Source organism: Mus caroli, unplaced genomic scaffold, assembly GCF_978045245.1.
Source record: "Mus caroli unplaced genomic scaffold, Mus_caroli_1 scaffold_12, whole genome shotgun sequence".
Taxonomy (NCBI): domain Eukaryota; kingdom Metazoa; phylum Chordata; class Mammalia; order Rodentia; family Muridae; genus Mus; species Mus caroli.
This window is the reverse complement of record NW_028227267.1, coordinates 11,476,156-11,532,389: the sequence shown is the minus strand read 5'-3', so window position 1 is coordinate 11,532,389 and position 56,234 is coordinate 11,476,156. Positions and strand designations below refer to the sequence as shown.

Here is a 56,234-nt window from a genome sequence, read left to right as displayed (position 1 = left end):
GGGCAGAGTGGCTATGCCTGCGCCCTAATGCCCGCCCCTGAGCACTCTTTGTGGAAGGGATGATTCGGCTTGGCCAATGGGTGCTCGTGCGGAGAAGCGCTCCGGGGAGGATACTGACTGTATCTCCGGGTTTGATGTTTTTTGAACCAGGGATGGGGAGCGTCCCCTGGGAAGCGTCCCCCAAACAAATCCCAGCTGCCGAGACAACGCCTGATGCGGGCTGGGCTGGTTTTTCTGTCGGAGGGCGCGAGCGAGTACGTTGCGCCTTTAAGGAGTCAAGCCAAGCCCACTGCCGAGAGCGAGAGTGCGCAGGTGCGGGGATCTGGGACTGGAGGGCGGCGAACCGGCAGCAGGACCGCGGTCACTGAGGTAGGTCTGGTGAGCGAGGCAGAAGGAAAGGCGGCGGTGGCTACGCTCTTAGGAGAGGGATGGCAGCCTCCCATTCCTACGACCTGACCACCTGCTCCCACTTTCCGAGACCAGTCCCTTCTTCACCCCAGCATCGCAAGGGTGAATGCAGATGCGTCCCAGATACGAACCTCCCTTCCTATTCCATTTTCCCGCTCTCTCTTAAGGTGCAAATCCCGGGTAAAGGCCTGAGACGTCCCCAAGCCGGGTCTCGTCGCCACTGGTTGGCCGCCTGCCAGCCTCCTTAAACCCAGGGATAGAGTGAGAACGAAGTGGGATCTGCATCCTATTTCTCTTCCTCCTCCGGATGCTCCGCGCTTGTAACAGCCGCGGTGCCTTTCTCCTAGTGCCAGGATGGATTTAGTCCCGCGCTCCCCCCAACTCCTTGCTTCCTACACCACCCTGGAGTAGGGCTAAAACTCGCTGTCCTGGTACCAGGGAATCTCGGCACCCTTTTGAGGATTCGTAGTCTCGCTGATTTAAAAAAAAAAAAAATGTCAAAGCTCGAAGACCTTGTTTTTGGAGTTTGAGAGAAAACTGGGCAGACAAGATGTAAATCTCTGTGGTTGATGGTAGAGGAAGAGGAAGACCCTACCTCGTGTCCTTTGAGGTAGGGTCAAAACAGGCGCAGCAATGGGAAGTCTGCAAGCAGCTGTATGGAAGGAGTTCCGAATGTCACGGAGTGAGTGTTCAGAATGTCAGGGCAAGCTGCTTAGGATCTGAAGAAGAGGCGGAAAGGGGGGAAGGGGAAAATTAGATTTTTGAAAGAGAGCTCAGAAAAACAGGTAAACTGAGCAGTGAAGACGTGTAAGCAGCCGCTTGTGGGGTCTGTATGTACTTATCTCATGAAGGTGGTTATTGTACGTACCATTACCTTAGCAGTCTTCAGGCATATCAGCCTTGCTAAGAGGTGGTCTCCTGGCTGGGTGACTGACAAGTCCAGTTGGATCAATTCTTAAAGACCGTGCTTTACCGGGAGGAAATGCGTTCTTTTTCTGGGATTCAACAAAGACCACCTACCTCTAGCTTCCACCCCTGCATATGGCACTTGAAATATTAAAGAAAGGCAATTGTGACGCTTCCTTTTCTTAAAAAAAGAATGCGTTGCCAGGGATACCAGAGGTGGAACCCAAAACTCATGATGGGAGGGGCCAGTCCATTCTCCAAGTCCTGTCTGGCTGACTAACACTCCCAAATGACCTAGTCCCAAATGACCTAGTCTCATGTCACCTCCCCTACCATGACCAGACTTCTGTACTTCCCCTAAGATCTCTCTCCTTCCACTAATATCAACTGTGCCTCCTTTCAGCTGCCGGTACCTTAGTTGTGCTTCCCAGCTTTTGGCAGAGTCAGGATGCTGGTCTAACTACTTTGACAGCCAGAACAAGTTTTATCATACCTGAGGCTTTCTGGTCATCCTAGAGATGCAGATTGTGAAATGCTAGCTGCAGGACAGAGCACATGATTTATTCCCGGGGTCCACAGGTCTAGGGAGAGACCACATCCGCGTAGTGGGGCACAGTCAGCTGTGTGTGCAGGGGATAAGTGTTTTGAGTGGTTAACAAAAGGAAGTCCTGCTCTAGCTGGGACCTTGAAAACAACCATTGCTTCACTCCCTGCTCAAAAATCCCTTGTGACTGCCCGGCTACTCCTAGCTGGTATTGAAAGATTGAATGTAATTATAATGGCTAACATAAAGTTAAGCACTGACTGCCTGGCTCTGTCCTAAGCCACTTAAAGAATGTCACTGGAGTTACTGCCCTGATAGTACCACAAGGTGTGTGTCTGGTTGATACAATTCTTAAGGGACAATTCTCTGAGACTTTCAAAAATGTCCCTTCCCAAGACACTGAGTTTGACCTCAGAGTGTCACTTAGCCACTGACTTTCTACCTAGTTTTAAGAACTTCCTTTTTTTTTAATTTTTACTAATGTATATGGATGGTTTGTCTGCATGCATGTCTGTATATTATGTGTATGCCTGGTACCTAAGGAAGTTATGTGCGGGTGTAAGATCCCTTGGAACTGGAGATGCAGATGTTTGTGAGCCACCATGTGGTTGCTGGGAATTGAACCTGAGTTCTTTGCAAGAGCAGCCAGTGCTCTTAGCTGTTTAGCCAGGTTTAGCCCCTGTGGCTAACTTCTTATTCATTAATAAGAAGTATTTATTAATACTCTTATAGGGAATAGAAATATGGCACCTGTGTTCTTGGTACCAGTTAATTTTTCTAAAGTTCCCCTTTATGGGCTGGGGAGTAAGGAAGATACTGTTAGAGCGCTCACCCAGGATGTGATAGGCCCTGGGTTTAATCCCTGGCATAGCTAAATAAGCAAATTATGGTTCTCTGACCATCAGGGGGTCTTTAGTGCTCTCCAAGACAGACAGACAGACAGACACACACACCTCTCTCCATGGAAGACAGCAAGTAGACTGGTTTGTAAAGTAAATAGTAGGCTCATTATTTCTAAACCCTGTAACACTAAATTCCCTCACTGCAGCCCAGCAGGACCACAAGGAGAAAGGCTCCTGCTATATTGGTAGTGTAATTGCTTTTGTTCATACATAAAAGATTTCCCCCACAGTGAAAGACTTGAGCGCACATTCCCACTCTGCCTGCTATGACCCTGGGCACGTTACCTACCCTCTGAGCTTCAGCTTTTAGTAACTGTTCCTACATTAGAGGAGCCTGATGTGTGGGTCACCAACATGGGAAGAGATTGCTGACCACTGCTTGGGATTGCATGAGCTATATTCAATCACAAATAAGCAACTTGCATTTTCTACTTGAAAGTGAGTTTGGCCAAGCAGAAGTAAACATTTTTTTTTAAACACAAGCCTCTGAAGTTTTGTAAAGTGTAGCCCATCTCCTGAGATTGCCTTGAGAGCAGATTGGCTTTCTCTTTCTTGAGCTCTTACAACTGGTAGGCCATGAGCTCTGTGGGGATTTGCATAGGGAGAGTGAGTGTGGACACAGAGATTGTGTAACTGGACCCTAACCCTAACCCTAACCCTAACCCTAACCCTAACCCTAACCCTAACCCTAACCCTATGCAACTTCATGTGAGGAGGAAAAGCTGCCTTGGTTCACAGGATGTGTTGCTGCCACAGCTCTGTCTTGGGGGAAGATTTTAGAACCAAGGATCATATTTGGGTTTGGGAGGGAAAAAAGAAACTGAGCAGCTGAAAGAATATTCTTTACTAGTTTTTGGATGTTTTGGTGACTAGATCAGTTATTGTGCTGTGACTTCAAAAAGAAGGGCAGAGGTGTCACCTTTAAAACTACGTGTTTGCAGTATACCGAGAAGCAAGTTCTGCAGGCTGTATTCCCCACTCCCCAGGGTGTAAGGGGTGTGGGTGCTCACCCTGGGGCCTTGTACATGTTAGGCAAGCGCTCTGTTATTGAGTGTGCAAGTCCACCCTTAAAATGAAAAGTTAATTACATGTTTATTTGCGCATATCTCTACATATATACCATACATATCTGTACATACCATACATATCTGTACATACCATACATATCTGTACATACCATACATATCTGTACATACCATACATATCTGTACATACCATACATATCTGTACATACCATACATATCTGTACATATATACCATGGCACACACATGAAGAGTTGGTTCCCTTCTTCCATCTTCTAGGCCCCAGGGATTGAGCTCAGGTTGTCGAAGTTCAGTGTCAGGTGCTTCCTTACTGAGTGATTTTACCAGCACACACACACACGAACACACACACACACACGAACACACACACGCGCGTGCGCACACACACACACACACACAATACCACTGCCACCACCACCATCAGTTTTTCTTATTAATTTTGAGCATCTGACTGGCTGAAGCTGGCCTTGAATGTTTCCTGTGCTGGCAGGCATGGCCTTGGTGAATCTCCTGTCCTAGTTACAACCCTGTTGCAGCTCAGATTACAAGCTTGCACTGCAAGGCCAGTGGAAAATGTGTTACTCTTTAATTTCTCTGAAATTGCATTTAGTTGGAATACAAATTGGCAAATATGTTGAGCTTAGATACTTTAAGACATAAATCTCTATACATTTCCCTGCTCTAGGAAATGTAAGAGGCCATAGAACTTTATTTTGTGACCCTGTAGGGACAGAAACACTTTCTGGGGTTTTTTAATATACTAGCGATTAGCCACATGTTGCTATTTTAAAAAGGGTTTTCAATTAAATTTAAAACTCAGTTCCTGTTTCAAATATGGCCAACAGCTGTGTGAGGCAGGCCTTCATGGAAAGTTCCAAATGGCGACACTGTATAACTTAGACCTCAACAAAGCCGCCTGTTGGTGGCATTAATATCTCCTGCTAAATTGTCTACAGGCCAAGAAACAGAATGCTCAGAGGGTGTGTCATTGTGAGGCAGGAGCATCAGAAATCTTCTTACACTTGTTTCTGCTGTACCCCTCCCCCTCTCCCCCCCCCCCCCAGCTTTATCTACTGCTACATTTTGTGCACACTTAGAGCCACTTATCGGCCAGGCTCCAGTGTAGATCAGTGGTAAGGTTCTTTCCTAGCTTTTGTAAGTTTCTGAGTATTAGACTAGCCGCCATGAAGGGCAGGTGCTCTGAGACCCATATATCCCGTTTGGGCAGGTGATAGGGTTCATTTGCTGAGGTGTCTGCTTAGCATGCAAGAAGCTCCGTGGTGAAGGAGGGAGGATGAGCAGTTCCACGTCATCCTTGGCTACGCAGAGCAGGCTTGATGCCAGCTTGAGCTTTCTGAGAGAACCAGCCAGCCAACCCTTAAGAGTTTTAAAATCAGTATTGTGCATGCCGACTCTGAGGGAGATGCTGATATGAAGCCAGGTTTGACGAGTCGGAAAACTGTACATTTAGAACCCTTGACAATGGGAGACATCATTTCTGGGTAACTTTCGTGCATAATTCCAAGTTCCTCACTGAGTTTCCATGGTGATGAGATGGGCAGAAGGCTCAATCAGGATATATTTGTCCCTCGGGAGATGTCAGTTTTGTTTCATTTTGAGACCTTTCTGCTCGTCCTAGTTTGTGAATGGCATGGCTAGGTGAAGGCCAGGGATGTTGAAGGCAGGATAGCCAACATTGCTCATCTGTCACCCATTGTCACTTGCTAAGAAACCTGACACGGACATGCTTCTCAGAACTCGAAAGTGTTTCACCTTGGGTGTGGTTGTCTGTTCATGGAAGAGCAGGAGGCGGTCAGGAGCCCTGGGGGTCAGGTAGTCTTTGTTGCTATGGCCGGATGGACTGTGTTGGCTAGGTCTCTGGTACTGCAGGGAGGGACAGTGCTGGAAGGGGTGAGTTGAGGTCCCTAACCGCTGCAGGATGGGATCCTCTTGTTAAGTAATTTTCTAGACTAGCAGTAACCTTTGCCTGAGAGTTTTCCAGAAGCGTTGTTTGTTGGCCTAGGAAGTTGGCCTTGTCATTCAGAGTGCAGGTTTTATACACTTGAGGACTGGACAGCAAGTGAGCTAACCCCTGAGTGTGAGGACAGCATCACCTACCCTCTCGATATAGCTTATGCAGCTGGCCAGGCCTTGAGCAGGGCAGGGCATAGCAGAGGTAAAGGTGTGGTATTGGGCAGGGCTGCCTGGCTGCTGGGACAGCAGGCTGGTCTTTTCCTGCTGTGCACAGAGAGCTCCCAGTTGCCACTCTAAACTTCTCTTGCATCATGCCATCTCCACAGTAAGGTTCTATGATGTTAAATTCAAAGCTGGTCAGTGATAGAGCAGAGATGTGAACCCAGGTTATGAAGTGTAAACCTGGCCCTTGGCAGGCATGAGCAGACAGAGAATACAGTGCTAACAGGCATGACCTGTAGGTGAGCCAGGGTTTTAAAGGCAAGAAGGACCACATGTGCCCTAGAGTCATGGAAGGAACTGATGTGTCCAAGGCTTGTCTAGGAAAGTGATACTGGGCAGGTGGTTAGTGATAGAAAATGACTCCTGAGGGATGGCAGGCTCCAAGCTCCTGGTACCTGGTGCTGAAGGCCCTTGCGAACCAAGGAGCAGAAGAGAGGAAAACAGTGCGACCCTGTGGGTCTCAGCTGCCCCCCAACCTGTACCCTCTAGTACACTGTTCTGACATGAATGGTGGTGGGTTGGTAGCTATAGCAACAGAGTTGACACTGGCTGGGCAACCCTGTGACGTAACTCCCTGAAGAGAGACAGTCTGGTTGGTGGCTGCAGCAGCTTCTTTCTTCTCGGTCTGAGAGTTGGTTGTATTTTGACTTTCTAGCTTACTGTTTGGAATTCACCAAGGCACAGTGGGTCTTAAGTGCTCACGACAAGTCAAAGGTATGATGCTGCTTATTCAAAAGCTTTTGGGGAGGGAAAATGAGTGAAGTGGTGTGGGGGTGCATAGGAATCTCTAGCTGAGGTTCTGACTTTCTTGTTCTACTAGAAAGAGCTGTGAAAGAGATGAGGTGTGTACCATGTCCTGTAGCTAGGAAGAGGAGTGAGTGGAGAAGAAGAGAAAACCAGGGCAGACAGTCCCCAGAGGACCAGGACTTTAGTTGCTCTCATTGATCTCAATCCCGCAAAGAGTCCAGCTTAGAGAGGGGAGCTGAAAGTCCTCATAGCAAGAGAATCCTCATTGGTGGATTCCTGACCATACAGTGTTAGGTTCTAGTCTGTCAATCCCCCTGTGGGTTTCCACTTGGGGGCCAGGCAAGCTACGGTTTGTTCTTCTGTGTCTTCCAGGCCATAGATATTTATAAATGTTTCACAGATGGGGGGCGGGGTTGTAAAATCACTACTCTTAACAGAGAGAGGCAGGATTTCCTGAAATCAGGATGGTTGAGAGCGTCCTGGCTGATGTGTTGTGGTGGTAGGCAAGGTCTGAGCTTTAAGATTTGTCAACGGATAAAGAGAAGGGACAAGCACCCCTTCAGGGAAATTAGAGGATGAGGGGCCCTTGAGAAATAAAGCTATGAGATATTTTGAAAAGGGGGGGCTCTTTATTGCTATGGTAACCAGATGTCAAATATGTAGGTCCTTCATGCTACTAATAGTATAAGGGACTTTATTCTTTGTCCTAGGAATTAGCACAGGGTTGTAATTAAAATACAAATTTTATTTAGTATTTGTTACTCCATTCCTGTGTTTGTTTGAGACAGGGTCTCAAGTATCCCAGGTTGGCCTCAAACTTGCAATGTAGTTGAAGATGATGTTGTGTTTTCTACCTTCCTGGCCGTGATTACATATGGGCATCGTCATGCCCACTTTATAGAATGCAGGAGATGGAACCTAGAATTTTGTGTAGGCTGAGCTACATGCAAAAAAAAAAAAAAAAAAAGAAAGAAAGAAAAGAAAAAAGTTTACTATGAAAGAGTGTATGGGTTCCCAGTGGCAAAACCCTGTTCCCTGCATGTTGATATTTTTAATCAGTATACAAAGTAGCAGGTTTCTTTTGATGTTTGTGAATACCCTTTGTTTAGACTGATTTCCCTTTCTCTGCCTCATCTCCCTTTGGCCTACAGTATTCCTGTTCCCACCTTTGTATATCACATGTACTCTGTGACTCTGCCTCCTACCCTTTCTCCTCTCACCTCTGAAGTTTCATAACGAATCCCCACACTCATCCCTTAACAAACACACACATACAGGACCTAGAAGATGGGATCTGCATAGACACTGTGTGGTCTTCCTGAACCTGGTTCTTTTTTTTTTATTTAATTGGGTATTTATTTCATTTACATTTCCAATGCTATCCCAAAAGCCCCCCACACGCTCCCCCACCCACTCCCCCACCCAACCACTCCCACTTCTTGGCCCTGGCGTTCCCCCGTACTGAGGCATATAAAGTTTGCACGACCAATGGACCTCTCTTTCCACTGATGGCCGACTAGGCCATCTTCTGATACATATGCAGCTAGAGACACGAGCTCCAGGGGGGTACTGGTTAGTTCATATTGTTGTTCCACCTATAGGGTTGCAGATCCCCCCAGCTCCTTGGGTACTTTCTCTAGCTCCTCCATTGGGGGCCCTGTGATCCATCCAATAGCTAACTGTGAGCATCCACTTCTGTGTTTGCTAGGCCCCAGCATAATCTCACAAGAGACAGCTATATCTGGGTCCTTTCAGCAAAATCTTGCTAGTGTATGCAATGGTGTCAGCGTTTGGAAGCTGATTATGGGATGGATCCCCGGATATGGCAGTCTCTAGATGGTCCATCCTTTCGTCTCAGCTCCAAACTTTGTCTCTGTAACTCCTTCCATGGTTGTTTTGTTCCCAATTCTAAGAAGGGGCAAAGTGTCCACACTTTGGTCTTCGTTCTTCTTGAGTTTCATGTGTTTAGCAAATTGTATCTTATATCTTGGGTATTCTAAGTTTCTAGGCTAATATCCACTTATCAGTGAGTACATATCATGTGAGTTCTTTTGTGATTGGGTTACCTCACTCAAGATGATGGCCTCCAGGTCCATCCGTTTGCCTAGGAATTTCATAAATTCATTCTTTTTAATAGCTGAGTAGTACTCCATTGTGTAAATGTACCACATTTTCTGTATCCATTCCTCTGTTGAGGGGCATCTGGGTTCTTTCCAGCTTCTGGCTATTATAAATAAGGCTGCTATGAACATAGTGGAGCATGTGTTCTTCTTACTGGTTGGAACATCTTCTGGATATATGCCCAGGAGAGGTCTTGCGGGATCCTCCGGTAGTACTATGTACAATTTTCTGAGGAACCGCCAGACTGATTTCTAGAGTGGTTGTACAAGCTTGCAATCCCACCAACAATGGAGGAGTGTTCCTCTTTCTCCACATCCTTGCCAGCATCTGCTGTCACCTGAATTTTTGATCTTAGCCATTCTGACTGGTGTGAGGTGGAATCTCAGGGTTGTTTTGATTTGCATATCCCTGTTGATTAAGGATGTTGAACATTTTTTCAGGTGCTTCTCAGCCATTCAGTATTCCTCAGGTGAGAATTCTTTGTTTAGCTCTGAGCCCCATTTTTAATTGGGTTATTTGATTTTCTGGAGTCCACATTCTTGAGTTCTTTATATATTTTGGATATTAGTCCCCTATCTGATTTAGGATAGGTAAAGATCCTTTCCCAATCTGTTGGTGGCATTTTTTGTCTTATTGATGGTGACTTTTGCCTTGCAGAAGCTTTGCAATTTTATGAGGTCCCATTTGTCGATTCTCAATCTTACAGCACAAGCCATTGCTGTTCTATTTAGGAATTTTTCCCCTGTACCCATATCTTTGAGGCTTTTCCCTACTTTCTCCTCTATAAGTTTCAGTGTCTCTGGTTTTATGTGGAGTTCCTTAATCCACTTAGATTTGACCTTAGTACAAGGAGATAGGAATGGGTCAATTCGCATTCTTCTACATGATAACCGCCAGTTGTTGAAAATGCTGTCTTTTTTCCACTGGATGGTTTTTGCTCCCTTGTCAAAGATCAAGTGACCGTAGGTGTGTGGGTTCATTTCTGGGTCTTCAATTCTATTCCATTGTTCTATTTGTCTGTCAGTATACCAGTACCATGCAGTTTTTATCACAATTGCTCTGTAGTAAAGCTTTAGGTCAGGCATGGTGATTCCATCAGAGGTTCTTTTATCCTTGAGAAGAGTTTTTGCTATCCTAGGTTTTTTGTTATTCCAGATGAATTTGCAGATTGCCCTTTCAAATTCGTTGAAGAATTGAGTTGTAATTTTGATGGGGCTGAACCTGTTTCTTAATGTAGAATTTTCCAGTGCTGTCTACCAACTGTGAAATTTTGACTGTGATTTTATCTTGTGTCTGTCTGTCTTTCTGTCTTTCTTTTCTCTTTCATTCCTTCTTTCTTAAATTTTTTCTTTTTCCTCTTTCTTCTCTTTCTTTCCTTCTTTCTTTCTTTCTTTCTTTCTTACTTTCTTTCTTTCTTTGTTTCCCCCATCCTTCCATCCTCCCTTCTTTTCTTTTCTTTCCTTCCTTCCTTCTCTCTTCCTCTCTCCTTTCTTTCCTTCCTTGTCTGCCTTCCTCCCTCCCTCCTCCCTTCCTTCCCTCTGCCCTCTCTTTTTTTCTCTTTTTGAAGCTCAGGCTGACCTTGAACGTGATCCTCCCGCTTCAGCGTTCTGAATACTCTGGGATTCTAGGCATGCACCACTAGGTTTTATGTTCTTTTTTTTGGTATTCATTGTTTTTAGGTTACTGAGAGTTCTGGGGAGGAGATTTTGTCTAAAAAGAGGATGGAGACCAGCTCACCAAGGTCTAGCACGACTTGTGGCCCTCAAACTTTGGCACTGATTATTTTGACAGGGCTGGTTTTCTATGTGAAGCTGGCTTTGTTCCTATAGTCAGAAGTACTGTTACTAATCATATCCCCTTGGCTGAAGATAAAACTCTTTAAACTCCCAGTTCTTTGAGAGCAGGTTTGGACAACAGGACAGTGTTTTGGGGTGCTCAGTTTCCATTCCAGGCCTCTACTGTAGCACACATGGGGCTATTTCGATTCCCTTTTAGTCCAGTAGGAAATACTTGCTGGTAGGATGCTTTCTCTGGCTCTTCACCTGGAGGGAAGATGAAAGCTTGTTGTGTACGCCTCAGACCCTGGGGCTGAGGGACCATGGGAGGAGCTGGTTATGTGCTTAGGGTTTTTGTTTTAAACAGATGGAGAGAGTGGATAGGATTTCGGTGGTGATGTCTTATTTCAAACTTCATTTCAAGGAGATAGTAATCTTAGACCACCACAGCTTACATCTTGACTCAAGAGTCTGATGTTTTGCATATGCAGGGCCCCGCTCCTTAGACAGTAAGAGTTTTGAAAGCTGTGCCACACAGAGATACACAAGCCTCCTTTGTCCAGCCAAGTTCTCGGTCAATCTGTCATAACTAGTCCTGCCTCTCTCTGCCCGTTGTATCTCAGGGTTGTCAAGCGGCAAGACTTTCTGGTTCTTTCTGGTCTTCTGCCCATGGGCACAGCTCAGCGTGCCGCGCTGTCTTGTCCACAGTGTCGCTAGGGTAGCAGAGTCAGGGAGCAGCTGCTCCTCTACTGGTTCTTGGACAAGAATCCCTAGGCAATCAGTTGCAATCTTATCAGCCCTTTTCTGAACCACAAAGGAGACAGCAAATTATAGCTTAACCGTGGCTGTGTGGATGCAGGGTGGAAAGTTCTTACCAATGTCTATCTTAGAGTGCTGGAACTTGAACCTTAAAGACTGAAGTTCTTACAGGTGTGTACTTAACCTCTGCACTGTCACACAGGTCAGGACCACACCTCCCAGGACTCTGAGTATTGACTTAATGTGGGCCTTCAGGTTATGCGCCTCTGTTTGGAGATGGTTTTTCATCCTAACTACTTGAATTTGTATTTCTTTACTCAATAGTTTGATTGCTTCCCCCTCTCTCTTGGATTATTATGCCAATAGAACCTTTAGTGATAATGAAAATAGTCTGTTTTTTCACCATCCAGTATGGTAGTCACAAGCCACATGAGGCTCCTGTGCATGTGACACATGGCTAGTGCAGCCAAGGAACCAAATTTTAGTGTGTGTGTGTGTGTGTGTGTGTGTGTGTGTGTGTGTGTGTAGACACGAGATGAGGTCATTGTCAGGGGCTTTCTCTATCCCTTCCACCTGCCTCCCTGCACTAGGTCCAAACTCAGGTATCCATATTTGTGTGTCAGGCACTTTACTAACTGAGCCATCTCCCTGGTCCTTATATTTTAATTTTAATTAACATAAATCGACATAGTCATATGTATCGTGTAGCTCCTGATGTAGACAGTTCAGGAGAGTGCCTTGCATTTGAGGAGCTCACATTGTATTTGTGAGAAAATGGAGGGAAATTGTTATACAGGTGCATGGTACCAGTTCAGAAAGCACAAGTGAGTATTCATTAGAAATCTCTCACTCTCATCTCCATTCCCTCCCTAACCTGGTTTCCCTTCTCTGAGCCAGCCATTATCTTCAGAACCATTTTATATACATGAAAAGCATATCATGTGTGTGTGTGTGTGTGTGTGTGTGTGTGTGTGTGTGTGTGTGTTTCTCTTAGTGTGCTTTCAATGAAGAAGTCTTATTTTTATCTACTGTCTGTTTTGGTTTTTCTTGCCTGCCTGCCAGTCTACTTATCTACTTGTCTACCCATCTACCTACCCACCTACCCACCTATCCACCTACCCACCTATCCACTTATCCACTTATCCACCTATCCACCTACCTACCTATCCACCTATCCACCTACCCACCTACCCACCTATCCATCTATCCATCTATCTATCTATATCTATCCACCTATCTATCTATCCACCTATCCACCTATCTATCTATCTATCTATCTATCTATCCATCTATCCATCTATCCATCTACCCATCTATCTTAGATTGAGTCTTGCTAGATAGCTCAGACTAGACTTGAGCTCTCGAATCTTCCTACTTAGCTTTCTGAGTGATGGAGTTATAGATGTGTCTCACTATGCCTGGGTGCTCTACTTTGTTTTCTTTCTTTCTTTCTTTCTTTCTTTCTTTCTTTTTTAAATTAACTATGTACTTTACTGTTCATTACCCATTGGGTCAAATGAAACTGCTTCATTATTTTAAAATGTATTTATTTGTATGTGTATGAGAGTTTTGTCTGCATGTATGTATGTGACTCATGTGTGTACCTGCTGCCTGTGAATGACAGCAGAGGATATCAGATCCAGTGGAAGTTGAGTTACAGTTTCAGCCCCCATATGGGTGCTAGGAACTGAAGCCAGGTCCTCTGCGAAGCAACGAGTGCTATTAAGTACCGAGCATCTCTCCAGCCCCAAATAAATATAATTCTTTAAAAAGAAAAGACAAGGTCTCAGAAGTACCACTGCTAGCTTAGAAATCACTGTGTAGAGCAGGCTGGCTTCCCCCTGCCTCTGCTTCCCAGGCACTGGGATTAAAGTCATGCACCACAATGCTTGGCTGTATTCCCCTTTATTTTATTTTAATGTCCAATAATTTTATCTTGTATTTAATGGCTCTATATAATCTAAAAAAAAAAAAATTAAAGCTATGCCAGCACTTAGTTACCAGAACCCATGTAAGTGGGCATTTTGGTTCCATCCAGTCTTGCATTATAGTATGTTGTAATAAATAACTTTGTATAGAGATTTTTAAATATATTTTTTGATAGAAAATAAAGGTGAGTTACTACAAGAAAAGGGGTGTTGTTAGGTCAAGGGAAGGTACATTTTATATTGCCACGGGTTTTGACAAATCGCTGTTCTGTGGAGTTGGTTGATGGGTATGTGTGCTGGTACAGGATTTGAGAGCATCCGTGTCTACATGGCCTCACCACATGGTCTACAGTGCATTTTCACTGAGCGAGAGTGGTTTTGCTGATGACAGGTGAGAGCCTCAACCCAAGGACTTGGTTTACCTGTGTCCTATTGTAAATGAGGCTTAGCCTCTTTTCAGGGGTTGGGCTGTTTCTGATTCCTTCCTGGGATGTTCTCCAGGTCGCTTCTCTCTTTCCTACTGCATCTAGGACTGCAGGGGCTTCTCGTGCCCTAAGGAAGTGTCCGCTGCAAGATGCCTGTTGGCAGCTTTGGACCTTTTTATGTGCTCTCTGCAAGTAGACTTTAAAAAGTGATTTTATGCAACAACCTACTGCTCTTGTAATCCTGATACAGTATTTTAGCGTGTTCCATCGCGGACTCTAGAGGTAGACGTGTCTCAGAATGGCCTTCTTCACAGGAGACATTTTCAGAGTTATTGTCATTTCTTCTAGAGCTTTCCTGGTTTGTTTCTCATGTTTAATGCTAACTTGCCCGTATGCTTCTGGGTCCTGTGGCCTAACTTTCCCCTGTGGCTGTGGAGACTCTGCCAGCCCCCTTCCATTCTCTAAGCCCTGTTTGTGAGCATGTAGGCCTCTGTTCACTGGCCACTCTTGTCGCAGGATTGCCTTCTTCACCCATTGGTGATTTCTCTTTTTGTCATTCCTTTTAGAATGTAGCATTTAGGGTTGGAGAGATGGCTCAGTGGTTAAGAGCACTGGCTGCTTTTCTGAAGGTCCTGAGTTCAAATCTCAGCAACCACATGGTGGCTCACAACCACTCATAATGAGATCTGATGCCCCCTTCTGCTGTGTCTGAAGACAGCTACAGTGTACTTACATGTAATAATAAATAAATCTTTAAAAAAAAAAAAAAAGAATGTAGCATTTAGGTGAGCCCCTAGTTCAGATGAGGAAGGAGAACTCTAGATCTTTATGTGAGGTTATTCATTAAGCTTTGTGCGCCACACCTTCCTGTTCCCTTCCGTGCCTCTTCATTGCTGGTGGTGGTCGATCATGTGCCTGACCTGTCACCACTTTCACCTTAGACCCTGTTAGCCCTCCCAGGCCTAAGCAGTTATCTAGATGCCCTGCCCTCTGTGCACTTTCACCTAGTTGGGGAGGTGGCCTGAGCTCGAGGTGAACTATAAAGGAAGGAGCAGGAGAGCCTTCTTTTCTGGGTATTGACTCAGAGAGCTCTCTGCTCTCCCAGAGCCAGATCCGGCTGGCTGCCAGCACATCCAAGCGTATTAGCTTCCTTATGATGGCTTAATGCTTTCTTATTTTACTTCCTGTGATCACAGAAACTCATTTTCAGCCTCTGCCAAAGCCAGCAACTCTGGGAAAGAGTCTGCTCCTTGAATAGTAAGTGTGAATTTTTAATATATTTATTAGAGTATCAAAAACAGGAGCGGCTTTCTCAAGGCTGGGCCATCTGAGCTCCTGTTCAATCTATGTGGGCCACCAGTACTGAGTGACTAAGTACTCGGGGGAAGGGTGTTCATAACTCCAGGATACACTCTAAAAGCCCCTGCAGTTGCCAAAGACCATCCAGGATCTCTGATATGAAGCATGTCTAGAAGGCAAGACCACAGGAGAATGACAGTGTTCTATTGGGGAATGTGTCACTGGAATCGTCCCTAGAGGCCAGGAGGAATATATCTGTTAGCTAAGAGAATAGCCAGAGGGGACAAAGCAAAAGGCAGTGTGGGCAGGCATGGGTCTGGTTTGTTGGGGTATAAGTAGACATGGGGTGAGTCAGTAGTGGGAGGTTAAGATAAGACCATATGGGGTGGCTCACATTTTATCTGCACTGCTGGATGCTCGCCATGAACTGAGATGAGTCTTCCAGAAGCTGGTGTTGGAAGGATGCCTGATGTGGTCTAACAGCATCAGGAGAAGGAGGGCCTAATTCCAGTATACAGCCAAGGGAGCAAGTCTGACTTGGACACTTCTGAATCTGATGTGGATTGCTCTTCCTGTCAGTATTCCCAATAAATACTGAACCAAACTGGCCTATTCAGTTGCCTGTAAGGGGGCCTTCCCAGTGTGACTCCCAATGCTGTGTGTTCCTGTGTGTGTGTGACTCCCAATGCTGTGTGTTCCTGTGTGTGTGTGACTCCCAATGCTGTGTGTTCCTGTGTGGGTGTGACTCCCAATGCTGTGTGTTCCTATGTGGGTGTGAATCCCAATACTATGTGTTCCTGTGTGGTTGAGCCTGTCTACTTGTGCCTATTGAGAGCTTGAAACAGTTATTGTAATTGAGAAGTGAACTTTGGATTCTATTAAATTAGTAAATTATTTAAATTTATGCTACTGAACATGGAACCTAGGAATTTATATGCTAAACAAGCACTTCACCACAGAACTATATACCCAGAAGTTATTTAAACTTAGATGGCAAATTTCCATAGACTTAGACAAGTTGACCTGAGTGCTAGTATCTTTTCACCATTATGTTTCTGGTGTGTTAAACAAATAAGAAGAATGGGATGTATGTTGGTGTTGAAGAGGCTAGATGGATGGTGGAACTATCAGCAGAAACTGGCAGGTCAGGAGAAACAGGAAGAGCTATATTGGAGGCATAACTTAGTGTCAAGCAGGCATTAGAAAAATCTAGAAGGAAATCCTGGCAAGTATGTTGATATTTATAATTTCCTATAAGTGAGAGTGGTAGAGAATGGCTGTGAGGTGAGAGTCAGGAGTGTATCATGGGAGTGATGGGGAGAGGGGAGCGTTAGGAATGTATCATGGGAATGGTGGGGAGAGGGGAGAGTCAGGGGTGAATCATGGAAGTGAAGGGGAGAGGGGAGAGTCAGGAGTGTATCATGAGAGTGATGAAGAGAGAGCCTCTAGGATTATCCAGGAGAAAATGAGGAGAGCATTGAGGGGCAACCAGGAATGCTTAGCCAAGGCTTACTCCAACAGCAAGACTGTTAGAGCTTCAAAGTCCAGAGTAGGCATGAGCTCAACCAGAGTTGAGGAGACAAGATGCCCGCAGAGAAGATAGAGGAGAGCAACCCAGGGCTGTCTTAGCTGTAGTTCTTTCCAGGAACTAGTTCAGGAGTCTGTGGAGATGCTACATTATTGGCCAGTGCAGACTCTGCACTCAGATTTCAAGAACATAGTGTTTTTCTTTTCCTGTATTCTTTTCTTTGTAGTGTTTTAACTGTAACAGTCTCCCCGCAGTGGGAATTGAGCCTATTCTACCACTGAGCTATGTCCCAGGTCCAACAAAACAAAACTCACCAAATTTATTTTAAGAGAAGATCTTTTTAAGTTGCTCAGGCTGGCCTAGAACTTATTATTTAGTCTAGAAAGACCTTCAAATGATCCTCTAGCCTTGTCTCCCAAGGAGCTGGGATTACAGGTCTGTTCCATGAAGTCTAGCTAAAATCTGTAATTTTTAGGACTAGAGAGATGGCTCAACACTTAATTGTTCTTGCAAAAGACTGGGGTTCAGTTCCCAGCACCCTCATGGTGGCTCATGTTCATCTATAACTCCAATTCCAGGGGGATGGACACCCCCCCCCCTTTCTGGCCTCTCTAAACACTGCATTCATGTGGCACATAGGCATACACACAGGCAAAACACCAATATACACAAAATAAAAATAACATCACTCCCTCTCCCTGTGTTGAGACAGGGTTTCTCTGTAGCCTTGGCTGTCCTGGAAGTCACTCTATAGATAAGAGGCAGAGATCCACCTGCCTGTGCCTCTTAAGTGTTGGGAATAAAGGAGGATGCCACCACCACTCAACATAATAATAACAACAGTGTTTTTCTAGTGGTAAACTTTATGGGGAGAATTTTTACATTGTGTCACTAAAGAGATTTAGCAGCACCGAGTAGTTTTAAAAACACCCCAGCAGGAATAAGGAATGAACAAGATTATAAAGGCGGTTAGTGTGTTAGCATGTGTGGACGCAGTTCTAGAGAAGTATAGTGGATAACTGCGAGGCACTGAGCTGGGCGTTTCATAATTGATGCCCAATGCACGTGTGCGTGGGAGAGGCAGAGGCATGAAGAACGCAGACCTGCAGGGTTGAGGGAGAGTTGGAGGCACACTGCTTACCGACCAGGTGTCCGTTATAGGCATCTTTCCACCTTATCATGGAGTGAGAGAGCGTGGGAAGAGGTGTTAATCACCGTGGGCACAGAGGACTTAGACTGCCCTGTTAGGTTTTGGCTGTGCTTGTTACCATACCAAACTGGCCACAGCTACTGTCTTTTGTTGTAAAAGACATTATCTTTTACAGACATTGTCTTTTATAGACACATCAAGACTTTTTTCATTTGTAGAACATGATTTTAATATTTCCAACTGTTAATAGTCAACACAAAGAATAATTATTTTAAGATATATTTCATTGTTATGGCTCCCTTTTTACATTACTGATTTTATTAATTTGGATACTGTCTCTGTGCCCTCTGGTTAGTCTGGCTAAGGGTTTATCGATCGTGTTGATTTTCTCAAAGAATCAGCTCCTGGTTTTGTTGATTCTTTGTATAGTTGTTTTTGTTTCTATTTGGTTGATTTCAGCCCTGATTTTGATTATTTCCTGCAGTCTACTCCTCTTGGGTGAATTTGCTTCTTTTTGTTCTAGAGCTTTCAGGTGTGCTGTCAAGCTGCTAGTGTAAGCTCTCTCCAGTTTCTTTTTGGAGGCACCTAGAGCTATGAGTTTTCTTCTTACCACTGCTTTCATTGTGTCCCATAAGTTTTAGTATGATGTGTCTTCATTTTCATTAAATTCTAAAAAGCCTTTAATCTCTTTCTTTATTTCCTCTTTGACCAAGTTATCATTGAGTAGAGTGTTGTTCAGCTTCCATGTGTATGTGTGCTTTCCATTGTTTTTATGTATTTAAGACCAGCCGTAGTCCGTGGTGATCTGATAGGGTGTATGGGATTATTTCAATCTTGTTGTATCTGTTGAGGCCTGTTTTGTGACCAATTATATGGTCAGTTTTGGAGAAGGTACTGTGAAGTGCTGAGAAGAAGGTATATCCTTTTACTTTAGGATAAATTGTTCTATAATATGTTAGATCCATTTGGTTCATAACTTCTGTTAGTTTCACTGTATCTCGATTTAGTTTATCTTTCCATGATCTGTCCATTGCTGAGAGTGGGGTGTTGAGTCTCCCACCATTATTGTGTGGGGTGCGATGTGCGCTTTGAACTTCAGTAAAGTTTCTTTTATGAATGTGGGTGTTCTTGCATTTGGAGCATAGATATTCGGAATTGAGAGTTAATCTTGGTAGATTTTTTTTCTTTGACGAGTATGAAGTGTCCTTCCTTATCTTTTTTGGTAACTTTTGGTTGAAGGTTGATTTTATTTGATATTAGAATGGCTACTCCAGCTTGTTTCTTGGGCCCATTTGCTTGGGAAATTGTTTTCCAACCTTTTACTCTGAGACAATGTTTGCCTTTGTCACTGAGATGCATTTCCTTTATGCAGCAAAATGCTGGGTCCTCTTTATTTATCCAGTCTGTTAGTCTATGTCTTTTGGGGGGAATTGAGTCCATTGATGTTAAGAGATATTAAAGAAAATCGATTACTTCCTGTTACTTTTGTTGTTAGAGGTGGAATTATGTTTGTGTGGCTATCTTCTTTTAGGTTTGTTGAAAGATTACTTTCTAGGGTGTAGGTCCCTCCTTGTGTTGGTGTTTTCTGTCTGTTATCCTTTGAAAGGCTGGATTCATGGAATAATATCGTGTAAATTTGGTTTTGTCATGGAATATCTTGGTTTCTCCATCTATGGTAATTGAGTGTTTTGTTGGGTATAGTAGCCTGGGCTGGCAGTTTTGATCTCTTAGAATCTCTATGGCCTTTGCCCAGGATCTTCTGGCTTTTATAGTCTCTGGTGAGAAGTCTGCTGTAATTCTGATAGGTCTGCCTTTATATGTTACTTGATCTTTTTCCCTTACTGCTTTTAATATTCTTTCTTTGTTTAGTGCATTTGGTGTTCTGATTATTATGTGAAGGGAGGAGTTTCTTTTCTGGTCCAGTCTATTTGGAGTTCTGTAGGCTTCTTGTATGTTCATGGGCATCTCTTTCTTTACTCGAGGGAAGTTTTCTTCTATAATTTTGTTGAAGATATTTACTGGCTTTTTAGGTTGGGAATCTTCACTGTCTTCTATACCTATACTCCTTAGGTTTGGTCTTCTCATTGTGTCCTGGATTTCCTGGATGTTTTCGGTTAGGAGCTTTTTGCTTTTTGCATTTTCTTTGACTGCTGTGTCAATGTTTTCTATGGTATCTTCTGCACCTGAGAGCCTCTCTTCTATCTCTTGTATTCTCTTGGTGATGCTTGTATCTATTATTCCTGATCTCTTTCCTAGGTTTTCTAACTCCAATGCTGTCTCCCTTTGTGATTTCTTTATTGTTTCTCTTTCCATTTTTAGATTTTGGATGGTTTTGTTCATTTCCTTTGCCTGTTTGATTGTGTTTTCCTGTTATTCTTTAAGGGATTTTTGTGTTTCCTCTTTAAGGGCTTCTAGCTGTTTGCTTGTGTTCTACTGTATTTCTTTAAGGGAGTTATTTATGTCCTTCTTATAGTCCTCTGTCACCATCATGAGAAGTGATTTTATATCTGACTCTTGCTTTTCCAGTGTGTTGTGGTATCCAGGACTTGCTATGTTGGGAGAATTGGGTTCTGATGATGCCAAGTAACCTTGGTTTCTATTGCTTATGTTCTTATGCTTGCCTCCCACCAACTGGTTATCTCTAGTGCTACCTGCCCTGGCTATATCTGACTGGAGTCTGTCCTTCCTGTGATCCTGGTTGTGTCAGAACTCCTCAGAGTCCAGCTGCCTCTGTGATCCTGAGATCCTGGGTGTGTCAGAGCTCCTGGGAGTCAAGCTGACTCTGGGACCCTAAGATTTGGTGTGACCAAGCTCCTGGGATCCTGAGATCCTGTGGTCCTGAGTGTGTTAGAACCCCTGGGAGTGGATCTTCCTCTGGGTGTTGTGGGACTGGCTTCGGAGTTTGCTCCCAAGGTCTGGCACACCAAGACTTTAAGTTTGTTAGATTCGATGAACTCCAGGCAGATGTCAGGGTTTTGGCACTATAGTGACATTGTTACTACAAATGTGTGGGCTGTAGCTGAGTATATCCTGTGACTCGTGGGGCAGGTTGAATGTGTTTAGAAGGCAAGATTCTGTGAAAGTTTTCTATATTCTGTTTACTCTTACATGTTGTTTTGTACCCTGAAGTGTGTCATTGCTCAAGATCCTTAGCAGTCAAAGTTGGGGACATTAAGTGTTCTGAAATGCCATGCCTGATTTCTGATCCCAGACTACATTTGACTTCCCTTATGCAGGGGAAGCTGCTTCTGGGGAGCTGTAAAAGGACATGAGATTTATGGGAGAACTAGCTAGGTCCTATTCTTTGATTGCCTGGTATAACTCTAGAAATGTTAAATCAGCAGATTAGGGAAGGACAGATGAGGTGAGGAGGGTAGGGTCTGTAGAAGAGGCTGGGAAAACCCCCAGGTCAGTACCCCTCCATCCCGTGACTGCGACCTTCTGTGCAGCAGCTCACATACCATGACCTCAGGACCACACACCACCCAGTTAGTATTTCCCTTTGTTTCCGTGCAGCACCAGGGATCAACCTCCAGGACTGCACACAGTAGACAAGCACATTGCCACCAGATAGTATGCCTAGCTCTAGTGTGTTTCCTTAAATTACTGTCTTTTTCCTTAAATTTATTCTTTTGCTTCTTTCTTTCTTTTTTTGTTTTGAGACCGAGTTTCTCTGTATAGCCCTGGCTGTTCTGGAACTCACTCTGTAGACCAGGCTGGCCTTGAACACAGAAATCTGCCTGTCTCTACCTCCCAAGTGCTGGGATCAAAGGTGTGCACCACCACTGCCCAGCTTCAATTTATTCTTAAAATTAAGATACGTCCCTAGAATGATTTAAAAGTGTCATTAAGAGCCAAAGAATGGTTCAGTGGGTAAAGGGCCTTACTGCCCCATGTGATTATGGAAATTTGAGCTCCTGAACCCACACAGTGGAAGGAGAGAACTGACGTCTGTACATTGTTCTCAACTTCCACATGTATGTTGTGGCATGCCTTATCTCACACACACACACACACACACACACACACACACACACACAGAGTCTGTTACAATAAATGATAGGCAGACTGGAGCGATGGCTCAGCAGTTGAGGTACTGGCTGCTCTGCCAAAAGACCCAGCTTCAATGCCCAGTGCCCACATGGCAGCTCACAACTGTCTATAACTCCAAGATTTGACACCCTCACATACATATACATGCAACACTCATAAAACAGTCATTAAAAAAAAAAAAGACAGGCACCTACACGCACATGCACACTGTTAAACGGATGATGGGAACAATGTTCCTGGCTAACTACAGACTTCCGGCACAGAATTGTCCGGCACAGAGATCCTTTAACTTGAGGTCCTCAGAGCTGCTCTCCAGCCTTGGCAGGACTTGACTGGCAGAGATGAGTTGCTTAGTGAGTGAGTATTAGCATTACCCAAAGCTGTGTGCCACTGAAGCCTGACTTAGCCACCAAGCGCTGTCCTGTGTATGGGGCCATAGTCTGGAAAGTTCCAGGAAACACCTTTATTTTGGTAATTGCAGTCCTTGTTCTTGAGGTTTTGTCTTCTTTGTCTTTACCCTTTGTCTGTCCTGTACCCAGGCCCAAGGAAGTCTTTTAATAAGCACCAGCAGGGTAGGGAGCCACCTCCCGAAGGAAATCTAGGCATCCTCTGTAGGTAAAGGATTTTGCAAAGATGGGACATATTGTCTATTCTTTGTCTAAATCAGTGGTTCTCCACTTTCCTAATGCTGTGACCCTTTAATACAGTTCCTCATGTAGTGGTGACCCCAACCGTAAAATTATTTTGTTGATACTTCATAACTGTAATTTTGCTACTGTTAGGGATTGTAATATAAACATCTGGTTTGCAGGATATCTGATATGTGACCCCTGTTCAAGGGGTTGTAACCCACAGGTTGAGAGCCACTGGAAAACACGGCAGTCAGAAAGCATGGTTTACTCAATTAGGCCTGGCTTTGTTTGACCTTGTCAGGGAGAGTGTATGGGTTCTCTGGGGAAGCCCAAACCTTGCTGATGCTGTCACACAAGAGTTCCTTCTTCTCCAAAGATGGATCCTGGTAGAATTTCCCTTGAAAGTGTGATATCTACAGCAGATACCAGCAGAGGAAAGTTTTTTTCTCTCAGTTTGCTTACCATCTCCAGTGTCAGAACTCGTGATGAACACGACCTTGGGCATCAAATGTTCTAATTTCTAGACTAAAGGGACATTGTGTAATTAACTCCCCAGCTCAGGAGTCTGGATCACAGTGGCTTTTGGCACGTTTTAAGAGCATCCTGTGATACGGAAGAGTTATCTTAGAGCTAAGTTCTGGTTCCTATCAGGTCACGTGAGACCTACAACCCAAAGCCTGCAGACTTATACACATCTGTTCTGAGCTATATCCTCTTTTCCCAGACCCTGGACCTTGGATTTAATAGGCAATTCCTCCACGGGGTTTTGTAGTTACTTATTTTCTGGGGAAATTTCAGTCTCCTGTAGCATTGTAGGGAATGCCTTTTCTTCCCTAGAGTGTGTTCCACAGGCTTCTTCCCATCTGTAACCTTGCTTTCCTTCAGTCTATTTGTACTCTGTTTGTCTTGTGCTATTCCAGGCACTAAGAAAGAACATATATTCTTGTCCAGCAGGCCAGTGATTGAAGCATGCTGGGAAAACTGCTTCTGCTGACCAAGCTCCTAAAAGGAGTTGCATGAGCAGACCAGGGTTACGTCCTCTGCTGCAGGGCTTCATCTGCGAAATGGGTATAATTCCTCTCTTGTTTGGTTATATTTTTACATTTTATTCTAAGTACAGGGGTGTTTTGCATGTATGTATGTGTGCAAGTCCATGCCTGGTGCCTGAGGAAGGTGGAAGGAGGAAGGCATCAAATCCTCTGGAACCAGAGTTACGGGTGCTTTTAAGCCCCATTGTGGGTGCCGAGAGTCCAAGCCAGCAAGTGCCCCCTAACCACTGAGTCATCTCTCAGCCCCTTCAGGCCTACCTAGGCTACACAATGAGATTCAAGCCAGTCTAGTTTACACAGTGAGACCTGTCTCAATCAATTAATCAGTAAGAATAAAAGATTTCAAATTTATAGAAAACTTGAAGGAATAATACATCATAGTTATCTTTTTACATACATTACTTTCTCCTGAACTTTTAGAAGTGAGGAGTATTTACCAGTTTGTACAGCGCCCCACCCCCACCTCCCCAGCCCTAACCCCACCACCACCACACCTCAAAGCCTGAGCAGGCATGACAACTTCATTGTCCACAGCTACAGTTCTGTTGGATACACTGTGTGTACTGCTACTATCTGGTACCCATCGGGTCCTCAGATTTCTCCAGTCATCGCGTGGTGTACCCTGGTGTGTTGATTGCCACGTTTTGAAAGGTTCTCCCAAGTCTGCCTGGGCATATCTCCCTGCTATGGTTTGTTTTTCAGGCTCCTGTCTCTGGACTCAGGATCCTTTCCTTTCCAATTCTTCCTCGTTTCCCCTGGGGTGGTTTCAACACTCTTACCCTCTCTTCAGCCTCTGCAGGTGTCAACAAGGCTCAAGGAGCAGGATGGATCTCGATGTGGTTAACATGTTTGTGATTGCGGGTGGGACCCTGGCCATTCCGATCCTGGCATTTGTTGCGTCTTTCCTCCTGTGGCCTTCAGCTCTGATAAGAATCTATTATTGGTAAGTCAGCTGGATGATTGAGGTTTGTACAGTGTAACCATATCGCCACCCCCACTTTGTCCTGGCCATTGTTGCTTGTCATCTTCTCATGAACTATTTTAAACAAACGATGAAGGACATACATCTTATTTTGAAATCTTTTTAACGTTTTCTTTTTTTTATAATAGTTATTTTATGTGTATGGGTGTTTGCCTGTGAGCATGGCAACTCTTTGAGTTTTGAATGTTCTTGGACTGGCAGCTGCTTCAAAGCAGATAGACTGTTTCAAGTTTCTGCCTGATAGCATGTTTGCCCCGAGGGTCACTCTGACTCCTAAAACTCTATGAAAGGCTTTTCATTCCTACCCACCAGGTGCATGGATGTCATTGAGATATGAATCAGAAGCACCAGGAACCCTCCGTGGGAAGAGCTCATATGGCAAACTGTTTTCCAAATGTACTCTGAAACTGTTAGGTGTCTTATTGTCTTGTTTGGGTTTTGGCACAGGGTCTCAGTACATATAGCTGTGGCTAGCCTAGAATTCTATGTAGAACAGGCTAGCCTCAAACTCAAGAGATCTGCGTGCCTCTGCCGTGGGAGAGCTGGGATTGAAGGCGTGCCCCACTATAGTTATTTGGAGTTAAGATCTCATAGCCCAGGCTTGCCTCAAACTTACTGTGAAGAGGAGTCCTGATATTCCTCCTCTGCCTCCCAAATCCTGGGATTACAGGAATGTTCCAGCACACCCAGACTTGCTCTAGAATTGTTAATTATTATGGTGAGAGAGACAAATAAAACTTCTGAATGCCTGCCATTCTTACTGCCCTCGTTTCTGCCCTGTCTCAGGACCATTTGTACTTTTCTTCCATATTTTCTTTACTGTTAAGAGCTTACATCTATGTTTTGGCTGTCTTTTAAAATAATGTATTTACTATTATTGGGGAGGCTTTTTGGAAGCTTTAATTTTTGTGGCGGTCAGAGGACAGTTGTGAGTTCTACTGTTACCGTTCCGAGATGGTGTCTCACTGTAGCCCCAGCTGGTCTGGAATTCCCCGTGTGGCTGGCTGAGCATGGTTTGAACTCAGGACCCTCCTGCTTCTGCTGCCCAAGTGCTGGGATTACAGGAATGAGTCACCACACCTGGCTTTTAAATCTATTTATTTAAAAAGTGATATAAATAACTCTACTGAAATGTGGAAAATTTGCTGTGAAAACTAAGTAATGTAAAAAAGTAAAAATAAACATAGTTACCTGTAGCTAGTTTTACTACTTCGTGGATTCTTCTTTTCCCACCCTTTTCTCACCCTTTCATCCCTATCACTAGATTGGAGAGAAAGAAGGATAGGAGGAAGAGAGAGAGAGGGAGAGGGAGAGGGCGAGAGAGAGGGAGAGGGTGAGAGAGAGGGAGAGAGAAATATCTGAATCTAATTTCTTTCCTTTTGTTTCTTCTTTGAATACAGCTGCTAACAACCTCCCCCCCCCCAAATTACCACCAACCACCAACCCCACCTAGCAATGTTCTAGCATTTATATAACCTCTGAAAAATTCCCAGAATTCTAAAAGTCACACAGTTGCAGAAGCTTATCTGCAGCTGGCAACACCATGCCTCTGCTAGAGCATGAGACAAATCATGGTCAGCTGCTGTGGACAATCTGAAACAGCCCCGTTTCCCCACACCTGGGACTAAAACTAAAACATGTTCTTATAATATTTCTGTGCTTTTTAAAGAACCAAAATTCCAGAATTCTCACTACAGTTACCTTAAATTCTAGCCTAGCTATTGTTACCTACCAAAGGATTGAACCCACGGCCATGTATGCAGGCAGGGCCTCTAGCACTGACCTGTATTCCTAGCTTATAAAAAGTTAGCACTTGCTCTTGCTTTCTTGCCTTGTTGCTCCCACTCCTTCTCTTCTCCCCTTCCCCATTCCCTTCCCCCTTTTCTCCACCAGCTCATGGCCAGCCTCTACTCCTCAACTCTCTCTCTGTCTCTGTCTGTGTCTCTGTGTCTCTCTCTGTCTCCCCTCCCCATGCCCTGAATAAACTCTATTCTATAGTAAAAAAAAAAAAAAAAAAAAAAAAAGTTAGCTCTTGAAAAGACAGTGCTATGCTTTGTTGGTTTTTCTGTGCCACTATCCATTTGTGAAGTCAAGTCAACTTTCCCCTGCTTCATGATGAAATGAATATGAAATAGACCAGGTTCTTCTCCATACTGTAGATAAGCCCCAAGAGATTTATCTGGGCAGTTAGAGGGAACCTCTCACGTGGAGAAGGGCACCAGGAGGCGGATGCCCTCTATCTGCCCTCCTTTCTGGCTCCCTTTTGTTTCACTGGCTCATGGAATTTTCCACTCGCTGCTCAGGCTCCAAGCCTTGGAAAGCAGCAAATAGGGCAATGTGGTTTATGATCTTTCATTCTCTCTGCCTTTTCCGTGTGGGTGAAGCTGTCGCCCCTTGGGAGGGTCACCTACGACCCACCTCTGCACTGACAAATTAGACCTCTAGTTGCCTCAATGCTACTGTCCTTGCTGCATTGCCAAGACTCCTGGGTGATCCTAGACATAGAGAGGTCAGAACTGTGTCTCCACCTCAGGACCCTGCCAAGGCCCATGCTCCTCCACACACAGATGCCATTATTGTTAAACGAGTGAGCTTGAAGCAGAGAATGCAGTTTGCACATGTGGACTATAACATGGATATGGTTGCATGAAAGTGTATACAGTTGAATGGCTATGTTGTAGTTGTAATTTTGTATTGTCATGACATTCGAGATCTTTTCTATCTCCCCAAAGGTCACACTAAGTAAATGTGTGATCCTCCTGCGTCAACCTTCCCAATGCTGGGATGACAGGCTGGAGCCACCAAGCTCCATGTGCACTGTCTCGGGGGTCAGTATTTGTTTTGTTATTATGGTAGAATGATTTCTCTTTGTACCCACTAGGTGTTAAGAGGATTTGCACTTCCCAAACCTCTGTTGAAGGTTCAGTCCCAATGGAATGGTATTAAACGGGCTGTAAGAGGGCATTCAATCATTTAGAGAAATCAGTGCTATTGTGCTGAGACTGGAGTCCTGGGACATGGGAGTTGGTTGCTGGAAGTCAAGGCAGCACCTCATACTTTGGTTTTTTTTTTTAGTGCCACTTGCCCTTTGACTTCTTGTCCTGAGTTGAAGCAGCAGAAAACCTTAACCAAAAGCCAAACAGAAGTCACACCATGGTTGGGACTTTCCAGTTTCTAGAACATCAGTTTTCAACCTTTCTAATGCTGCAACCCTTTAATACAGTTCCTCGTGGTGTGGTGACCCCAACCATAAAATTACTTTTGTTGCTACGTCATAACTGTAATTTGGCCTACTGTTATGAATCATGATGTAAATATCTGATATGCAGATTATCTGATATGCAACCCCTGTGCAAGGGTCATTCGCCCCCCAGGTAGAGAATCACTGCTCTAGAACCATCAACCTGAATAAACCTTTCCTTTACAAATTACCCAGTCTTCAGGGTTTTTGTGATAGAAGCAAAATAACAAGGATAGTATGATTATACCATATTTTGGTTACCCCTTGGCTGTTGTTGATGAACACAGGTTGTTCCCATCTTTGGCTCTGCACTCATAACAGTGCTGCAGAGCAAACAGTTTACTTTAATCAGCAAATGATACCATCAGAAGCCAGAGACCCCATTGAGCAGAGCCGTTAGTCCTTTGTTGGTGGTCTGTATGACTGAATGGTGTCTTAAAGTCTGACTGTGCCTGTCACCCAGCTCTAAGCAGTGGCCAACAACAGACACAGTGCTCGTTGTTGCATGAACTCAGACTCATAGCCCAAAAGGAGATTCAGCTAGTTGAAAAGGGTGAAAATCCTGGAATACTTTCAGATCACAGACTCACCAGATGGCAAGGTGACATGAGGGATTGAGATTTTAGTAACGGCTTCTGATGCCATCCCAGAGAGCTGTCAGAAGCCCTGGGAGTAGCTTCCTCTGCTTCGCTGAAAAGCACAGCCTGTTTCCTTCTAATCTCCCCACTGCAAGCCGCATTTGCACAGTGCCGTCACTGGAAGAACAGCTTTCCCACGCATCACTTACACCCCCTAATCACGCTGTTCTAAAGGCCATCGTCTGCTTGGCTGCCTGCCATGATGACCAGTGGAGTTGCTAACCTGGCTGGGCACTCAGGTGACTTTTCAATATTGTCACACAAATAGGAACAACAGATTCTAGAAGTCCCCCTGTGACACACACATCCCAGCTGTCCTGCTGTTTGGGCAGAAGGGCTTGAAATCACTGGGCATCTTGACTCCCTCTAGGATCTGCCCAGCTCAAGGACCAGAGACTGATGTTCTCTGTAGGCATAGCTAGTCTTCTTGGCAGCTCTCTCTGGGTCTGAGTATTCCTGGGGCATGGCCAACCTATCTGACAGTGTCATAGGCTCCTGCAGAAGTGCCAAATGTTTCCCCATGAATCAGCAGAGGGCATAACTGTGGTGCTGTGGCCATGCTGTGTGATGGGCCCTGTTTCTGGTTTCCACTGAGAGTGGAAATAACAAGACTGGTCTCACAATGGAAAAGACTGAGATTTTCTAAGTTTCCTATAGAAAGCTTGATCATGAAATTGAGGTTAGGAACCATTCCAAATCATTCGGTTATATAAATAAAATATAAACAAAGAATGAGAATAAAAAATAAAAATATAAATCCTGTTTGCAGATGACAGGATTGTGTACATAGGAAATCTGGGAGAATCTATAGATAATTAGAAATAATTAATAGGGAAGGTTGGAGTCCAGGTAGGAAGACGGCTCAGTTGGTATAGTGCTTACCATAAGGACCTGAGTTCCAAGCTCCGGCACCCATGAGAAAATCTGGGTGAAGCAGCACACATCTCTAATCCTCGTGTTGAAGACGCAGAGATGGGAGGATCCCTGGGGCTGCTGCCCACTAATCTAGCCAAATCAGTGAGCGTTAGATCTAGTGAGAGACTATGTTTCTTGAAAAATACAGAGGAAAAACAATTGAGAAAGACATCTGGTGTCAACCTCTGGCCTTCACAAGCACATACACATCTAAGTACATGCACCTACACACATGTACAGATGTGCATACACACACCAGAAGTGAATTTGATTACGTTGCTGAATGCAAGCTCAATAACTAGGGCTAGAGAGAAGGCTTATTGGTTAGGAGCACTTGTTCTTGCAAAGGTCCTGGGTTCAATTCCCAGCACGCACATAATGGCTTCCAGCTATCCTTGACACCAGTTCCAGGGGATCCAACAGGCATACACATGGTACACATACATGCATGCAAAATATTGATATACACAAAGTAAATATGGGAATCTAAAAAAAAATCAATAACCAAAAATCAATGGCATGCCCAAATACCGGAAACAAACAAATTAAAATGTTAAACGTTACTACTTACTTTAGTGTCAATAACTCTTAACTACCCGATAATAAATCTAAAGAATAACATGGGAGCTAAGAAGATGGCTCAGCAGGTAAAGGGCCTGGCCACACAATGCTGTTGAACTGAGGTGATTTCCCTGGAAACCAGAATGGAAGCAGAGAACTGACTCCCGAAAGCCCTCTGACATTCATATTTTCATGGTAGCATGTGCACACACAAATAACAATAATAAATTATAAATATTAAAGGTAACATTCCCCTCAGCCCCTTTAAAAAAGAACATAAAAATGTTCTACATAGAAATATAGAAAGTAGCCAGGCATGGTGGTGCACGCCATTAATCCCAGCACCTGGGAGGCAGAGGCAGGCGGATTACTGAGTTTGAGGACAGCCTGGTCTACAGAGTGAGTTTCAGGACAGCCAGGACTACAAAAAAAAGAAATATAGAAAGTAGTCATGAAAGGTAGTTGGTGGTCTCTTAATTTGATAGGCTATACCGTATTTATAGGTTGAAAGATTTTCTTCTTGTTAGAGATGTCTTATTTTTATTCAGTGGACCCTAAGTTAAGTGGCTAACCATCTTAAATCCTAATAGGTTTTACTAACAGCATTCGATGAGCAGTGAGCTAGTTAGGTTTTTGTCAACTTGACATGAAATAGGGTCATCCATGAAGAGGAAACTTCAGTTGAGAAAATGCCTCCATTGAATTGACATTTTCTTGACTAAGGATTGATGGGGAAGGCTCAGCACAGTGTGAGTGGCGGTCCTGGGTTCCATAGAGAAGCAGACTATCCCGGCCGGTGAGCAGCTGCCTCTGGCTCCTTCGTGGCTGCTGCTTTAGTTCAGGCCTCCGGATTCCAGCCTTGAGTTCTGCCTTGGCTCCACTGGATGGACTGTGGCCCAGACCCTGTAAGACAAATAAGCCCTTTCGTTTCCAAGTCGCTTTTGTCATGGATCTCTGTCACAGTAATGGAAAGTGAATTAGGGCAAGCAGATTCTTGGATAAGTTTAGAAATGTTTAACTTTTATATGATCTTTCAAGTTGGCAAAAAAAAAAATAGCATTAGCCTCATTTTACAGATAAGACCAATGAAGTACTCTAGATTAGAACTGACCTGTTTTCCACAAGAGGCAGGATGAGCTGAAATTAAGGTGTTTTGTCTACAGTTTTAATTTTTGCTAGCATGTGTCATCTATAACAGTTAGGGTGAGTTTCATTGTGACAGATTTGACATATCTGTAATGTATTCTGATTGCATTCACCCCTTGTCACCCTCTCTTGTCCCTCCCACGCCTGCCAATCCCTTCATTTTTCCAACTTGTCTCTCTTCTACTAAATGTAGTAAGTGCATTATTTTTCTCTTAAAGAGATAACTTGTTTTTATTTTATGTGTCTGAGTATTTATCTGCATTTATGTGTATTATCACCTGTGTACCTGATGCCTGTGGAGAGCAGAAGAGGGAGTCCGATGCCCTGGAACTGGAGTAAATATATGGCTATAAGCTGCTATGTGGGTCCTGGAACCAAACCTAAGTTCTTTACAAGAGCAGCCAGTGCTGGTAGCTGCTGAGTGTTCTCTCCAGTCCATCTAAGTGGATTCTTAATAAAGAAAAGGAAAGGACCGGCTAAGAAAGACAGTCTTGAGGAATGAATCTAGATGATTTATATTACTAGTTATCAAGACTAATTATGAAGTTAGGAAAGGCAAGTCAGTATGGAACTGGTCCAGAGAACAAAGAGAGCAGTTGACCAGAGGTGCCCAGAAATAGATTCACGGAAATATGGAAAGTGCACTGTGTTAATGAGAGATTCAGATTTGGGGGCAGGGAGAGATTCACAATGATATGGAAAGTGTACTGTATTAACAAGAAATCTAGATTTGGGGTGGGGAGGGTAAATTTGACCTTTTTGGTAGACAGAATTATTTAATTCTGCCCCTCAAAGGTGCCCCTGCCCCAGAGACCTGTGACTATGACAGCATGTTCCTTTCATTATCATGCTAAATTACAGTCAGTATATGCTCTGTGCAGCTGATTCTAAAGCAGGGACATCATCCACACAGCTCTTAATCTACCTCAGCCCTTATGAGCAGAGAGATACAAACCTCCGTCATGACTGGGTGCTGTTGTTTATTTGAACCAGAAGGGTCCATCCATGAAGGAGCACAGGGGGTTGGACGCAGAGTTCTCAACTGACAGCCAGCAAGGACACAAGGACGTCCGTCCTGCACAAGTGAAGAACAGAGTTCTGCCAACAAACCGAATGAGCTTAGCGCCTAATGAGGGCCACCTGGCTGAACTCTTGAAGTCAGCATTGTGAAACCCTGAGTGAGGTGCATAGCCAAGTCTTACCTGCACAAGTGACCTAGTGAAGGGTGGCGTCAAGTTCCTCTATGTCTGTGCTGTCTTGTAGTGATAGAAAAGCTAACACAACCCTTCTTCTGCAAGTTCATATCCCGCACAAAGATCAAAGCCTGGAAGACTGGAGGTCTATGCAAATGTTCAACAAACCATTCTTTTAAAGACACAGAAGTGTATTTTCTTGGCATCTGAGATAGACAGAAGCATGGCACAAAAACTTCTAGCTATAAAAGGTGTTCAGTTTAATTGTATCATGTTAAATGAAGAAGTATTGTTAACTAAAACGACCATACTGGCATGTAGCTCAACAGTGGACATTCTTAGCATACCGTCTTCCCAAAGGAACACTATTAGGGAGTAAAAATGCAAGCCAAGGGGTATTTGCAGTAAATCCGTCCATAAAGAACTTGCCCTAGCATATATAAAGAATTTCTCCTGTAAGTCTAAAGAAAGAGCATCTAACCTAAGAAATGGACAGAAAACTCACTTTACAGAGATGGTATCCAGTCATCCATTAGCATGACATGAGACAGTATTCTGGGTGATTGGGCATAGAGACACTCAGAACCACAACGAATCTGTACTCAGGAGGCTGAGCAAGAGGGTGGAGCTCAAGTGTTCAAATCTGAACTGAAAACAAAGCACAATGAGATACTGTTAATCTGCTTATCAGAAGGGTTAAAGGCGAAACAGAAACGAGGGTCAGGAGCACTGGCTGCTCTTCCAAAGGACCCAGGTTCAGCTTCCAGCTTCCACACAGTGGCTTTCACCATCTGTAACTCCTGCTCCAGATGATCTCGTTCCCTTCTCTTCCCTCTGAGAGCAAGCAGCATGCATGTGGTGCACAGGCATAGATGCAGGCAAAACAGCCATCCATACAAATAAATATACTTCAAAAACAAAAACCAACCTAACAGCCAGGTACACACCTTTAATCCCAGCACTCGGGAGGCAGAGGCAGGAAGTTCTCTGTGTATTGAAAGCCAGCATACATAGAGAGATCCTGTCTCTAAATTATAAGTATATATAAAATTTAAAAATTCGTATTTCATCGAGAAAGTCCATACAATGTGGCAATGAGGGTAGACCAGACAGACCAAAAGAGGAGCTGACTCCTAGGAAAGACTTACCTCACAGTCTGGGCAACCTATCACATAGCTAAGTCTCTGCCTGCATTATTCCTGGCTTTGTTTCAGCATAGCTGCATATTGCATAAGGGCAGGTAGAGAGAGGCTGGGAAGTTTTCTCTCCCAAGTTCTACCCAAAACTAAATCAATCAAATTTCTTTTTTTCCCCTTGCTTCCTGAGTGTTGTTGTTGCTGTTGTTTGTTTGTTTGTTTTTTAGGATGGCTAGCAAGGGAGCAAAGAGTCCAATGGTGTAAAAGGATGTACTTTATTGCACGTTAATATCTTAATTAGCAGTGAACCTCACTATGTTTTCTGTGTTTTACATTAATCTCTCCTCTGTCCTGAGTTATCCTTTCATTTATTTTGCCCAGTGTTGAATTAAGTTTTTAGCATGGCTTATGTTAGTGTATAAGCTTTTTATAAGGGTATCAATCCTGGCTGAGGGTGCAGCTCAGTGGTACAGTGCTTATGTAGCCTGTGATGAGTGAGCTGAGTTTGTCCCTAGAGAAGTGGAGATGTCAACAAACTGTGGTAATAGTATTTGTTTCAAGTATTGCCTCTAAGTTTTCCCTTTAATCTTAGCAGATGAGTATTTGGAAAGAAACATTTTAAATATAATGCTAATTAGTATTGATCAAATGTCACCATGTACTGGGTTTTGAACAAAAGTTGTTGGATTGGGGTTGAAGAGATTGCTCAGTGGTTAAGGCTGCTTCCGTTCTTCCTGAAGACCGGAGCTCAGTCCCCAGCCCCCGGCTCAGGGAGCCCACAGGGCAGCCACAGCTGCTGCCAGTGTATTAAAAGTGCTGCACTCACATACACATACACACATTCAGACACTAAGCCACACACATGATAATAACAATAACAAACACTTTTCATGTGGGTAGTCCATTTACTCTTGGCCATAACCTTTGTGCAATGCAGTATTTACCCTTATATTGTCAAAGAAGAACTCTGTGTTCCAGGTCACGTAATCAGGTTGGTCTGTGGATGAACATACAAATTCATGGTACACAGAGTACTGAAATATGCCTGCTTCTCCCTAGGAAAAGCCTTAGACTGGCCAATTTTACTACTGTTTTAATGTAGTCGTTGCAAAAGGATCAAAAGAAATCCAGTTATTACCCCTGTCCATCTGTCCCCTGCTTCTCACTTCAGCCTCACTTCTCTGTCTTCAGCCCAGCACTTGACAGTGCCTGTGTACCCACGATTGCTGTCTGTAGATACAAAGAAGCATGAATATGTACTTAAACTTCTCCTCCCCCCTCAATATCACACAAAATATTAGTACACTTTTGATGACTTGATTTTGCAAGACTTGGCAGCTGCTATAGTGTGGAGTCAGTCTATTACAGCTGCTTTAGTGTAGAGTCAGTCTATTACAGCTGCTATGGTGTAGAGTCAGTCTATTACAGCTGCTTTAGTGTAGAGTCAGTCTATTACAGCTGCTATGGTATAGATTCAGTCTATCACAGCTGCTATGGTATAGATTCAGTCTATTACAGCTGCTATGGTATAGAGTCAGTCTATTACAGCTGCTTTAGTGTAGAGTCAGTCTTATCACAGCTGCTATAGTGTAGAGTCAGTCTATTACAGCTGCTATGATGTAGAATCAGCCTATTACAGCTGCTACAGTGCAGAGTCAGTCTATTACAAAGGAGTATCTGGATGATTTAATTATCTTTCATTTTTGAAGAGATTTTTCATGCTGAAAGTTCAATTTGTTTCGATGGAAATTTCATATTGAAATGGACTTGAGTCCAAACTGCAGCCTTGCCAGGCTTATGTAACCCACAGAAGCTGAGCCCTCAACCGCTGCCATGTGCAGAATAAAGCCAGAGGGCTCAGTTTGTGCCAGTCCTGAGCAGTGAGTCAGCTGAAGCCTCGAGAGCTGTCTAATGAAAGGTCATCGTGTGTGCTGTGCTCTGCTGGCTTGCTTGCTTGCTTGTTTGCTTTTGTTTTTCATTCAAATGCTAGGCCTTCTAATTTTTCCTTTTCTTTACTACCATTTATTAGTTGTACATGGTAACCAGTCTCATGATGACATTTCCATGCACGTGTGTAATGTATATTGCTCCTGTTGCTCTCTGCTGTCAGTGCATTATTACACACACACACACACACACACACACACACACACACACACACACCCTGCTGATCCCCTTTTTTCCAAACACATGTGTGACATACTTCTCTTCTTAGTGCCCCTGGAGGGTAAAGGACAAGAGCTGGGAGAAGCATCTGTCTCATCTCCAAGTAGGATCTCTAGAGAGGACCAGTGTCCCTCTGAAAGCCATGTCCCCTGAGCATGCACTTGTGTCTTGCCTTTCTTGACCCTAGGTACTGGCGGAGGACACTGGGCATGCAAGTTCGCTACGCACACCATGAGGACTATCAGTTCTGTTACTCCTTCCGGGGCAGGCCAGGACACAAGCCATCCATCCTTATGCTCCATGGATTCTCCGCACACAAGGACATGTGGCTCAGCGTGGTCAAGGTATACTTCAGACTCTTCTGCCTTAAAGGGAGATGGGTGGGAACACGGTTCAAGTTAAGTCTTAAAATTAACAAAGTATATTATTCAGACCCTTGTATGTGTCACAGAATTAAGTGGAGTAGTATTTAAAAAACAAAAAACAAACCCGTGTCTCTGGAATCTTCTCACTGTGTGGATATTTTTAGGCAGCGGTAAGGGTGGGAGTGAGCTAACATAGCTACATCTCAGATCCGCTGTGACGCTTGAGGCTGGGTTTTTTCCAAAAGTGTTCTTTTTTTTTTTTAATTCTGCATTTCCTCTCTCCTTTTCCTGTCTATCCCCAAACCCCTCTGCCTACTGCCGTTTGTTCTTTTTTCTTTTCCTTAATCATTTAGAGAAATGGTCTAGATCTAGCAGCTTTTCAGAATCCCTTCCCAAGTCACTTTTTGTACAGTTGACTTGTGTGGCCTCTGTCTGTCCTTTGGAGAGTGACCAGCTGGTGGGGAGGCCGTGGCTGGCACTCGTCTTGAGAGCACAGCGTCCTGGGTTCCTACTTCTAGGGGGACAGTATCTGAGGGGTCCAAACTGCTCCTAGAAAACTGCACATGTCATTGAGTCACCTGTGTTCTCACAGGCATGAGGACAGCCATCTTTAAGCCTTAATGAACCTTCTTTGTCCCTTCTTCAGTAAACATTTCTGATAGCTGACGTTTCTCAGATTCCTGGCTATGGTTGCTGCATCTTCTAAACAGCAGAAAGGAAAGTAATTACCTTAAGAGTTAGTCTCTGATGGAGAAAGAAAAAGTTAGTGGAGACCAGCCTCCTGGTGTTGGGAAAAGCACTGGAGCTGGCCTTCTGGTTCTAAGACAACAGCCGCATGGCTGGAGGAAGTAAGACACGAGAAAGAGAGGAAGCAGTACTGAGCTACCAGCATTAAGTTTGAAGATGTTGGGCCATTGAGATGGCTCCGAGGGAAAAGTGTATCCCCTCCAGTCACCCACTGAGCCTCTTTGCATCTATGCACCAGTCTGGGGCTCCTCTCTTCCCTATGAGGCTGCTGTCTAGACTGATTCATCTAAGTATCATGTAAAACACGTGGAGGCTCAGAAACAATCTTAGTAGCTGTCAGGGTCACTGGGTACGCGGCAGCTGCCTCCCCAGAGACTCGGGCAGGCACGGTTTTGGTAGTTTTTGTAGATCATAGACTGACTGTAAGGGTCTGGGTTTTCAGTTCCTTCCAAAGAGCCTGCACTTGGTCTGTGTGGACATGCCTGGACATGAAGGTACCACCCGCTCCTCCCTGGACGACCTGTCCATAGCGGGCCAAGTTAAAAGGATACATCAGGTAAGCAGGGCCCTCCACCGAAGTCCCACATAGTTTCCCAGCACAGGGAAAGCAGGCAAGAGTTGCACACAGGCTCATGGCCAGTCCCAAGTATATTTTGTCTCCAAGTGATTGCAAACAACATGGGAGCCTAGGGACATCTCTGGCCGTTTGAGAAGGACCTGAACTTACTACAGATACTTTTCCTTTAAGCCTATTGAACCTTTTGGTTTTGTAGTTTGAAATAGGGTGTCATGTAGACTAAAGATTACTTTGAACTTCTGATCCTCCTACCCCTGCCTCCCAAGTGCAATGATTACAAGACTGTGTGCTAGCAGCCATGTTTTGTGTGCGGTTGGGAATCAAGCCCAGGAAACTGTACATGTTAAGCAAGCACTCTGCCCACTGAGGTCCATCCCCTGCCCATGAGCACCAGCTGCCTGTTTGTACATGAAGAGACATGATCTGCACAGTTTCCCGGGCCTCTGTAAAGCCATGCACTGTCTGCCTGTAGAGGCCTGTTTCTCTGCTTCCATGTGGTTAGTGCTGGGAGACTTTGCATGTTATTGTGTTTTAGTTTCCATCTCTGGCTCTCTCCTATAGTTATTATCACTCATGAGCCCTTGAACCCTTTCTTAAAAGAACAGTTTGTAAGTTTCAAGTTCATATTGGTGTTTTTTCCAAATAAGGATATTTACTTGATAATTTCTGCCTCCACTGTTAAACTATATGTATACACACACACACACACACACACACACACACACACACACGGGATCCCATTACAGATGGTTGTGAGCCACCATGTGGTTGCTGGGAATTAAGCTCAAGACCTCTGGAAGAACAGCCAATGTTCTTAACCACTGAGCCATCTCTCTCCAGCCCTGAACTATATATTTTAATGAGAGCTTATTGTCTGGCTCTTTGCTGTATTCTCAGCAGCTAAATATAGTTACTAGCACATAACAAGTACCCAACAAATATTTTTCCAGTGAGGGACATATGTGTAGATGGCTGGATGACTAGCCAGATAGGGCTTCAAATTAAGCAGGAGTCAGCAAACTATGGCCCCAAGGCTGACACCTACCTTTGTAAACTAAGTTTTCTTGATGCACAGCTGTGATTGCTTGCTTATGTATTTGCCTCTGGCAGCTTTTGTGACATAGTACCAAGTTGAGTAATGATGCAAAGACCAGCTGACCCATAAAGGGGAAAAAAATTGACGCCTTGGCCCTTCACAGAATAGTTTATGACCTATTAAGGGAAGCCTCATCATTTGATTATATTTATAAATGACCCAACAGTCACATGTGCCGTATAAAGGAAAGTACATATATGTCACAGGGCTCAACCAGGCAATGGGTCTAATAGCCAGCATCAGACCCAGTGGAGGGTCCAACCGCACTGGGGGGGTGGAGGGGAGTGTCTCTACTCTGACATCTCAGCTGTAATCACACCTCCTTTTCATTTCTCTTCCTAGTTTGTAGAATGCCTTAAGCTGAACAAAAAGCCCTTTCACCTTATAGGCACCTCCATGGGTGGCCACGTGGCCGGAGTATATGCCGCTTACTACCCATCTGATGTCTGCAGCCTGTCTCTCGTGTGTCCTGCTGGTGAGTTATGTGACCAGGACAACCTTACCAGTGACTTGAATTTAAAGAAACATCTATATAGCTTCTACTGTTAATACTTTTAAAAAGCTATCCTTCTGGTAGATAGATTTCAGAGGCAGGCAATGCTAGATGTTAACTCTGACCAGGTAACAGTTGTATTGTGAGAACCATAGCCAAATTGACTTGGCCTGTGTAGCCAGCCCTGTTCCACAGAGAGCTGGAGATGGACGGTGGACATGCACATCGTGCCGAATGCCACCTTACACTCACACTTAGGAACCATCCTGTACCACAGAGCATTATGAAAACTAATCTCAGATCAAGGTTTCTACCCCGCCTTTATCACTCAGTTCCTAGATAAAAGACGTACAACTTTAGTATTTATAATAAGCCATAATCGGCACTAGAGCTGGACAGATACCTGCCCTCTAAGCTATTACCTCTCTATCGATAACCTCAAGTTAAGCCTTGCCATGTTCTGTGAGGGCGTCTTTACTCTGATTGGCCAGCCCACACTGCCAGTTCTTATGATCCCTTACCTCGTGGTGTCTTCCTCTCCTCTCTGCCTTCTCTCTCCCCTCTTGGTCTCTCCCCAGACCCCAAGCCTGGGAATCCAAACCCCACCTATCTCAATTCTGTCCATCTATAGGCTGTACGCATCTTTATTCACCAATCAGGGATGACTTGGGGGGCAAGGTTACATAGCATCACTTGTCTTCCTTCATAGCAGAAGACCAGACTTCTACACGGAGAGCTGGAGGTGGGCAGTGCACATGTGCACAGTGCCAGGCAGCACCTGGTACTCATGACTGTGGTGCTCACGCCAGCTTCCAGCATCTGTTGATCCTCAAGAGCTAACATCTCTTTATAGACTTAATTCTCACTTAACCCTGTGAGATGAGGGTACTATTCTACTCTCACTCAAAAGAATGAGCAAAAGCCAAAGATTCCGCTTATTTTAAGATTTTTTTTTCATGATTTTTATCAGTATGTGTTTATTGTGCTGAGTTTATAGAAACCTTTTTATCTAAGGTGTCATGAACATTGACCATGGTCACCCTATATCCCTATGTCCACCCCTCACTAGTCCCCTTCTTGTTCCTAAAGAGTCACATGATGAGAACTTTATAGAAAGTCAGTGGACTTTAGCTTCTCTGCTTATCTTTGTATGTGTATATTTTTACGTGTTCAAACACACACGCACACACACACACACACACACACACACACACACACATCTTATAAGAGTTTGAGTTGTAACTCCAGAAATTACTACCTCAAATTGGAGTTTTTAATTTATTTTTCTCCTATAAGTCTTTAAACTTAGATTAATAGCACATGGTAGATAAATAGTAATTTTTCTCTCTCCAACTTGCACCCCATCCTCTTCTGTGTTTGATATTAGGGCATTATTTACACATAGTAAAGTAGGATTTGTTTGTTTGTTTTGACAGAGTATGTCTACTTAGTCAAAATTAGCCTTGAACTTGTTATCCTGGCTCAGCTGTCTGAGTTCCAGAAAGTTCATGAGCCACATGTTGAGAAGCATTGTCTTATATGATGCACTGAAACCTAGCCATCAGCTGCACACTTGTAACTCTTACTGAAGCTAAACTAAATCGACCTTCAAAACCTTGCAGCGCGGTGGTGGGATAGTTCAGTGGTTAGAACACTGCCTGCTCTGCCAGAGGTCCTGAGTTCAATACCCAGCATATAGATGGCTCGTGACTATCTATAAATAGATCTGGTGCCCTCTTCTGGCATGTAAGTGTCCATACAGACAGAATGTTCCTACATTTAAAAACATATATATATAAATAAATTGAAAAAAAAAAAAAAAAAACCAAAACCTTCAGCGAGGGGCTGGAGAGATGGCTCTGAGATTAAGAACACTGGCTGCTCTTTGAGAGGAGCCTGGTTCAATACCCAGTATTCATGTGGCAGCTTATAACTGTCTCTAATTCCAGTTCCAGGGGACCCAACACCCTCACACAAACATGTATGCAATATATACATGAAATAAACATTACGAAATTTGATCATTTGCAGGCCTGTTAAGGGCATTGAACTCAGACAATCCCCAGTGTGTCTTCTCTTCTCCCTTTTCTCAGCACCAGCTCTGAAATCGGTTGCTCCTTTAACAGTAAAGTTTGAGAGCCGGGCGTGGTGGCGCACGCCTTTAATCCCAGCACTCGGGAGGCAGAGGCAGGCAGATTTCTGAGTTCGAGGCCAGCCTGGTCTACAAAGTGAGTTCCAGGACAGCCAGGACTATACAGAGAAACCCTGTCTCGAAAAACCAAAAAAAAACAAACAAACAAAAAAACAAACAAACAAAAAAAAAACAGTAAAGTTTGAGGACTGAAAGAGCAGCCCCTAGAGAAGGTGATTCACCTTCCTGGTAAAGGTCAGCCCTGGGCTTTCTTTCCATCGTGTTTCCTTCAGTCTGGTTGAACAGTGCGTGCCTGCAGCTTCCCACTCTCTCCAGCTCATCCCGCTGTATGAAATGCAGATTCTGATTCAAGAGGCTAAGCCTGGGTTTCTGTATTTCATGTTAGTCTGTGGCCCCGGTGTGTGCAGTCAGTCCCAAAATACAATGTTTTAATCCAGACTAGCTTAGAATTTGTTATGTAGCCCATGCTAGCATTGAACTTGTGATTCTCCTGTCTCTGCCTCCGGAGGCATCTATGTCCCACCAAACTTAACTCTCTATGTTTCTCAAAATATGATGTTTCCTTTGAGCAGTGGTGCCAGTGCCAGTGAGAAAGGGTTATTCAGCCAGTGCTCCTGGTGACTGACTCCTGACACATTCACCCCGGTTTGTCATTGGTTGGGCGTTTTCCTGGGGCGTGGTAAGAAGGTAGGTCACTGGGCTCTTCTGTTCTGCATCTCAGGCCTGCAGTATTCAACTGACAATCCTTTTGTACAACGGCTCAAAGAGCTGGAGGAGTCGGCTGCCATTCAGAAGATTCCCTTGATCCCATCCACCCCGGAAGAGATGAGTGAGATGCTGCAGCTCTGCTCCTACGTCCGCTTCAAGGTGCCCCAGCAGGTATGGCGTCTCGGCCACTCCCTTGCCATCCCTGCAGCAACGCCCACCCAGACACACACATCCTCGTGCATCTACCATTCTGCCTGCTCCATTTTTTTCAATGTAGCTTACCTATGATATGTCAGACACTGTGCTGAACACTGTGGTAAGTACATAGCACAGGGACTTCCCTGGGCAGATATAGTCCAGTGCAGTAGGTAGACATTAGTAGACAAAACTTTACAAATTGAAATGAGTTTTAGAGGTAAAATGAAGACTTACACATTGAAAAACAATTTTTTAAATAAATCCAAAAGGCTTTTCATCTATGAGAGTTATATTTGTTGATATTGAAACTCAAAAATATTTAACATAGGGCTGGAGAGATGGCTCAGCAGTTAAGAGCACTGTCTGCTCTTCCAGAGGTCCTGAGTTCAATTCCCAGCAATCACATGGTGGCTCACAACCATCTGTAATGGGATTTGATGCCCTCTTCTGGTGTGTCTGAAGACAGCTACCGTGTACTTATATATAATAAATAAATCTTAAAAAAAATAAAAAATAAAAATAAGACAAACAAAACAAAACAAAGTTTTAACATAAACAGATATGATATCTTATGTTATATAGTATGCTTAAGAGAATATAGGTGAAAGGCAATGACATTGAGCATCATTGATTATGAGTACAACATGACCTCATGGTCTCCTAAGACCTGCCCCCAGATATTGTAGGTCTCTATAGTTTATGGGAATGAATCTATGTTTTTCTAAGCATAGTAGAGGAGCCGCTGAAAGACTGTAGGGGACACAAATGGAAACAGGGCTACTTAGGATACTCTTTGGCCTAGAGATGATGGTCCAGACTGAGGTAGGAGCCCTAAAGATGAGGACTAAGGTGTGGTTTGAGGAAGGATGGATAAAACCAGGACATGTGGAGAGTTCCATCTGGATGTATGACGTTCAGATTGCATTTGAGCCCTCCAAAGGGATATGTCCAGTAGGCAACTGGACACTTAAGTGATGCAAACAGAAGTCTGGCCTGAAGGCAAAGCAGGAGCTATCCACAGAGGACACAGTTGAGGGTCACAGGTCTGAATGAGATCATTGAAGAAGAGGTGTGGAGAGGAAAGTCGACAGCTTGGGGCCCGTGGACTAGGTTATCTCCTGTGTTGGAAGCATGGAACCCTGACTCTGGGTGGGCGGGGTCCTCCTAGGCTGTGAGAATGGACACTGTTATTCAGACTTTGTAACCATGACTCAGTACGTGCAGCATATATCTGGGGAAGCATCCAAATCTGTTTCTGAGGTGAACTCTGTCCTGGATACCTTTTTAGTCAGAAAGTGTCATTGTCCTCTTCCCACTATGACGTGTTTGGAATGTAGCGACCAAAGGAGACTCCATGCCTTTCCCTGTCAGGGATAAGAAAACGCTGAGAGGAAATACTGTTAGCTTCAGAAGCTTTTCTTTCCCGGGAGGGCAGGGCCGCCTAGCACTGAACCCATTAGGCCATCTTGTGGTTGTGGTTGTGTTTGTTCACGCATTGCCTGCTGGATGCTCTGTAAGATCAGGCCTGTCTGTCTCCAGACTTTAGTAGTGTGCCTTCACAAAGAAGGTCCTACTTAGAAGATTGTATGGATGGTGGATATGATAGGAGGCCATAGTGTCAGCGATGGTGGATAGGTAGGTACAGGATAGGTAGCTATGTGAGTTGATACATATGTATGCTTATATGATTTAAGGCTACAGAATGGGTGGGTGGGTGGCTACAGGGATAGATTTATTGAACACTATATATATATATACATATACATATATATACTTTTTAGGGAAGGAGGAATTGATCAATCAATTAAGCAAAGTTGGAGACAGATGGGCAGATGCATGGATTCTGGATGGACAGAGGAAAAACTTAAATGTCTGCCTCAGAGCACAGTGCTGTTAAATACATAGTCATCACCCTCAACCCTGGGCTTCCCCCTTCAAAACCTCTCAGATTCTAGTCATGCATTAGAGAACTGATCCAGTCCAAAGCAGCCATGGTCCATATGTTAGCTTTCTGCCACTGTGGGAAAATAATCTCATCATGGGTTCAGGGGATTCATCCTGTTGTCTCTTGATCCCTTCCCTGTAGGCATACGATGAATCAGTACATCATGGCGGGAAGCATGGGATAGACCACAGATGCTCATCTCATGGTGGACAGGAAGTGGGCAGGGATGGAGCCAGGGTCCCAGTGTATCACTCAGAAGTGTATCACCAATGACCTGCTTCCTCCATGTAGGCCCAGCCTCCTAAAGTCCTCCTTCCAGTGACACCCCAGACTGAAGACCAAGCATTTAGTACATGGTCTTCTGAGGACCGTCACACTCCTCTTCCCTACGTTGGTCTGTATAAGACTTCTGAGAAGGTTTGCTGAAAGGGTCTAGACATATTCCCCCATGGAGGAAAGGGGTGACGGCTACTTTTGGGATAGCTACCTGGGCTCTGCCTTAGAGTCCTGAGGCAAGGAACAAATGGCCACAAGCCACCTGTTTGGGTCAGTAACCCAGATCTTGTCGATCTGGCTCATTTAGATTTGCTACAGCCCTCAACAAGGGAAGCAAAGGCAGTGCCAAACAATCACCCGTGTTCTATGGAATTATCAGTGTTGTCCCAGAGTTTTCTTAATAGTTTATTTCTTCTCTTCATCCTCCTCCTCCTCTTCTTCTTCCTTTCCTCTTTCAGAAGGGTCTTTTCATGTCTCACAGGCTGGCCTGGAACTCACTTGAGTTGTTGAAAATGAATTTAAACCCCTAATCCTCCTGCCTCTACCTCCAGAGTATTAGGATTTCAGGCTTGCTGTACCTCACCAGGTTTATGAAGTTCTGGAGATGATCAAGGCTTGGCACATGCTAGGCCTGCTCTCCACCAATTGAGTTATCTCCCCAGCTCCTTATCATTGACTAATGACCTGATATTTTGTTTATTCAGATTTTTGTCTTGAACTAAACTGATAATTTCTCAAGATGCCTGGCAATTAGAGGTGCCTTTAAGATAATGTGCAGGCCTCTGGCTTTGCAGCATCTCCTAAGTTCCTTCGGTCTTAGTTAGGGTTTTACTGCTGTGAACAGACACCATGGCCAAGGCAAGTCTTAAAACAACATTTAATTGGGGCTGGCTTACAGGTTCAGAGGCTCAATCCATTATCATCAAGGTGGGAGCATGGCAGTAACCAGGCAGGCATGGCACAGGCAGAGCTGAGAGTTCTACATCTTCATCCAAAGGCTGCTAGTGGAAGACTGACTTCCAGGCAACTAGCATGAGGTTCTTAAGCCCACACCCACAGTGACACGCCTACTCCAACCAGGTCATACCTATTCTAACAAGGCCACACCTCCAAATGGTGCCACTCCCTGGCCCAAGAATATACAAGCCATCACACTTCCTAGGTTTTTTTTTATTATTATTACTGTTTAGTGTGAAAGGTGTTTTGCCTGTGTATTGGTGCCCCACATGTGTGCAGTGCCTACAGAGGCTAGAAAAGCACATCAGGACCCTTGGAACTGGAGTTACAGATGGTTGTGAGCCTTCTTGTTGGTGCTGGGAATTGAACCCGGGTCCTCTGCAAGAGCTGCAAGTGCTGTTGACTATAGAGCTATTGCTCTGTAATCCCTTGATTTGCTTCTGTAAAGCCTCCCAGTTATAGTCTACATTCTGGGGATTCACAAGCCCAGCCCTTGACAGTGCAGGAACTTCCTGAGCACTGCCCACTGTGCTGCCGCAGAGCTATAAAAGGCTGGAGGAAGTGAGACGTCTCGTGTTTTCTAACTTTGGATTTTTCACCCTCAGATCCTTCAAGGTCTTGTTGATGTTCGCATCCCTCATAACAGCTTCTACCGGAAATGTAAGTAGCCCCGCTCCAGCTTGCGGCTTAGTGGCTGGCTGCCTTGTAATCTGTAAACCTCTGTATTTGGAATGTTTTCTGGGCCCCTCAAGAAAGGAGGTGGTGGCTTGGGCTTGAAGAAGCTCTGACTACGGAGACACCTCCATGCAGAACCTGCATACTTAGACTCACTGTGTGTTTCTTTTCTGACAAGTGTTTTTGGAGATTGTCAACGAGAAATCCAGATACTCTCTGCATGAGAATATGGACAAGATCAAGGTCCCGACACAGATCATTTGGGGGAAACAAGACCAGGTATGTCACAGGACCCTGTAGAAAAAAGCCAGTGGTCATCTTTAAAGCAAGCCTCCATGGTAGCCTTCTTATGTTGGGTGCCAGAATCTGCCAGAGCTGAGAACAGTGATGGTTGATTTTTAGCGTGAAAGGGAATTTGTCTATTGAGATAAGGTTTCGTTTACCATGTAGCCCAAGCTGGCCTTGTCCATGAGCTCCTCTTGGCTGCACATCCCAAATCCTGGAATTACAGGCTACCAGTGGGCAGCACTGGGCCTCGTTCATGCTAAGCTATCACTTTACCGTAAGCCATACTTCCACCCTAATTTGTCTGTCAGGTGCAGGGACATGGACCTGTATTCTGCTACAATAGAAGGTAAAGCAGAGTGTTCCGCCTCTGTGCCATGGTTCCTGCTGTGTTCAGGAAATGGCAGCCAACTTAGCAGTACAGGCCCTGTTTAAGTCAAAATTACCAAAAGCCATTCTGCCACATGAAAATCTAATCGTGTAAATTTGTGTTCTTTACTTCCAAATCTTAGTTCCTGTTTCCTTTACTTCCTTGCAAGATTTCTGGAATTTTCTTAAGCCAGAAGTTGGAAACTTCCTGTGAAGAGCCAAATAGTAAATAATTGTAGCTTTGCTCTCCACATTGTAGCTAGTCTCTGTCACATTCACTTAGTTCTGCTTGTGTGTAAAGTATCATAGGTGATATATAAAGATATGACATGGCTGTGTCATAGGGAACCATTGTTTACAAAACCAGTTAACAACAGCAGGGACCATGGCTCAGAGGCAGAGCACTCAGAGCATGTGTGAGTGCTTGGTTCGATTCTTAGCACCATAAATCAAAGCAGAACAAAAGGCGGCCACTGTTTACCTGCCCTACTCCAGTTCACAAGCATACATATGTACAGTTCCAGGGGATCTGACACCCCATCAGCCTCCTCAAATGCCAGCCATGTGCATGGTGTACAGACATATATGCAGCCAAAACATCTATACACATAAAATTTTAAAAATAAGACAAAAGCAAAAAAAAAAATACAAAGCATTCTTACCTTTACCATAATTCATCAGTTTTAGCTGCTTTATTGATTAAAAAATAGTTACTTAGATTTTGTTTGTGTATGTGTGGCAGGGTGGGGTGTGGGTGTGGGTGTGGCAGGGTGGGGTGTGGGTGTGGGTGGCAGGCTCCCTTACTCACTGAGCCATCTTAGCATCCCTGCTTTATGGTTGCTGAGCTTGGGTGTGGTGGAGCTCCCCCTGGGCTCCCTGTCCACAGCCTGGTCGCAGAGCATTCTAACCACACAGGATCCTCTCATTCACAGCTTGTATCGATGCCCATGCACAGCCGTGCCCTAAATTGCATATAAATGGTGTCATGCAGGCTACAGTCCTTTGCAGGTGGCCTCTGTCCCTGCAACATGCTTCTAAGATTCATCCATACACATCATTTTGGGTTGGTTGATTGGTTTTCGTGTTTGTCTGATTTTTGGTGGTGGTATTGTTATTTGAGACAGGGTCTCACAATGTAGCTCTGCTGTCCTGGAACCTATTCTGTAGACCAGGCTGGCCTGGAACTCACAGAGATCCACCTGCCTCTGCCTCCTGGGCCTAAAGGCATGAGCCACCACTATCTGACCCATATTTTTTTTTTTCTTTTTACCACTGAGTATTTTTTTTTATGGCACAAATGTTCCAAATTTTATTTACTAGCAATTTAAATTTTACATTTACAACATTGATTGTAGTGTCCCAATCTATTCAGACTACATAGAGTAATTTGCTTACATTAGGGTCCCTTGAACTTCAAAGTACATTTTCTGTGAACAAGAACACCCTTTCAGGCCTGGAGAGATGGCTCAGTGGTTAAGAGCACTGACTGTTCTTTCAGAGGTCCTGAGTTCAATTCCCAGCAACCACATGGCGGCTCACAACCATCTGTAATGTGGTCCAATGCACTCTTCTTGTGTGTGTCTGAAGACACCTATAGTGTACTCATATAAATAAAAATAAATAAATCTTTAAAAAAACAAACAAACAAAAACCCCACCCTTTCATGTAACCAAAGCATTCTGGAAATGGAGGAGCCAGCCCACAGTCCATGGTTGTCATTTACCTCAGGTTATGCTTCTTCACCCTCCTACCACCCTGAGCCAGTACCCAGCCCAGGAGCTCATGTTGGATGGCTGTCTTTATTCTCATTTAATTGGAGGCATTCTCTGGCTGACTTTGTCATTCATTTGTCGAGGTGTTCGACACATTATTTGGTTAGTTATTTTATAAAACACTCTTTAACTTGAGTGTCTCTGCATTGTCTCTTCACTGGGGATGGTCATTTTAACAGTGTCATCAGGCTGTTTCTAATAAGCAGGTCATAGACAGATAATTTGAAACCAAGAAGTTATCCAGTTCCTCAGAAACACTTCCCATCCGCCCTGATTTATTGTCGTCTATAATGATTCTTGACCAAAAAAGTCTTTCTTCATCCTTCTGAAGAACCCTGCAGTAGCTGGGTGTTGCAAAGCCCACGCCTTTGATCCCAGCACTCAGAGGCAGAGGCAAGCAGGTCTCTGAGTTTGAGGCCAGCCTAGTCTACAGAGTTAGGACAGCCAGGGATACATAGGGAAACCCTGTCTCAACAAAACAAAACAAAACACAACACAGAAGCGGACAGTGCTCATTCTATCCTGCTGACCATTTAGGTTCCTTTCAGTTTTGGACGGTAAGTGAGCATTGTGCATGTGTGTTTGTGGACCATGATGCCCCATCTAAAGGATACAGTTTTGGATGTGAAGTCATCAGATCAAAAATCATATGTGCTCAAAGTTTTGATAAGTTTTGTCATATAGGCTTGTATTTGTTTCAGAGGGCTGCAGCAACTGTGGACCACAGCCTGGGCGGGGGGCCTCAACCAACTGAGAGCAATGTATTATCTTTCAGTTCTAGGGGCTGCAAGTTCAAGGTCAGGGCATCAACAGGGCTGGTTCCTTCTGAGAGCTGAAGGAGACTCATCTCCATGTCCCCCTAGCTTCTGGTGCTTGCAACCATCTTTGCCATCCCCTGTCTTAGTCCCTGGATTCTACCTTCACCTCCCCGCGGCAGTATGTGCACGTGTGTGTGTGCATGTGTGTATATCTTGATCCACATCCTCCTCCCCCTACCCCCTTAAGGACACCAGCCATATTGGATTAGGGCTTCTCTGCTCCATTATGACATCATCTTAATCACTACATCTGTAATGCACTATTCCAAATCAGGCAATGCCGACTTCAGCTTAAGAATTTATGGGGCTACCATTCAGGTCCCAGCCAGCTCTCTGAAGATGCACCAAGTTCATTCCGAGAAGTACAATTGTGGCTGCTTTTGAGGAATCATGCCTACCAAAGATTTTCCATAAAGTTTGAAGCAAGAAGAGGCAGAGAGAAGTATAGAAAGCAGATGAACAGCAGTGTATACCAAAGTATGCACGGGGTCTTTTGTTCAAGAATATCTGGAGAAGCTGGGCATGGTGGCGCACGCCTTTAATCCCAGCGCTCGGGAGGCAGAGGCAGGCAGATTTCTGAGTTCGAGGCCAGCCTGGTCTACAAAGTGAGTGCCAGGACAGCCAGGGCTATACAGAGAAACCCTGTCCCCAAAAAACAAAACAAAACAAAACAATATCCAGAGAAAAAGAAATTAAAAACAGGCTTTTTTTTTTTTTCTGATTGTTTTCTCTTACAACAAAATGCCTGAGGCTGAGTGGTTAATAAGGACTTAGACGTTTATAAACTAATGGTTCAGAGGCTGGGAAGTCCATGTGCAGAGTGCCACCACGTGCTCAGCATATAGTGAGGGCCTTCCTGTGGTATAACAGGGTTGAGGACAACAGGATGGTGACATTAATCCATTCAGGAGGACAGAAGGATAAAGTTCCCATCCATGAACTTTTGAGGGACACATTCAAGCTCTGGCAGACCCCAAGGTGAAAATCACCAATGTGGGTTGCGGTAATTTCTTACCTCAGTAAGCCTATATATATATATATATATATATATATATATATATATATATACACACACACACACACACACACAATAAGGTATATGTCTAGATTGGACAGATATATCACTATACTAATTTATTCCCCAGCTATGAGACCCCTTGCTACTTGTGGCTTCTCCAGGCCATTGTGGGGCAAAAAAATAAATAAATAAATAAATGGTGTCCCTCGACCTCTTGGGGCTAGGGCCATTGGGCAAGGCAGACCCAATGGAATGCCTGGCAAGCGTTGGATTGTGAGAAGCCCCAGGATCCCACTCCAGGGGTGGGAAAAGGCGGAGTCGGCGTCCAACTCTTGGGCACCACAGACCACTGGGCACCATGAAAGAGCCGGTTCTGGGGTCCCTGGGCAGCCCGGAGGCAGCAGGTTCTCATTCTGAGACATCCCAGATGCTGCTGGAAGAGCTGAGAACAAAGTGGGGACCCTCGGGCAGACTCTGGCCGAGGTTGGGGTGGGAGCAAAGTGAAGGCAGAGGAGTCCCGCTAGCCCAGGCGGCTTGCTCTGCGGGTGGCTTGGGTTGGTGGCGGCCATGAGGAGCGCAGGAAGGCTTCCCAGAGGGAGGTTAGACACGCAGCTTGTTAGAGGGAAACCTGCTCCATGATCCAGCAAGGTGGATCATGATGAGAAGAGGCAGTCCGAGGTCAGCTTGGTCTACAAAGTGAGTTTCAGGACAGCCAGGGCTATACAGAGAAACCCTGTCTCGAAAAACCAAAAAAAAAAAAAAAAAAGAGGCAGTCCATGGTTTTAAGGCATTAATTGTAGAAAGGGAGAAAGTAGAGAAGCAGAGAGCAGTCATGGCCATGAGGGAGGGGAGAAGGGAGTGGCGAGAAGGAGAGCAAGAGGGCAAGAGAGCCAGGATGTTGCTAGGTAATTGTGAGAAGGAGCACCTGGCTGTTGCCAGGTAACTGTGGGGGTGGAGTCCAGACAATACCTGGAGCTTGGGGCATTGCTGATAGCCACACACCTCTCTGCAGGGGCTGTGGGAGGCTATAGCTGCGTTGGGAGCCAGGGGCCCAGGAGGCCTGATCGAACTCCTACAGTCCTATGAAGGCGGAAGTCACCGCCCACCAGGTCTCCAGGGTTCCAGGCCTGTGCTGGACCGGGAACCAGGCTGTCTGTGCACAGTTCACCGCCCCAGAGACCCTGTGGTTCTCCAACTTCCCTTCCACCTCCTCTTCCTCCATCTCTCGCTCAAGACCTCCAGTCCCACCTTTCCTTTCCATTGCCCAATCATTAGCTCTAGACTTTTTTTGGCCAGGGAGAATGGGGAGAAAGTTCGGTGAGATCACCTGATCTACGTTTGGGGGTCGCGGGCAGCCCCTCTTGAGGAAGCAGAATGAACATCAGAATACAAACAGCCCCAGGGTGACCCACAACAATTGTGAGTCCTATGTGGGCAGAGCAGAAGCAGGAAGTCACACTGTTCTTACAGAGATTAAAAATGCATGAGAAATGTCTGTTTCTTTCTTTCTCTTCCTCTGCAGGTGCTTGATGTGTCCGGGGCAGACATATTAGCCAAGTCAATCTCTAACTCCCAGGTAGAGGTTCTGGAAAACTGTGGCCATTCAGTAGTGATGGAGAGACCGAGGAAGACAGCCAAGCTCATTGTCGACTTTTTAGCTTCTGTGCATAACACAGACAACAAGAAGCTGAACTGAGGCTGTTGCCGCAGCCTGCATTGTGCACACAGCATCTGCTCCCATCCCCAAAACCGTCACTGTAACCACTCTCAGGGATCCTGCCCCAAATGCTGTCTGAGCACCCACAGCCCTGAGGAAGCCAGTTGCCTATCCCAGTATCCTTGGTTCCACAGAGCATCAGGGGCCACAAGAAACTCTCCAGGATCCTTTTTTTCGAAATAGAAACCTAAATGGAACAAACAAACAAATAAACAAAAAATAAAAAATATCTAGCCATGAAGCCTACCAGAAGTCTTCAAGTTCATGTCACTGAGAAGCCAGTGCTAAGCAGCCACCCTGGACCACGAGCACCACGGACACTTTCTTTAAGACATTCCTCATACATTAAACGTCATCTATTTTTGTTGTTGTTGTTGCTTCCGATGTATCCTCTGCATGGTCAGTGGCTTCTTCTAGAGGAGCTTTAGTCATTTACTGAAAACTCTTGTTTAGAGCTAAGTCAAGTTTTACATATAGGCCATGTGTGAATGCAGCTGCCGGTTAACCGCAAGACCAGGGAAGAAACAGCGAACTGTGGAAGAGGTTTCTGCCTCGAGGCCTGATACACAGGAGGCTGAGGCAGAAGGATCCAAGGTCAAGGCCTGACAGACAGGTACAGAGTGAGTTCAAGGCCAGCCTGAGCTACTGACTGAAAAGAGAAAATGTTTCTACCTTTTTTTAGTGTAGAAATCTACATGGGGGTGGGGGTGGGGCATTGTTCCACCTCAGTCAGCCCTAAGAATTGACTGAGCAGGAGAACATACAGACTGATGGGTTTGGGCACCCACAGATCAGATGCATCTGACCAACCACAGACGAACACCTGACTGGGAAGCTTCTCTAGGGATGATTTACAACTTTAGAAATAGGACTAATAAAGCAATAATGTGCTAGACTTCTGTCTAATCAGACTAAGGGTCACACCAAGCAGCTCATGGGCATCTTTTCTATTCTGCTGTTCTACTGAAAACCCTTGGAAGTAAAATACCAGTTTGTTAATGAATTCTGTGAATTCAGTGAACAATAGTGTGATTGAAAAAAAAAAAACAATAGTCCAAACAGCTGTAAAACAGACCACAATAATGTGAAATAAATTTACTAAGTCTAGGCTGGCAACACCCAGGTACTTTTTATTTCTTAGCTCCCAATGGGGTGTAATATTAGTAGATTTCTGTTCACTTAAAAATGTGTGTATCTGCCGGGACATATGAGGAGGCCAGAGGTTGAGGGTTGGCATCATATGTCTTTCTCAGTCACCCCCCACCTTATTTTTAAGACAGGATCTCTCAGTGAACCTGGAGCTAGTAAAGCCCCGGTATCCTCTTATCACCCAGCACTGCAGTTGCAGGCGCATGCAGCTGTACTCAGTTTTTTACATGGGGGCTGGGGATCCAAACGTGGGTTCTCGTACTAGCACAGCGAGCCCTTTCCTGAGCCCTTTCCCCGAGCCATAAAGTGTGTTTTTATTATTGCACATTTACTGTGATTATGTTTCGGTGTCTGGTTTTCCGTAGGGTAGATAAAGGTGGGTGCAGGGGCTAGTGGAGCTGCAGTTACAGGAGGAGTATGCTGCCTGACATGGGTACTGGGATCCGAACTTGGATCCTCTGCAAGAGTGATGTGTACTGGTAAATGCTGAGCTATTTACTCCATCATCCTAAGCGTCTGGTTTTTAAAACTATTTGTTACACATACAGTTTGTTTGTTTTTTTTTTTGTTTTGTTTTTTTTTTTTGCAGGCATTTACGTCTGAGTGAGGGTGTTAGATCCCTTAGAACTGGAGTTATAGACATCTGTGATCTGCCATTTTAGTGCTGGGAATTGAACCTGGGTCCTCTGGAAGAGCAGCCAGTGCTTTAAACTGCTGAGCCATCTCTCCAGCCCCCTACACGTGTTTTTAGAGTATTGATATTATCTCTCAAAAGCAGAAGTCAGGATCATAGGATCAGAGGTGAGGAGGATACATCTGTCCCAACACTGGAAGTAACTGGCACCAGCGGGACCCAGGCATACAGGAACTCCGCCAAACCAGTGGCACAGGTTCCTTCTGGTCTGTCTGGGCCGGTGCACTGAGCAGACCTTGGGCACAAACTCCATCCGCAGCCAGCTCCACAACACCCAGAGGAAGATCTACTCCCAGGCGCTCTAACACACACAGGATCACAGGATCACAGAGACAGCTTGACTCTGAGGAGTTCTGACACAACCAGTATCACAGGAAGGACAGGCTCCAGTCAGATATAGCCAGGGCAGGTAGCACTAGTGATAACCAGATGTCTGGAGGCAAGCATAAGAACATAAGCAACAGAAACCAAGGTTACTTGGCATCATCAGAACCCAATTCTCCCACCATAGCAAGTCCTGGATACACCATCACACTGAAAAAGCAAGATTTGTATCTAAAATCACTTCTCATGATGGCGATAGAGGACTTTAAGAAGGACATAAATAACTCCCTTAAAGAAACGCAGGAGAGCCGGGCATGGTGGCACACGCCTTTAATCCCAGCACTCGGGAGGCAGAGGCAGGCGGATTTCTGAGTTCGAGGCCAGCCTGGTCTACAAAGTGAGTGCCAGGACAGCCAGGGCTACACAGAGAAACCCTGTCTTGAAAAACAAAAACAACAACAACAAAAAAAAAAAAAGATAAGAAACGCAGGAGAACACAACCAAACAGCTAGAAGCCCTTAAAGAGGAAACACAAAAATTCCTTAAAGAATTACAGGAAAACACAATCAAACAGGCAAAGGAAATGAACAAAGCCATCCAAGATCTAACAATGGAACTAGAAACAATAAAGAACTCACAAAAAAAGACAACCCTGGAGTTAGAAAACCCAGGAAAGAGATCAGGAGTCATAGATGCAAGCATCACCAAGAGAATACAAGAGATAGAAGAGAGAATCTCAGGTGCAGAAGATACCACAGAAAACATTGACACAGCAGTCAAAGAAAATGCAAAAAGCAAAAAGCTCCTAACCCAAAACATCCAGGAAATCCAGGACACAATGAGAAGACCAAACCTAAGGAGAATAGGTATAGAAGAGAGTGAAGATTTCCAACTTAAAAAGAGCCAGTAAATATCTTCAACAAAATTATAGAAGAAAACTTTCCTCGTGTAAAGAAAGAGATGCCTACAGAACCTCAAATAGACTGAACCAGAAAAGAAATTCCTCCAGACACATAATAATCAGAACAACAAATGCACTTACTAAGGATAGAATATTAAAAGCAGTAAGGGAAAAAGGTCAAGTGACATATAAAGGCAGACCTATCAGAATTACACCAGTCTTCTCACCAGATACTATGAAAGCCAGAAGATACTGCGCAGATGTCATACAGACCCTAAGAGAACACAAATGCCAGCCCAGGCTACTTTACTCAGCAAAACTCTCAATTTCCATAGACGGAGAAACCAAGATATTCCATGACAAAACCAAATTTACACAGTATCTTTCCATAAATCCAGCCCTACAAAGGATAATAGAAAACACCAACACATAGAGAGAAACTACACCCTAGAAAAAGCAAGAAAGTAATCTTTCAACAAACTCAAAAGAAGATAGCCACATGCCAGGCAGTGGTGGCGCACACCGTTAGTCCCAGCACTTGGGGCAGAGGCAGGCGGATTTCTGAGTTCAAGGCCAGCATGGTCTACAAAGTGAGTTCCAGGACAGCCAGGGCTACATAGAGAAACCCTGTGTCAAGAAAAAAAAAAAAAAAGAAGAAGAAGAAGATAGCCATACAAACATAATTCCACCTCTAACAACAAAAATGCAGGAAGTAACAATCACTTTTCCTTAATATCTCTTAATATGAAAACTAATATTACCAACATATGCTAATTAGTTGAAATTCAAAAATATGAGGAATTAGAAATCTGTTGGCTGTCATCCAGTGGTCTCTCTAACTTGGTAATTGGAGAAATAGGTCCAATGTTGTACTAACCATATACTTTCTGTTTGTTTGTACATGACAGTGTCTTGCTATATATCATAGAATGCTCCTGAGATCATGCCTTTCCTATCTCAGCCTCCCTATTAGTAGGACTGTTTATTTGATGTTTTTCCTCTATACTTTGGTTTTCAGAACAGCTTACATATTTCAAAATTATTTATACAACCAAAAGAAATGTAGACAATTAACTTGGGAGGTGGCTTGTAAGAGAACAACAAAGAATGAGACTGAATGTCTTGCTTGATATTTATATTGTATCAATTTTGAAGAAGAGGACCTTATAAGTTACTCTTTTTCTGAGATGAATGCTTTTCAAATTCATCACAGCCAGTGAACCAGAATCTTGCCCTCACCTAAAGTCTGTGCCACCCTTCAAGCAGAACCATTGTTCATTGAAACATTTGATTAATGACTTCATGGATAGATCATCTTAATACACACACCATTTCTAAAATGAATGTAACCTGTTCCCCGGCAGGTCTAGGCTGAGAGAAGAGAACCTGGTCAGCTGTGGGATGGTGACTGTCAGGGCCCCAAACACTCCCAGGCAGGGAGTCTGTCAAAGCAGGAACTCAAAACTCACTTTATTGTATCAGTCTTTTGTTTATATAGGGTTGAGGAAGGAGGTGGGGATTTTTGGTGAGGTGAGATGACCTAGGGGGTGGGGA

At 44.4% G+C, this 56,234-nt stretch overlaps 1 protein-coding gene across 2 annotated transcripts; it reads left to right on the top strand.

Moving 5' to 3' along the window:
- The first annotated feature begins 282 nt into the window (after positions 1–282).
- Abhd6 (abhydrolase domain containing 6, acylglycerol lipase) lies at positions 283–55,344 on the top strand. Of its 2 annotated transcripts, XM_021181717.3 has the most exons (9): positions 283–369; positions 24,257–24,409; positions 35,632–35,788; positions 36,999–37,112; positions 38,572–38,704; positions 41,596–41,753; positions 45,564–45,618; positions 45,812–45,912; positions 51,418–55,344. In XM_021181717.3, exons 2-9 carry the CDS (start codon positions 24,291–24,293, stop codon positions 51,589–51,591), a joined length of 1,011 nt encoding a protein of 336 aa, XP_021037376.1. In that variant the 5' UTR covers positions 283–369; positions 24,257–24,290; the 3' UTR covers positions 51,592–55,344. The 2 variants fall into 2 exon arrangements, with proteins under 2 accessions (XP_021037376.1, XP_085684509.1); XM_085828383.1 differs by lacking the exon at positions 24,257–24,409 and having other exon boundaries at positions 286–369.
- Positions 55,345–56,234: the final 890 nt, after the last annotated feature.

What these genes read in the sequence shown, in the direction of transcription:
- Abhd6 (XM_021181717.3), top strand. Translation starts at nt 24,291, where the DNA reads ATGGATCTCGATGTGGTTAACATGTTTGTGATTGCGGGTGGGACCCTG. An exon ending in CTGATAAGAATCTATTATTG is followed by an intron (nt 24,410 to 35,631) that starts GTAAGTCAGCTG and finishes TCTTGACCCTAG; the next exon opens with GTACTGGCGGAGGACACTGG. An exon ending in GTCTCTCGTGTGTCCTGCTG is followed by an intron (nt 38,705 to 41,595) that starts GTGAGTTATGTG and finishes TCTGCATCTCAG; the next exon opens with GCCTGCAGTATTCAACTGAC.